The sequence below is a fragment of the Peromyscus maniculatus genome, chromosome X (assembly GCF_049852395.1).
Source record: "Peromyscus maniculatus bairdii isolate BWxNUB_F1_BW_parent chromosome X, HU_Pman_BW_mat_3.1, whole genome shotgun sequence".
NCBI lineage: Eukaryota > Metazoa > Chordata > Mammalia > Rodentia > Cricetidae > Peromyscus > Peromyscus maniculatus.
Window position 1 is genome coordinate 55898838 of NC_134875.1, and position 72089 is coordinate 55970926.

General features: G+C 40.5%; 2 protein-coding genes across 3 annotated transcripts in view; both read left to right on the forward strand.

Moving 5' to 3' along the window:
* Positions 1-1828: 1828 nt before the first annotated feature.
* Positions 1829-20259, forward strand: LOC143270760 (melanoma antigen preferentially expressed in tumors-like). 2 transcript variants are annotated; one of them, XM_076561812.1, is made up of 5 exons: positions 1829-1951; positions 9780-9878; positions 17434-17733; positions 18198-18779; positions 19660-20259. In XM_076561812.1, the coding sequence occupies exons 3-5, from the start codon at positions 17444-17446 to the stop codon at positions 20171-20173; spliced, it is 1386 nt and encodes a 461-aa protein (XP_076417927.1). In that variant the 5' UTR covers positions 1829-1951; positions 9780-9878; positions 17434-17443; the 3' UTR covers positions 20174-20259. The 2 variants fall into 2 exon arrangements, with proteins under 2 accessions (XP_076417927.1, XP_076417928.1); XM_076561813.1 differs by lacking the exons at positions 1829-1951; positions 9780-9878 and adding an exon at positions 16132-16205.
* Positions 20260-66625: 46366 nt separating this feature from the next.
* Positions 66626-72089, forward strand: part of LOC143270776 (melanoma antigen preferentially expressed in tumors-like) — a 6756-nt gene continuing 1292 nt past the window's right edge. Inside the window, exons 1-4 of the mRNA XM_076561876.1 lie at positions 66626-67179; positions 68584-68883; positions 69347-69928; positions 70806-72089. The exon at positions 70806-72089 is cut by the window's right edge and continues 1292 nt beyond it. Coding sequence (XP_076417991.1) covers positions 68594-68883; positions 69347-69928; positions 70806-71319 — 1386 coding nt within the window. The 5' untranslated portion in view covers positions 66626-67179; positions 68584-68593 and the 3' untranslated portion in view covers positions 71320-72089. The remainder of the gene's footprint in view (positions 67180-68583; positions 68884-69346; positions 69929-70805) is intronic.

The following is a 72089-nucleotide window of genomic DNA, read 5'->3' on the forward strand; positions in this document are numbered from 1 at the left end:
AAGAAATTTAATGCCAGGCTGCAATGGTGCACACCTTTAATTCCAGCACTCGGGAGGCCGAGCCAGGCAGATTTCTGTGAGTTCAAGGCCCGCCTGGTCTATAGCACAAGATCCAGGATAGGCACCAAAACTACACAGAGAAACCTTGTCGCGAAAAACCAAATAAATAAATAAATAAATAAATAAATAAATAAATAAATAAATAAATAAATAAATAAATAGATAAATAAATAAATAAATAAAAGAAAAGAAATTTAAGAAGAAAAATAAAATGACTGTGTCACCAGCCAGAAAAAAGCAATTGATAAAAATAAGAACCATTTGTCAAGATTTTAAAATGAAAAGTAACTTTTATTTTCTGTGTTTTAAAATTTTTTTAGATGTATGTTACAAATATAAGTGTTTTGTCTGGTGATCATGGAGGTCAGAAGAAGGCATTAGAGTCCCTGCAACTGGAGTTATGTATGATTGTGAGACACGATATGATAGCTCCAAAATGAACCGGGGCTCCTTCCAAGAGCAGGAAGTGGTTTTAACCAGTAAGCCATCTCTCCAGCCCATTTTCTATTTTTATTTGTTCGTTTATTATTTATTTATGAGTTTTCAAGACAGGGTTTCTTTAGACCAGCCTGGCCTCAAACTCACTGAGATCCACCTGCCTCTTCCTCCTGATTGTTGGGATCAAAGGGGGCAACCACCACAGCCCAGCCTGTTTGGTGTTTTTCCTTTTTTTTTTTTTTTTTTTTTTCCGGAGCTAAAGACCGAACCCAGGTCTTAGGCAAGCACTCTACCACTGAGCTAAATCCCCAACCCGTTTTGTGTTTTTAAAACTGGGCTTTGCTATTTTGTTCAGGCTTGTCTCCCGCAGTCTTCTGCTTCTGCCTCCCAAATGCCACAACTATAGCCATGTTTCAGGGATATTTTTACTATAGCCATGTCTCAGGGATGTTTTTACTATAGCCATGTCTCAGGGATATTTTTACTATAGCCATGTCTCAGGGATATTTTTACTATAGCCATGTCTCAGGGATGTTTTTACTATAGCCATGTCTCAGGGATATTTTTACTATAGCCATGTATCAGGGATATTTTTACTATAGCCATGTCTCAGGGATATTTTTACTACAGCCATGTATCAGGGATATTTTTACTATAGCCATGTCTCAGGGATGGTCCCACTACCACATACATCAGAGAACTAGGGACATTAATACACGAGAGTGTTTTCTAACAAATGCATTTTTGATGTATGGGGTTGTGCATGTATGGTTTTTGCACCATGTGCCTGCAGTGCCCACAAAATCCAGAAGAGGGCATCTGTTCTTGATGGACACCTAAAGAGAGTGGTGGATTCCAGGGAACTCAGGTACCTAATGTAGAAAGCCGATCTGTGCATCCTTCGGACCTGGGGCCTTTGGGCGAACAGCCGGGCTCTGGACCCCTGAAACATCTCTCCAGCAAGGGCCTGGTTTTTAAGAGAAAAGCTTCTGTTCTTTTGTCCACTCTATCTGACTTTTGGTCCCTGAGCTTGAGACCTGGCTTGGGAGAATCCTCCAGTCAGGCAGTGCTGCGGTCACACTCACATAGTCCACATAGAACTTTGAACCAAAAACGACGCAGGCAAGTGCATAGACACCTATGACTTGAGGCCCTCAGCCTCGTGAACGGAAGTGCGCAGAGGGAGGTGAAGTCACCTGACCCCAGCTAAGCCAATCACAGTCCAGCTGACCCAGCTAAGCCAATCACAGTCCAGCTGACCCAGCTAAGCCAATCGGAGTCCAGCTGACCCAGCTAAGCCAATCGGAGTCCTCCAGTTGCGGCACTAAATTTGGAAAGGAGCTGTTGGGGACCTCACATGACTTTTCGAAGATCGCGCTCTGGTCTGGAGGTCACAGCTGCCGCGCCTGAGGGGGTGAAAAAGTCGGAAGATTCATCCCACTCTCCCGCTCAGGTAAATAAATGGCAGAAGTTTCTTTTTTAAAATTGAACCTGTTATGGGATTAACCGCCAGTTTCCCTGGATATCTTCACAGTGTGGCATTGTTCGCTCGAGGCTTCGGTTCCATTACTTTGGCTGGAGGAATCTGCCTTGCTCGCTCATTGCATTGTTTCCTAGGTGTGAGTGGCTTTTATTCTGTGACCCATTGCCTTATATTCTCAATTTAAAATCCTTTGCACAACCTTTAAGCTCTTATTTAATTATTTGTGTTTCTGAGCTGGGTGTGGTAGCATATCAGAGCCTGAAGCCAGCAGATTTCAAGTTCTTCCTCAGCGGGGTTACATGGTGCGGTCTTGTCTCAGAAAAAAGAAAAGAAAAGAAAAATCATAACAAAAACTACAACAAAACAATCCTAAAAAAAAAAATGCAGCCAACAATAAAAAAAAAAACATTCTTTGCATCCACCTGAGTACCAGGTTTATCCTTGTTTAAAAAAATACATTATTTTTTTCTCCCTTTGCATCAGCCTGGGTACGTGGTGAACCTTGTCTAAATAAAACAAAACAAATTTTTTCCTTCCTTTGCATCTTAGTCTTACTAGTTTTCATAAGTCAGCTTTTAAAATGGTAGGAAAATGAGCTGTGAAGATACTTATTTCCCTTTCAGTTTATTTAATATGTATTTTTAAATGGATTTTAATTTGAAATACAAATACATACTGGAGACCAGTGTGATTTCATTTTCAAGGCATTTAGAACTTTTTTCAGTTACCTGCTGAGTCTTGTCAGAAACCTCATGATTTTCCTGTCTTTGCATTCTGAAAGTGAGAGTTATAGGTGTTTGCCTCCATGCCTGACCTTTATCTTTAAAACATTTAGAAAATAATTTTACAATTCTAAAATGTGTTCTCCAAGATATCTCTACTGAGAGATTTCTTATAAAGCCATAAAAATGTCAAAACTAAGAGATTAACATTGAAATAAGTTATTACAGATTTTATTTCCATTTTTCAGTGTTATCCTTTACTTTTTATTATAAATTTTTTATTGAGAATTTCCTACATGTATACAGTAAAATATGATCATATCCACCCCCATTTCCCCTTTCCAACTCCTCCTACATACCCTCCCCTACATGATCCCCTCTCAGCTTCACCTTGGTGTCTTTTTGTTTATGATAACCCACTGAGTCCAAATATTGCCACATATATGTTATTTCAGAAGTATTCCATTTGTTTTCCAGGATCCTATTCAGGATACCTCATTGAATGTGGTTGTCATATTTCTCCATAGTCCCATCCAGGGGTATAAGTCTGAAATGTTTGAAGAGTACTGGTCAGGAATTGTTTTTATTCAAGTTTTGTGGGTTTATCTGTAGTCACAGTTTTCCTGTCCTGCAGCCATTCTCAAATAATCACAGAGACTTAATATTAATTACAAATGTTCTGCCAATAGCTAAGGCTTATTACTAACTAGCTCTTACATTTTAAGTTAACCCATATTCCTTATTTATGCTCTGCAACATGATGGTACCTTTATTAGCATGGCATGTTCACCTCCTGCTCCCTCTGTGTCTGGATGCCAACTCTAGACTCCATCCTTCTTCCTCTCAGCATTATCAGTTTGGCTCTCTCGGGTACCATTATCCTGTTCAGCTATTGGCCACCTTTATTAACCAATGAGAGTAATATATATTCACAGTGTACAGAAGGATTAATCACAAGCATTTCCCCCCTTTTTGTCTAATTAAAAAGGAAGGTTTTTAACTTTAACATAGTAAAATTGTATTCAACAAAAACAGTTATTAAGAATTTTGCTTATCTAGTCCATTTATTTGTATTTGACAAAAATAGATTATCTCTTATCCATCTTATCTTGGTGAGTCTAAAGTTTTATACCTCATTTGCTTTCTATCATAACTAAGGAAAACTGTAAGCTTAACCATATAGTCTTCTACTCCATCAGAATCCCAGAAGGATGAAATGTTACCTAATGACAGGGACATCAGGATACCTGGACAGTCACCTAAAGTTCCTCTATAATGTTGGGGCATCTAACTCGGACCTACAGTCCTAGCATATCTGATAGACTTTCCTGTGAAGCAGGGAATTTTGAAGGACTGCCCTTCCTTGTCTTGGCAAAGTCTGACTGTCATTTTCTTTTGCATCCTGTTGGTCCAGTATGGACAGTGACTGTTAGCAATTGAGGCAAGGTGAGTTTCTTTGGCCAAATGGCTAGTTTTGCCATAGGAAAGCAAAGGTTCTTTGATTCCTATCATCTTCCTTTGAAGTAAATTGGTGCTACCAGGAGCAGACATGTCTCACTGTCATTAAAAAAAAGCCTTAGGTTATTAAACATATTAAATGCCATATTCTGTAGGTCTTTGAAGTGTTTGAAGACCATCTGTCTATCTAAGTATGGCTGTGTATGGCTTTGAAAACATACCTAACAAGACTATAAGTTTAACTATCACAGACGACTATTAATCTGTATTTCTTAATTATATATTACATTTTTAATGAGCTGCGTAAACATGATATCTTAAACAAGAGTAGAAATATACATACAGTATAACAAAATTAACTTTAAATTTGTATCAATAAACCATAGTCCATACCAATGTAAAATATTTAAGATTAATACTTGCTTTTTGAATTAAAATAGATTCAATAATCTATCCTTTTATCCTATCATTTCTATACTCTCCCCCTTTTTTTAGAATGAGATCCCTGAATATAATCTTTTTTTTTCATCTTTTTTTCCTGAACATTACCAGTAACAACTTGAACCAAGCCCCCTTAAATGATAATCAATATCCATAACCCATCTTTTGGGAATGTGGGTGTAGTTCTCTAGACTGCTTCTTGTTGTTTGTGGGTGCTGCTATGTTTGGGGGAACCTGAGAAAATTTAGGATTATGATCAAGTCCTGACTGTGGTATTCTGTGAGGCTGTATCATCTCAGCCAGCATCCTTGAAGCTGTTTTGTATGCAGACTTCTGAGGAGAATGTAACAGAGGCATTTTGAAATACTGAATCACCTGGGACATCTGTTTTGTGGTTTTGTCATCTTACTCTGAAAATATAATTTTTTTGGTTTTTCAAGACAGAGTTTCTCTGTGAAAATATAAAAATTTTTAATGGTGACATACATACCTGCATTAATACAAATATAGAGTGTGCATTGTACATAAGTCAGCCAAAGATGATTTTTTGTTTTATTTTTAGCAGGTAAAATATACATCACGTCTTGTAGTTTTTCTAGGTTTATTTCTTTATATTTGTAGTCAAGTTTTTCAGGAGGTCTTCCACAATCAAACCTGATTTTCCTTAAACCAGAATGAGTCCATAGCCTCTCATTTCCTGTGGAAATATAAGCATAACCTTTCCCCCAATGTTAACATACCTTTTGACTTAAATTTTGAAGTCAAGATATTTTTAAAATATCTAGCATGGTTGAATCTAGCAGGTTTTGTAATCCAGTGTCTCTTAGCAGCTAGAAAATTCAAAGATAACACAATAGAATAAAGGATCCAGACTCGGTGTATTTCCCATCTTTATGTGGCTTATATTTTTTATTGCTACATTTTTTTCTATACCACTTTCCTTTTCTCTCACAAAGTTATGCATATTTTTAAACACACTGCAACCTCTTTAGAGGTGTTTTTATTTGTTTGTTTTTTCTGTTTGCATCTGTCTTTACTGCATATCTGTAACCTTTTCTGTCTGCATGATCAGACAGCATCCTGGCAGAACTTGCACTGATAGCTTAAGCCCACAGGTAATGGCTAGCAGAAGCCTCTCTGTACTGTGGCCTGTGTGAGAGACTGTAGGAACCCACCACCCCGCTTAGTTCACTGCAGTTGGCGGCTCAGTCTGGCAGGCCACTGTAGGGAGATGTGTCTCTGCACTTGAGCTGGCATGAGACTGTGAGACTGGGAAGCTGTATTTATCTCTATTTCTGTGTATTTGGAACCTTTTTAAAAGCGTTCTGGGGCTTTATGTGGATGTATTCCACCCTTCTTCCTCCCAGCATTCTCAGTTTGGCTTTCTCAACTAACCCCATCCTGTTCAGTTACTGGCCAGTCAGCTTCTTTATTAACCAATGAGAGTAATCCATATTCACAGTGTAAAAAGAAGGATTATTCCACAGCACATCCCTTAAAAAACAGATTATCATACAAAATGTGAATGATGACATTTTTAGTATGTATATCATGGTCCTTTGCTCCTGTTCCCTCTCAGTGCCCTCTCTTGTCCCTTGAGCCTCTTAAGATAGTTATCCTTCCTTCACTCCAACAGACCCTTTCTACTGTCATTGCATATCATTGTGTATATATGAATATATATTTACATATTAAATCTAGGTTCTTCCTGTGAGAGCAAGTATGTAATATATCTTCCTGAGACTGGATGATGTTGAGTAAACTGATGATTTTCGGTGCCATGTATTTACCGACAGATGGCATCATTTTGTTTCACTTTATCACTGGGTAATAGCTTAATTTCATATGTACACCTTATTTCTTGGATCCATTCATCTGTTGATGGAATTATAGGCTGATTCCATTCCAAGGTTATTGTGAAAAGTAACATAAGAAACCTGAATGTTCAGGTATCTCTATGGTGTGTTGATTTAGATTGCTTTGTGTAGTATGTGTGAAAAGTAAGAGAGTTGTAGTTTTCATATTTTCAGAATCTTCCATAAAGATTTTCATATTTTCTCCAGTGTTTAATAAGCATTCATTTCCCTTACATCCTCACCAGCATTTGTTTCATTTAGCATATCAAAGTATTTTAATTATTTATTTCTTATTGCTAATGAAGTTAAACATTTATATTTATTAGCCATTTGCATTTCTACATTTGAGATCTGTTCAGTTGATTAGTCATTTATTAGTGTGTTGGCTTCTGTATTTGGTATTTAATGCTTTAAGTTCTTTAAAGATTCTAAATATTAATTTTCACAAATGTGTAGCTAGAAAATATTACCATTCTGTCTATTGCCACTCTATTGTTTCTACTGTTCTGCAGAAGCTTTTTAATTTCATGCAATTTAATTTGTCAGTATTTGCTATTGTTTCCTGAATGTGTTTTAAAGAGGCTTTTCTGTGCCTGTATCTTGAAGTGTGTTTCTCATATCTTCTTATAGAAGTTTCAGTATGTCACATCTTACATTAGGAACAATGATCCACTTTGAATTGATTTTTGTAAAGAGAGACAGGGATGCAGTTAAATCTCTCTACATTTAGATGGCTGCTTCTACTAAACTAGCAAAAATTACAAAAGGTTCTTAAAAAATTTTTCTTTTCTCAAGTGGATGTTTTGGGCATTTTTTCCTCCAATATCAGGTGATTGTAGATATATAAAATCTTATTTCAGGGTTGTCTATTTCATTCTAGTGACTTACACATCTCTTTTTGTTGCAATAACATGCTATTTTTGTTGCTATTGCTCTATGATATAATTTGAAAGCAACTAATATTTACTTGCTAATTCCTCTATATAGGAGGTCTTTTCCTCTTCTACTGTCTTCTTCAATTTTTTTCTTCAGTGTTATTAAGTCAGATTCTTCCAGTCTTTCACTTGCTCATTTAGGTCTATTCCTTGGTATTTAATTTTTGAAGGTATTGTGCATGGAATAGTTTTTCTCATTTATTTGTCAATGTCATGATTATTGGCACATGGAAAAGCCACCAATGTTTGCACTTATTTTGTAATACTGATTTTTTTTGCTGCTTTTATCAAATCTACGTATTTTCTATTAGAGTGTTTGGAGTCTTTTAATTACAGGATTATAGCAAATGTTCTTAGGAATAATTAGACAGTTTCCTTTCATGTATTTTTTTATCATTTACCATTTTCTCTTGCCCTACTACAGTGGGCTAAGACTTCATTCAGTATATTAAATAAGATTGGAGAGGGGGGTCCATGTTTACTTGTTCCTGACTTGAGAAAAAATGCTTTCAAGTTTTCCAAGTTTAATGTGACTTTGAATATAGATTTATTATGTAGAGATATTTTATGGTGAGATATGTTCCTTCTAGCCTTTGATTCTTCAGGGCTTTTGTGATAAAGGCCTGTTTTGCACTTGTAAGATCATCATGTTATCTCTGACTCCAAACCTATTTACATGTGAAAAATCCTTGCATACCTAATATAAACCAAATTGATCATGATGTTAAAATATATTATTAAATTCACATTATAAAGACTTTATTGGAATAAAGTAATCTATTAATAATGTATATCACAAAATCCTCATTTTCAAAAACTTTAGTCAGAACTAGGTTATAGATCATGGTATATTGTCCACATAGGAGAAGTTTAGCATTTCCTTTATGTTTTATCAAGTAGTTGGGGAGCATTTTTGAGGTCTGATAAAATGTTTATTTCATCCATGTATTTCTAGGATTTTCTTTGTTGGGAGTTACCTTAATCTTATTTTTTATATCTTTGTTTTATAAATCTTTATTCATTGACTTTAGGGGAAAACTGCTGGATATAATAATCTCACTTGACATTTATTTACTGTGATGCTTAGAACCCATCATTTGCTATTTTTGTGGCTTTTCAGGTTTTTGACAAGAAGTCTGGTGTTATTCTGACTGGTTGTCACTTGTAAGTGACATGGATGTTTCTTTGCAGCTTTTGATGTTATGTCTTCATTCTTTAGTCTTAGCATACTGTCCATGTTCTATAGCAGTACATTTTACTTCTGATACATCTTAGAGGTGTTATATCTGTTTGGAGTCTAAATGCCTCTTGTGCTTAAAATTTATTTATTTTTCTGTAGACTCAGGAAATAGTCTGCTTTAATTTCTATGACTGTTTTCTATGTCTTAAGTTTGATCTCCTCTCATTTTTCTACTGGTAGATGTATTTTATCTTGTGGTCATACTCCAGAATTTGTGCTTAAGATTGCTTATTTTTTCTTTACTCATGTGTAATATAATATTTTCTTCAACTTTACTTAAAGCCTTATTGTTTTTAATTCTGATTAATGTAGCTTATTGATACTTCCTACAGATTTTTATTGATGTAATTGAGTTTTTAATTTTCAGAATTTCTGTTTGTTTTCTTTCAAACTCCTTATGACTTTCTCATCTATGTTGCTGGCCTATACATACACATTCTGAGTTGATTTCATCACTTCATTCATATGTGTGAAAGCCCTTGAACCTGTTTTCTAGTATACTTTCAAACTGTTTGTCCAGCATTTTAAACACTTCTTCAATTTTTTGGATATGGCATTTGAGGAGATAGTTTCATCTGCTTTGCTTTTTCATATTTATATTTTTTTGTTGTGATCTCTATATCGCATTGGATGAGTATGTCTTCAAGTTTACCTTTCTCATTGGGTATAGTCCTTCTGTGGAGGGCTCAAGTCCCAAAAAGAAAGAAGAAAAGGAACCACTGTAATAGGTAAACTATATATAGAAGTACACTCAGAAAGTATTAAAGTTATCTACCATGCCCCACCAACTATGAATCAGATACTCACAGAAATAATGTACAGTAATATATTAAATTAAAACTCAGTTTGGGTAAAAGTGGGACTAATTGTACTCGATGGCTGTGAGAAAGAGCACATATAGTTGGGAGGAGTTTAAAGGTGGAAATGGATCTAGGAGGATATATGGGCAGGACTGGGGTTGAATACTAATAGAATACATTGCATGCATGTATGAAAATTTCAATAATTAATTAAAATGTTCTATTGTAAAAGTAGAAATAATAATAAATAATAAAGTAAATGAAGAGAACAGACAGGAGAAGGAAATAGAGCACTGAGATTTGTGCTGGAATTTTGGTCTTAGTGCATTCATTTCTCCCTCAACAGTAGACCATCCGTGAGAGGGAGGAGGCTGCTGCACCCTGAGGCCTTTGTGGACCAGCAAGTCGGAATTCTCCATTTCACCAGCATTGAACCACACAGAAGGTAAGTGGCTGCAGATGTAGAACTGGTCCCCAACCTCAATCATGGGATCACCAATGTCCTCAGTCATCACCAGGTGGTGGTGACTGCTCATGAACACACAAGTGATAGGACCTCAGAGCAGCGGGCCCTTCATTACCAGAGGATCTACTGCCTACATTTTATAGTGTGTCCTTGCCTGTCATTCACCCAGCCCATCACTGCCTTCGACAGGTGTCTCCCACAAAGCTGGTCTGGCAGACTCTCTCTAGTCCTTCTCATTTTGCAGTTGCTCCTTGTTTTCTTATTTCCAAGAGTATTTTTGTCTCAAGGAGTTAGCCTCTCTCCAGAGTGCACCTGGCTGGATATCCCTCAGACACTGAAGAGGGAAAGAATATGTTTTCCTTTTATGTGGACTAGTGCAACAGCAGAGTCACAGACCCAAATTTCCCAGATTGAATTAATGTTTGTGAGAATCTTGGGCTGACCTTTCAGGTAGGGGTGTCCATCTTTTTTTGTCATAGACATGTTACATTTATAGAGCCACATTTTAAGTGGCTTTTCCTCATTCCTCATACCTCCACCATGGAACTGATGCTGGAACATTTGGAGCTTGCTACTCGTGGATGGATAGCCTTTCTGTCTCTCAGCACTTTTAAGCTGTTCTAGCCTTTCCTTTGTGATTCCTGATGTTTTAATCTTTTTCCCTTTCAGTAGTCTATCTCTTCTTACCCTGGCTTCTCTTTTGCTTGTTTGTAAGGATTTGGATTTTTTGAGATAGGGTGTCGTGTAGCCCAAGGTGCATTTTTAACTGACTATATAGTTGAGAATACCTTGAACTACTAGTCCAGCTACTTCCACCTCCTGAGTCCTGGGATTGCAGGTATATGTGACTACACCTAGTTCTCTGACTCTTTCTGCTACTCTTACCATGTAGTCATTTTACCTAAGAATTTTATGTTTTCTTATGGCTGTATTGGAATTGTACATTTCTGAAAAAACACTTGTTCTAATGGCATCCATATTCCCCTTTGCTCATTTTAGTACGGGAGATGTGTTCACCATAGTGTTTCAGCAACAGCTTAATATATGATACCTGGCACCAGACATGAAATCTTCACAGCATGCAAGGATAACTGTGGGTTTTTTCCACTCTTTAGGTGCCCACTTCCCAGCTCCCAAATAAATAAACAAACAGAGACTTATTCTTACTTATGAATGCCTAGCCTTAGCTTTGCTTGTTTCTAGCCAGCTTTTCTTAAATTATCTCGTTTACCTTTTGTAAGTAAATTTGTTTCAACTCTGTGGTTTGGGTCCCAGGTTTTGGCACCAAAACATGAGTTTTGCAACTCTGGGGAAATGTAACCTGACTACTTGGGGAGTCAGGCAACATCTTGAGCTGCTTAGGACAGCTCTGATGGCTGGAACTGCAAAGAGACAGCTCAGCCCTAGAAGGAAATTTTTCTGACTGCCGGGGAGAGTCAGGCCTGGAACTGCTTTAGCAGGGAAGGCTATCCTGACTGTTCAGGAAAGTCAGTCCTGGAGCTGCTAGGACAGCTCTGCAGGGAAGGGTGTCCTGAACATTCTGGAGAGTCAGGCTACACCTGGTGTAATGGGTGATGGTCTCCCTACAGAATATAGCAATCCTGCTCCTCTCCTGGAGAGCTGCTACAGCTGAGCTTTGCTCAGCCCTGCTTAAGGGGGCTTCCTAGCAGAACTCTGTTTCTCTCAACTAATAAGATGTTGCTTCTTTTGCTTCACTCTACAAAAGAGGAAACCCCTGCAGAAACATAGCAATCTCCTCTGGCTCTGGAAAAAAGTGTTACTTTTTCAGCTTTCTCTTGCTCTGTCAACTGAAGGACATCTCAGCAAGGATCTTCTGTTCAGGTCCTCCTTATTCTGTTCACTGAGGGATGTCTCAGCAAGGATCTTCTCCACGCCAGTGAACAAAGATCTTTACACCCAAAACTCTTTTGAGAAAGAGATTTATTTGGGAAAGGAGGAGTCCAGGATGGACTACCAGGGTGGGAAGAACAGCCCACAACTGACCAGGCAAGGCAGTTTATATAGGATGTCTTAGAGGTGGAGTCAACCAGGGATTGACTAGTTTTTTTCTGCCCAGGAATTGGCCAGTTTTGTGGGCTAGGGACAGAGATGGCCCTGATTTCAGAGCCAAACTCTGTTTCTTTCACTGGCTTTTCTTGACTTTTTGACACTGCTTCTAAGGCCAGGTCACATTTCTTTCACTGACTCTGATTCTAGGGACCAAGAGTGTTATTTTGGCACTAGATTCAGAGTCAGGGCATTTCCTTGGTTCTAGGTTTGGGGATAAAGTGTTCATTTCTCTGGCTCAGGTCCCAAACCCAGGCTGTGTTTTTGCTTCCCTGGTCCTGGGCCCCAGGGACAGGGTGCTACTGTCCTGCTCTGTGATTGGTTGGTTTCACAAGTCAGCTGGCCAGGGGCAGAGATGGCTCTGATCTGAGCCAAACTGTGTTTCTTTCACTGGCCTTAGCTGAGCCTTCCTTCCCTAGTTCTGGGCTACAGGGTCAGGAGGGGTTTCTTTACCAGCCCCTTTTCCCTACATCGTTTGCCTCTGGGGTTTTATCTTTCTATTTCTGTATACCTTTCTTTACTTCTTACTCTGCTGCTTGCTGTGTAGCTGGGTAGCTGGTCGCTGCTGTCTTCTCTTCTTCTCCTTTTCTCTCTCCTGCCTCGTCTCTCCTATGTATTCTCTCTGCATGCCAGGCCAGCCTATCCTTTCTCCTGCCTTGCTATTGGCCGTTCAGATCTTTATTAGACCAGTCGGGTGTTTTAGGCAGGCAAAGTAACACAGCTTTACAGAGTTAAACAAATGCAGCATAAAAGAATGCAGCACATCTTTGCATTATTAAAGCAAATGTTCCACAGCATAAACATATGTAACACATCTTAAACCAATATTCCACAACAGATGCTGCTGTAGAAAGTCCAACTGTGTTTATATTTTGGTGTGTGAAATATTACTATTATTCAGGTAATCCAATATAAATCTGTATATTTGGAAAGGTACCACTCCTTGCTACCCTGTTCTCATTTCGCATTTCTTTCTCATCCTTCCCTGAAGGAATAATATCATTCACTTTTTGCTCTAGTATCACTTACATTTATTTTACACAAAGGAAAGGTAACATATTTTCTTACATTGCCTTCTTACATGAGAGCATATTGTGCACATTTCTGTTTTTTATTTAAGAGCATTTCTTTCTTTACTGAAAATAGATTTTTTTCATATAATATATTCTGATTATAGTTTCACTTTCCCCAGCTCCTTCTACCTCCTCATTCACCCAAATCTGTAACTTTTCTTTCTCTCTCTCATTAGAAAACAAACAAATAAGACTAACAAAATAATATAAAGTAAGCTAGAATAAAACCAAACCAGAATAGGACAATATAGGCAGACAAACAGAAAAAAGAAAAGCACACATTCACACATGGAGAAAATCCATAAAAACAAAATCTGAAGTGTACTCAGAATTTGTTTGAGCCAGCAGCTCCCAAATAATGACATGGAGAGTTCCTATTAATTATGAGAGCTTGGCCTTAGCTTAAACTTGTTCCCAACTAGCTCTCAAAACTTAAATTAACCCATTTATATTAATCTGCATTCTGCCACATGAACCGTCACCTCTCCTCCACACTGTTTGTCTGACTTCCCTGTCTCGCTGGCAAATTCTGACTCGTCTTCCCAGAGTTCCTATCTCTGCCAGGAAGTCCTGCCTATCCTCTCCTGCCTAGCTATTGGCCATTCAGTTCATTTTTAAACCAAACAGAAGGTGCCTTGGAAAATACACATCTTCACAGTGTACAAAAAGATTATCCCACAACACTGAAACCATATTATATAAGCAAAAGACCTGTAAGGTTTTTTTAAATACCCAGAGGATGCATTATTTGACTAAAAAACAAAACAAAACTCCAAAAATACCATTGAGTTCATTTTGTGTTAACCATCTACTGCTAGGCATAGAGTCTACTCTTAAATCTGATTTGTATATTCAATGAGACTCTTGGAGAAAACTAATTTTTTCTTTTTGAGAAATTTAGAAATAGCTTCTGAGTTAGGAATGGGGCTTGTGTCCACTTCTGCAGACCCTGCACATATTGCCACAGTCTGTGGGTTCATAAGGGCATCATTCTGGTTGTGTCTAGGTCTTGTTTCCTTGGAGTCTTCCATCCCCAGTGACTCATAATCTTTCTGCCTCCTCTTTTGGAGAGTTCCCTGATGCCCTGAGGGAAGGGAGTTGGAGGAGATAACTCATTTGGGACTGAGTATTCCAAGCTAATAGCATCTCTTGAAATGCCTCCCTAATATTTCTTAAGGGATTTTCATTGTCCTTTTTTACACTTGCATCAGACACATTTGTATGGCTATTCCATACCATTTTAATCTACCTCTGTGTGAGGTTTTTAATTGTTTATATCTTGAAATTATACATAATGCTTCACTGAATATCCTTGGGTATGCATATATGTATATATATGCATATATATATATACATTTGTGTTTATAGAAGTAGATCTTTGTAAGATATTTAAAATTTTATTCCTTACCATTTCACTAATAATAGAACGCAAATCACTGTAATTTTGCCTACATGTTACCAGAGACTAAGCGATAACTTAATGTTTTTTTAATATACTGCATACATCTAATTGTCATTAAATTTGGGTATTTATTATTTGTTTTGTCTCTTCTCGACATTTTTGTGTGAACTGTTAGTTCATATCTTTTCTTCATTTTCATACCTTTTTGGTCCTTTGTTCCTCAGTTTTTGAGTTTTTTTTTAATAGGAAGCAGAGTTTCCTCTTGTCTGGGATGTTTTACTACTACATCATTTTAATCTGTAAGTTCTCTTTTGAAATGCTTGCATTTGATATTTTAAAATTCTTTGATTTTCATTTCGTTGGATCATATATTTCTGCCTTTCATTACCTCTAGTATTTGAGTGACATTTAGAAATCCCTTACCTACAGTAAGCTTAAAGAAAACCTCTCATGTTTTCTTCAAGAAGCTGTGTGATTCCACTTTTTGCTTAATTCTTTAACTCAATTTTTAGTTACTTTATACATGGCATGTTTTGTGGATCTACTTTAAGTTTTTTCTTTTAAATCTTTAAATCAATTTTTAGTTACTCTATACATGGCATATTTCATGGATCTACTTTAAATTTTTTCTTTTAAATCTTTAACTCAATTTTTAGTTACTCTATACATGGCATGTTTCATGGATCTACTTTAAGGGTTTTTTTTAAATCAAGTCTCACTCTGTACCTTGCATGTCTGTCTTTCCTTTAGTGGCTTCTCCACGTCACCTTTGGGTTTTTTATTTATTTTAATTATGATTTATGTGTATGGGTTTTTTGCCTGCCTATATATCTGTGTAGCAAGTTTGTACAGGGTCTTTAGTAACCAGAAGAGGGCATCAGATCCCCTGAAACTGAAGTGTGTTATGGATGATTTTCAGGACTGGGAATTGAATCCGTGCCCTCAGGAAGATCAGTCAGTACTCTTAACTGCTACCCCATCCTTTCAGCTCTTGGTTAAACACTGATGTCCATCAATGATGGATTCTATTTCTAAGGTTTCTAACCAATTTCATTGAGCTATTTGTCTATTCTTATAGCAATGATGAGACACTGTAATTACAGAAATTCTCTAGAAAGTTTTCGTTTTCTTGGTATGGTGTCATGAGTCCCTTCTCAAGTGTCTTCCTTCTCTCTTATTAGCTATTCTTGTGTATTCTTTCATATATGGACTATACCATCACACTGTCTAACTCAGTAAAATGTAGATATTTTTGAAATTGAATTAAATTTATACATCAACTAAGGGAGAACATTTTTTAAATGCTGAGTTTGTCAAGGAAAAGTCAAATTTAAATAGCATTGCTCCACAACCCTTATAATGGAATCTGGAGTCCTTATTCAATCATATCAGGCACATACACAACTGAATTTTGAACCAAAATACTGGAATATTTACAGATATCCCTAGGAAAGGAACAAGGTGATCTTGTAAAAGAGCACAAACAGCAACTTCTTGAATACATTTCACTAACGTTTGTAACAATGTGTGAAATCACCTGCTTTGGATGAGCCAGTCCCTTTATTTTAAGACTGTTTGAGTTTTTCATCACACAAAAGACGTTCTTGACAGATAGGGTGTACTTAAACTTTTTACACCATGAGCTACAACATAAGACAATCATTTTAAGAACATGGGACGTGTGTTCAGGAAAGCATGAAGGATGTGTCCCTGAGATTGAAATCCTGGAAGCCTCAAGAATAAGTACCACTTCTTTGTTGTTAAGTATGATAATTTTATCTTAGTCATCAAGTCATTTATCCAAGGACAATGCCATAATATGTGTGAGATGCTGTAGCAAAGTACCCTATTAGGTAGGTGGATGATCAACATTAATTTTGTTTTCTTATGGTTTTAATGTTTTTGCTTGGAAATTTTCTTTATTTGGCTTATTCATATTGTTTTACAAGATATCTAATGTAATCATGCTATTTTCTGTTTATCAGTGTTGTGTAGTTTTTTTTAGAGGGTTTGGTGTTGTTCCCGAAGTAGAAGAAAAACTTAGGAGCTTTCTGACTCTTTCATGTGTTACAAGATTCTTAATCCCAGAACGCAGAAGTCAGTATTCCATTATCAGATGACTATCTCTTAATTGAAGGGAACAGTTTTGAAGTCTTTGCCCTAAACTGTACTGCATTCTTTGATTTTATGTTTTCTTTTTCATTTTTAGGCTTACTTCATGACTAGTTTTTCCAAATATTCTTAAGGTCAACTTTAAGTTTTGTTAACCATCTTCTTTCATGTCTGCCTTGTGACATTTTGGTGTCTTCGTCTTCCACAAATACAGTGACAGGGGTGAGACAAAGCAAGGGCTGGAATGTCATTCTTTTTTTTAATCACAATGAACTTGGTGTTGTAATATTTTCTGTTGTACCACTGTTTTGTAGATTTATCTTTTTCTTCATCATATCTTATATACTATGGAGGGAAAATACTGGAGTCATGTAGCTAAGTGACCAAAATTGTTTTCTGTTCACTTAATAATGACTTCTTTGGGGGGGGGCAGATTTTTGGAGACAAGGTTTCTTTGTGTAGTTTTGGAGCCTAACCTGGAACTTGCTATGTAGAACATGTTGACCTTGAACTCACAGAGATCCACCTGCCCCTGCCTCACGAGTGCTGGGATTAAAGGCATGTGAAAGGCATGTGCCACAACTGCCCGCCCGGCTTACTACCCATTTCTATTTTTTTTTATCATATACATACTTTATACACAAGAGAGGGGGAATAGTAAGACACACACACACACACACACACACACACACACACACACACACACACACCCCTTGATACACTCACAAGTCACTTTCTAATCTGTGTCTATAGTAGATGTATCTAGTGTTGGCTATCTGGTTCATTTATTCTTTAAATTTCTACTTTGCTGGCGCTGGTTGCAAAGAAGAGACTGTATATGTTTTCCCAGAACTTCTAAATATTTTGCCTTCTGATTCAGGTTCACAAAGATGGATGCAAAGAACCCAAAGACACTGTTGGATCTCGCTATACAGAGTCTGCTGAGAAATGAGTCTATAGCAATCCAAGCTCTGGAGGATATGCCAAGAGTCTTTTTTGTTCCACTGTTCATTGCTGCCTTTGAGGGTGGCCATAAGAATATATTGAGTGAGATGGTGAAAGTGTGGCCCTATTACTGTCTCCATATTGGGTCATTAACTGTACAGGAGCCTCAACATGAACTCCTGAAAGCCATGATTGAGAATCTTCCAGTGTGTCCTTCAAAGAACTCTGCTTCTAGGTAAGACTGTATAATAGAAACATGGAAAGACAGAGGAGGTTATACCACAGCCTGCTACTCTCCCAGAAGGAGAAACAAGTAAATTCTGAAGGTTTATGTGTGAGGCTGTTGCCCACAAACTTGGTAACACATTAAAGACTGATTGTATTCAATGTTAATTATGAAATCTGTTACTGATTGTATTCAGTGTTCATTTTGAAATCTGTTACTGAGAGTTCTGTTGATGGGTTTACATAAGAGGTGTTACATTAGAGAAAGACAGGAGCTTTAAGACTGGAGGGGATCTAAGGTGTATAAAGGATAGGGGGGAGGCTGAATTTTCATGGGAAAGATTCGTTGATAATTAGGACAAGGAGTGTGAGCTATGGACAAAAGAATTGCTTCCTTGATGTCATTGTTGATTCTATTCAGTATCATTATCGTTCCCTATTTCTCAACTATTCTGTCTCCTCTTACCCCTACAGGAGACCGAAACTGAGGATCCTAGATTTAAGGCAAGACAACGACTGTAGGACCATATGCCATGATGTCAGCATCAAGGAACCTTTCTGTTTTCATTCTTGTGCTTATTCTGACAGCTCTATCCTGAAAATAGAAGGGCAGCATGGTTTTGTAAATACAGAGTCCATGGTTCAGTTCCCCAGGCCTGTCGAATTACTAGTGGATCTTTCCCTAGATGGCTCCTTAGTGGAAAAGGAATTTTTAGTTTTGCTTATAAGTAAAATGAGGGAGAGTTCAGGGTCTTTGCACATATGCTGTCGAGATTTGCAAGTTGATAAACTGTGTTACAGCAAATGCACCCTGAATTTTCTTGATCTCAGCTGTGTTGGTCAGTTGTCAATTGATATGGGTTCACTGAGTGACATCACCAATGTCCTGTCTCAGATGGACCACCTAGAGAGCCTCAGTCTGTCTAAAGTCACTTTTAGATCTCTGCGTGGGAAACTCTTTAAAAATTTCCTAGGTCACTTGCAACGTATGAACACCCTTAAAGAAGTCAGCTTCTCTTCATTCTGTCTCACAGGTCATCTGGACAGAGTGCTCAGGTGAGAGTTTGGGCCAGGGCCCTGGGTTTCCTTGAAGGCTTGTTGCGACAGGAAAGAAAACATTGTTGGATATTCCTAAACTCCTGAAAAGTTTTTATACTTTCCATTTTGTTGCTTCTGGGAATTTGAAACTGGAGACAGAATTACAAAAATTAAACATCCAGCAATGTACAGACAAGTATAGAAATAAAAGGTGAAAAACACTAGCCTTCTAGATATGAAGAAGAATAGGGATTGAGAAGGGGGAAGACTTTTTGCTGTAGCATTGATGCACCTCATCATAGATGCCCATACTTCACAGTGTCAGATCACTTTACTGATATGTATTGTCCAAGGCATAGGCCATGAAAATAGAGGTTGGTATGTAGGGACTGACCAAAGGGAGTTTTCAGTTGCCTGCTCTTTCTGATCCCTCCCCACTAAAAAGGTGAACTGAAATATACAATGGATAATGTTGTAAGTATCAAGTGCTTTCAGTTTTTTCTCTTAATATTTCTTAAAATCATTTGTTATAATGTGCTGTACACATTCTTAAGATTAAAAGAAATTGTATCTCAGTGTTGAAAACAAAACTTTCAGCCAAATGTGGTGGCACGGGATTTTAATCTCAGCACTCATGAGGCAAAGACAGGCCGATTCTGTGAGTTCAAGGCCAGTATAATCTCCATAGTGAGTTCCAGGACATCCAGGGCTACATAGTAAGAATCTGTCTAAAAAAATTCACAGAGTCACGAAACTATTAAGTGAACACATTAACACATTGACACATTAATACCCAATTATAATGCATGTGAAAAGTAGTTTATTCTAGATATAATGGTATAGTTTTCCTTATTCAATCTTCATTCTTCACAAGTTTTTTGTTGTTTTCTCCCTACAGAGTCCTGCCACCTGGTCTGAATTTCTTGTATCTGACATTCTGTGATCTTTCGCACAGAGACTTCAGATTTCTGGCCCAGAACCCTCAGGTCTCCCACCTAAAGCTGCTGAATCTTAGCAACAACCCAATGTATTGGGATGATTTTGAGCCTTTTCAAACTCTTCTGGTAAATCTCTCTGGTACTCTTCGGCATCTAGAGATGAATCATTGCCTTATAAGTGATACTGCAATCTCTGTCCTTATCCCTGCCCTGATTCGTTGTACTCAACTCCGTGTCCTGTGCTTTGCTTTTAACCCCATCACAATGCCTATGCTTGTGACTATCATGAATAATTTAACACCCTTGAAGAATCTAAAATATGTGATTTATCCCATCCCTCTACATTGCTATGAACTGTGGCCTTTTCAGGGCTGTATAGACCGAAGGAAGCTTGCTATTGTACAACTACGGTTGAAGGTGATGTTAGCACTTGCAGAGAGGCCTGACATGAACTGGATCACTTATGTAGAGTAAATTTCACAGTCCAACACAGTTTCAACCCGATATGTACTATTTAAGTACTAAATGTTATTTCCTGGACCCACACACACTATATATATATATATATATATATATATATATATATATATATATATATATATAATAGAAAATTACACTTAGGGAATACAGGTATGTAACTGATTCTTATTTAGAAAAGATGGAGGACCTCGAGAGTTCCTGTGTATCACTGGTCTACTATTGATATATTTCATTTTACTGACCACAGTGATGTGTATTGTGTATAGTACAGGATGATCAAGTCCTAGTTTGCTCTATCTCTGTCCACAGTGTTTGGTTCACTTGTTGGTACATCACACAAATCAGAACAATGACAGCCTTTCCTGCCTGTATTTGTGGAAGGGTTGGTGGTTCAGAAGACAATGTTTTCATCCCCTAAGTTACTTTAGGCTGGTTTTGGTTGCTTTTGGGAATCCATCAGGATTTAATAGTGGGGCCAGGAAGGAAAGACAACAGAGGCTCTGAGGTATCAATAAAACCTTCAAGAACATAAAGATCATTTCCTACTTCTTGATGTAGGTCTGCGCTAAAGTTTCTACTACTTCCCATGAAGTCCTCAGCTGGCTCTCCAGCCTTTGTCACATGAATTTTTAGGTGGGATTTAGGGTCCTTCCCATAATATTCCCCCTCCTTCCTTTAGTTCTCTTACTCTACTCCCAATTCTGTTAATCCTGTCATTTCCTTAGCTGTATAAATCATTCCCTATATATATTTTGATTCTTTTTCCATTAGCTGTTCCCCATTTGGTATGATACATACTAGCCATGGGTGAGTACTGAGTCCAACTTATTTTATTCTCCAGAACACAACATAATTATAAATTCAGTTTGCATATCCTAGACATACTTAGAAATGATGTGTATAAAGTCTATAGTTAATAATTTGCACAGGGCTAAGGAATGCCTCAGTCTTCCAGTTGCTTACCACACAAGCCTGCCTGTGCTCAGATCCGAACCTAGCATTAGTGTAAAAAGCTGAGCATCCAAGTGCACACTTGTCACCCCAGTGTGAAAAGGTGGAGGAAGAAAGAGCCTTGTGGCCATGTGGCCAGACATTCTAGCAAATTAGGGATTCGAGGTTCAGTGAGAGATCCTGCCTCAGAAAATATGTGTAGAAGAAAAAGCCAGATGATGACTTTTGCCATGCATGTGAGCATGTGCATGAGTGTGTGTGTGCGCGCACACACACACACACACAGAGAGAGAGAGAGAGAGAGAGAGAGAGAGAGAGAGAGAGAGAGAGAGAGAGAGAGAGAGGCTAGTGCACACACCTCCTCCCACACATGAACATGGACACATAAAAATATCTTACTGGTATTGTTAATTTCTTGAGACAGCATACTGCATTGCAGAGACATGGTAAAGATAGAAGATTAGGATTTGTTCCTTCCACATCTTGAAATGCCAAAACTTCATTTCACTGACTGACTAACAAATAGTGTAGAATCTAAGTAATCATTTATACATAATTATTTTCTTACTGAGATAAATTAGTAAAAGCAATGGCTTAGATCTTTATATTGTTTTTTTAAGTGAGGTCATACTCAGTTTCAGTCTGACCACAGATAAAAGTAATTGAATTTTGTTTTCACTAGTGATACTGGTAAATATATAAAACTTTATTTAACAGGCATTATTATAATAAGAAAACTGGCAAGACAGTTAACATCTATTTTTATTTTTTTTTTGGTGGTAACATTGTATTTCCAAGTTTGTAAGAAAAAGTATGTTAAAATATACTGAAATTAATGTGTCATATTTCTTTTGTGATACATTTCACATTTGTTCATATTTTCCATAATGCTTGTATCATCATATAATGCACAAAATTTCAAAGACCTACTAATATGCCAGTGCAATGAGTGATTTACTTACATTGTTTCCAAGTTAAAAATTGTGGAGTTTTTGACACTTTGTATTAAACAAAATATTAAAATTAAATCTACCTGTTTCTTTGAACTTTCTCTTCGTTTTATCCATATGGCTCTTACTATATAGCCTCTGGATAAGCTGGGATCTCGTGCTCTCAGAAGTATAGTCTGTCCAGTGTGTTACAGTGGCAGAATACTGGGAAAGATGCAACTGGATCAATATTGGCATATTTTCTCCCTTTCCTTCATCCTTCTTTGAGTGCCATGTTTCTGTCATAGACACAGCACCCTAAGGTGAAAACTAGACCCTACAATAAAGAGAGAATTTGGAACTCATTATTGTCATATTGACAATGTGAAGGATATTCTTGGAAATTCCTAGTACAAGAAAGTTCTCTCGATACTTTGTTTTCAATAGATTTGAAAAATAACCTACGGGAGTGTACTATGTTGCCACTACATGGCTGTGATAAAAACTGTCCAAAAGCAACTGAGGGAGGAAAAGGTATGTTTGACTTACATGTCCCAATCTCAGTCCATCACTGGGGAAGTCGGGGCAGGAACTTGAACAGGAGCAGGGGCAGAAAAGGTGCTTAGTGGCTTTCTGTGACTTGCTGAGCTACCTGTTTTATACAACCCAGGACCAGTTGCCCAGGAGGCACTGTCCACACTGGTCTGGGCCCTACCTCATCAGCCATTAATCAAGAAAATGCCCCAGAGACTTGCCTACAGGTCAGTCTGATGGAGACATTTCTTCATCTCTGGTTCCCTCTTCCTCCATGACTGGTTTGTGTCAAGTTGACAAAAAACTAGCCAGTGCAGTTGATCCTGTCAACTTGCCACACAAACATGACTACTAAACTACACCCTTTCCTTGTTGATCCCCAATAGCTCATGTGAATATCACATTATAAAAGAGTGTGACCTTAAAAATACTACAGCCTTTAATTTTTTCAATACATTAACAGTCCAAGATCTCTTTAAAAATTCAAAGTTTCTTAACTGTGATTTCCTTTAAAATTATGAATAAATATGAAAACTCCATTGTGGTGGTATTGTGTTCCCCAAAATATTGTGTACTCTAATAAATTTATCTGGGGTCAGAGAACAGACAGCCACTAGATACAAAGGCTAGAAAATGGCGGCACTCACACCTTTAATCCTAGCATACCAGAGATCGAAATCCCTCTGGATCTCTGTGAGTTCAAGGCCACATTGGAAATAGCCAAGCATGGTGACACACGCCTTTAATCCCAGAAAGCCAGCCTTTAATCCCAGGGAGTGGTGGTAGAAAGTAGAAAGATATATAAGGCGTGAGGACCAGAAACTAGAAGCATTTGGCTGGTTAAGCTTTCAGGCTTTGGAGCAACACAGTTCAGCTGAGACCCATTCTGGATGAGGACTCAGAAGCTTCCAGTGTGAGGTAACAGGACCAGCTGAGGAAATGGCAAGGTGAGATAGCTGTGGCTTGTTCTGTCTCTCTGATCTACCAGCATTGACCCCAATAACTGGCCTCGGGTTTGATTTTATTAATAAGAACTTTTAAGATTCCTGCTACACTCCATAATGAAAACCACTATTTTATGGGGTGATTCAAATATATATATATATATATATATATATATGTGTGTGTGTGTGTGTGTGTGTGTGTGTGTGTGTGTTTGTGTGTGTGTGTGTATACATGTATATTCAAAGCATTTTAATATTTTGCCACATTTAATATGCAAAAGGAATGTACACATGTGGAGTTCATAAGACAGCTTGCAGGAGTTGGTTCTACCTTTCTACCAGGTGGGTCCAAGGGATTCAACTCAGGCTGTCAGGTAAGGCAGCAGGTGCCTTAATTGACTGTACTAACTCCCTAGCTCCTTTTAACAGGAGTTTAAGAAGTTCAAAATACCTTCTTTTATAACACAGTATAGATTTAACTGGTTCTAAATTATGTGTGATAGATTAACATAACCAGCTTACATTTAATTTGTTATGTTTTTTCAAAGATTTATTTTATTTATTATGTATACAGAGTTCTGTCTGCACTTATCCCTGCAGGCCACAAGAGGGCACCAGATCTCATTCTAGATGGTTGTGAGCCACCATGTGGTTGCTGGGAATTGAACTCAGGACCTCTGGAAGAACATCCAGTGTTCTTAACCTCTGAGCCATCTCTCCAGCCCATAAATCATATTGTGTAAACCTACAGCAGAGGTTTTGTTTTTGCTCCCTTCAGCCTTAATTTCCAGGATGACCATTTGAAAGTACTGAAATTTAAATATTCCATCAGGAGGCTCAAAGTGGACATTTCAATATCTACATTTTAGGTAGACCCGACTGAGGTAAAGACTTCGAATAATGAATTTCTCAAGGGCCATAAAAATAGAGAAAGGGAGCTGGAGAGATGGGTCAGTGGTTAAGAGCACTGACTGCTATCCCAGAGGACCTGGGGTTTGATTCCCAGCACCCACACTGTGGGTACAACCAACTCTAACTCCAGTTCCAGAGGACCTGACATCCTCTTCTAGCCTCTTCACACTGCGCACACATGGTACACAATCATCTGTGCAGGCAAAACACTCATACACATAAAAATGGAAAAAATTTAAATACATACAAGCAAGAACCCCTGGAAGTCCCAAACTCACTTACTGAACTACAATTGTCAGAAATGTTAGAATGGTGTGGGCTTTGAAAATGTAATAAAAGATGGTAGCATTAGCTGTATTTGTCAGTTTGGTTTAGGAAACTTAAAGACAAATTGTGATCCATCTCAGTGAACTAAGGAAAGTTGATGCAATGTGATATGTATGTGTTTAGGTATGTATTTCTAGTTTACCAACACTTGCAGATGAGTCTCACAGATGCAGCTGTAATTTCAAGTAAACTTCTGGTAGCTGCACATCTGGGTAAGACTTGATGTCTCAACTAGACTTTAAGGTCAGACTCTGCCCCACCTACAATTCCAGTGTATCTCTGTGTTTCACTTCTCCTAGGTGGATTTCCCTCATGTTCCTGCACAGGGCTGTGATCTGAACTCTGAAATCACTACTGTTTTCCAGGCCTAAAGCTTGACATACCTGATGCAGGAGAGAGACCCCAGGAATGCCCTGCCCTGTGCAGGGAGCCTGTACTCTATGACCTCAAAAGTCAGTTGCTTATCGCCTCAGAACGACTTTTCCAGTCTCCATCACATCTCAAAACTCCCACTCCAAGCTCAGGAACAGAGAGCAGTGTCCCATTACAATGCCCCCTTTCCCATTGCAAAGCTTCCCCTTATCTTCAGATAACTCCTGTGTAAAAATCTCCTCTGACTTTTCTAGGTTTTTGACATTTGACATTTCCAGTAATATTAAGCAGTGCATCACAGTGACCTGCGATTCCCCTTTCAGCATGTGCACAGTTCCTGAGGCTTGGGATTATGTCTTTCACCCAGCTCTCTGTTTCAATACCCATTGTTTCCTGTGCATTCCCACACTGGCATCATTCTTCTGTCCCTCACTAGTTTATGGTAACTCGTTTGTTTTCCAAATGGTCTCTAAAATTGAATTGCCCAGAGGGGCTGGAGAGATGGCTCAGTGGTTAAGAGCACTTGCTGCTCTCCACAGATGATTTGGATTTGATTCCCAGCACCAATATAGGTTGGCTCACAAATGCCTGTAACTCCAGCAATAGGTAATCTGACACCCTGTTCTCAAAGTTGTATGCAATTGCACTTACATGTTCAGATACACACAGATACACATAATTAAACAAAATTTTAAGAATCAGGCTGTCAAGGAAAAACTATTTTAATATAACCTTGAAAATATGAATATTGATTTGTGGAGAATTTTTATGTTATTCCTATTGAGTCTTTTCACATTAGAATATAGAATATCCTTTCATTCTTCAAAGCTTCATTAGTTGACTTTCAGAAGTTTTGAAAATTTCCCTCTGTTTGGAAAAGCTTATAAGATATCACCCTTTTAAATCAGCTCCTACAAGAGAACCCAGCATACATGATCAAATAAAAACGATGTAACTTTGCCAAACTGAAATCTGAAGTGGCCCTGATTTCGAAAAGAGCAGAGAGTAACATTCACCCTGAGCCAAGAATACAAGGAAGGCCCCCTGGTTTACCTGGGCAAGGTAGGTCGTCTTGAAGTAGATAATCTGCAGGGCTTTCTCCAGCTCTTCTCTCCATGAACGCAGCTCTCAGCTCAGCTTACAAGAACTTGCACAGTACTTTAAAGGAGGTTTTGACTAATTCTATAATGGCCAACAGTGGCAAATCAGATCTTGGATTTCAATGTACTGGGTTTTGTGTCTTTGATCCCTCCACATTTCCTGATTGCTCTCTTTGCTGTAGTTGTTTTGACATTTTATTTAGTATTCATACGTGGAAATAATGTATTTGTAGCCAATATATCTCCCCTTCCCTGCCCTCCAATTCTTCTCTTGTGGCAGTGTGTGCCTGGATCCCCAGCACTGAGAGACAGAAACAGGTGGATCCTGGGACTCACATGCCTGGTGGTCCATCAAAAAATGGAGAGCTGCAAATTCAGGAAGACACCCTGTCTCAAAAAATGAGGTGAAGAAGTAATGAGAAAAGACACCCCAGTGTCAATGTCAACCTCTAGCCTCTGCACAGGAGATATAAACACACACACACACACACACACACACACACACACACACACACACAGAGGGTGGGAGACAGAGAGAGAGGGAGGGAGAGGGAGAGAGGGAGGGAGGGAAGGAGGGAGGGAGGGATGGAGGGAGGGAGGGAGGGAGGGAGGGAGGGAGGGAGGGGAACATCTAAAAAGAAAGTAGTCCCTTGACACTTTACCTAGGTTCCCAGAGAGGAATATGCAGGTAGAGAACTTACCCTCTAGAGTTTCCTAGCTATAAATTCAGTAGAGGTTATTTTTAAAATACCTTCTGTGGTGCTTGGTGGCTCACATGTTGAATCCTAACACACAAGAGGGAGAAGCAGTAAGATCTTTGTGAGTTCAAGGCTCCCATAGTTTATGTAGAGAGCTCCAGGAGAGCCTGTGAGGCGTCCCCCCAAAATTCTTATTATCACTGCTCCAGTCAAATGCCAAGCTGAGGGGCTTTTCCCATATTTTGTGCCTACACCAGTTTCCCTATCTCTGGGGGTCATTCCAATTGGTGGTGGTGGTGGTGCTGCTGCTGCTGCTGCTGGTGGTGGTAGTGGTGGTGGTGGTGGTGGTGGTGGTGGTGATGGTGGTTGCTGTGGGATGGTCTTTATGTCAAATGCTCTGATTGGTCAATAAATAAAACACTGATTGGCCAGTGGCCAGGCAGGAAGTATAGGCAGGACTAACAGAAAGGAGAATTGAGAGAACAGGAAGGTGGGAAGAGTCACTGACAGCCGCCATGACAAGCAGCATGTGAAGACACCAGTAAGCCACGAGCCACATGGTAAGGTATAGATTTATAGAAATGGATTAATTTAAGCTGTAAGAACAGTTAGCAAAAAGCTTGCCACAGTCATACAGTTTGTAAGCAATATAAGTCTCTGTGTTTACTTGTTTGAGTCTGAGCAGCTGTGAGACTGGCGGGTGACAAAGATTTTTCCTGACTGTGGGCAAGGCAGAAAACTCTAGCAACAGGTGGTGGTGATGGTGGTGGTGGTGGTGATGATTGTCTATTTTGATTTTGTTTTGTTTTTTCTGCCCCTCCCCACTCTGCCATCTGCATCTCTAGACATCATGGATCTGCTCTCATGCAGGCTCTTGCTCTCTCTGTCTCTGTCTCTCTCTCTGTCTCTCTCTCTCTCTTTGTCTCTGACAAAACACAAAAACTAGATTTCTCCATTCTCTGTTAAGATTTCGAACTTCCTACGGACTCTTCATTCCACTCCACCAGGACTTCTGTCCCCAAATTGCAATGGGTGTTCTCTCGCCAAGATCACAACCATTTTATTTTCTCTAACCTTGTACAAATTCACCAACGTATTGATAGTTACTGTTAATATGTATTCTTTTGTCAGCTCCTTCTGTCTCTCAACAACAAATTTTCAGCATTTTCCCAGAGCCCAGAACAGTGTACTGGATACAAATTCAAGGTCTCTCCTTTGCTGACTGTGTAGTCATGAGTACAACCCTTATTGTCTCCACCTCTCAAGATTTCATCTATAACATGGAAAGGGTAGGAAATTGGTGTCATATTGGTGCTGTGAGCACAGGGAGTGTGTGAAAAAGACTAGCACACAATTCATTACAGTCACTTTTATCTGTTCTTCTGTATCTTGTTTAGGAATTAGTACACCTGCCACTCCCAATGTGTAGGCTGATGATAATGAATATTCAATCACTTTTTAATTGTCAGTTTTATTGATCTATAAATGATAAGCAGAAATGTATAGATTTAAGTGATACAGAGAATTGATTTGTGTGTGTATATATAGTGAAATGATTACCTCAACAGAGCCAATAACCACATCCATCAAATCATATATTGACCTTTTTGTGACATGAATACAGATCTAGTTTCTCAGTATTATTTCAAGTATAATATGCATGACTGTTAACTAATATCACAGTCCTGGTACTATATAATAGGCCTACAGAACCCATTCAGTTGTAACTGAATACTTCTATCCTTTAATCAATAGCACCCTGTTTCCTTCACTCTTAACTCTGGTAACCCACACTGTGCTCTGTTTTCTCCAAGCTCAACTTTGGAAGTTCTACTTACATGTTGGGGGTTCTTGATTTTTATTTATTTTTTTGTGGTAGTAGAATTGTGATATGAGGCAGTTTGGATATGCACGTCTCTAATGAGGAGTGTCACTGTGTATCTTTTCACAGTGGCCATTTGTGTGTCTTAGAGGAATGTGTAACAGAGTCCTTCATCCATTTTCAAAACCCATGTTACTGGTCTGAGCCAACTAGGATCACAACAGGGAGATGGCAGGTTCAGCTGGTGTCACACACCATCCCATCCTCCACCACTCTTCTCTTACATCTTTTCCCAACAAGGGTGTCTGATTACAGCATGAACCCCTGATTCCCCTCTCCATGCTCAAGCCTCTGAATACAATGGCTTTCACATTCCGGAGATTAACACAGTTAGATATAAGATTTACAAATGTTTTCTCCCATCTTGTTTTACATTTTTCTCCTAGGCATTGTTATGTGAAGCACTAAGTATACTACCACATATGGACTGCAACATATGATTTGGTAGACCCAAGAAGTCATTACCAAACCCAATGTGTAACTTACATTGGTGAAATGAAATTTATGTGGATGAGGTATGAGATTCTTTCAATATACAGCCAAATTTTTTCTACCATTTTGAGGAGATTTTTGTTAGTATACATGAGGTATAATCACTCTCTATTCTTACAATGTTTGTCTGGTTCTATATCATAGTGATCTTGTCTTTATAAAATAAGTTAGAACTTTGCGCTGGGTGCTGCTGGTCCATGCCTTTAATCCTAGCACTGGAGAGACAGGCACAGGTGGATCTCTGATATTGAGGCCAGCCTGGTCTATAAAGTGAGTTCTGGAACAGCCAGAGCTACACAGAGAAATACTGTCTCAAAATAAAAAAAGGAAACTTTGCTCCTCTTCAGTATCTTAGAGGATCTTAAGGAGTATATTTAAATAGACTTTAGTTTTTTAATAGCATCAGGCTCACAGTAAACTAACAAAATGCAACTTCCATTTACCTCCTGCTTCCCTCTTAGAGTCAGAGCCTCACTAGGTGTCAAAATTCTGCACCAGTGTGGGTCATCTGGGCTAACAGGTGAAACTGAAGACACATCTGTCTTCCAGATAGGGAAAAGGGCATTTTGATTTTCTCAGACCAACGATATCAAACCATATCTGTAAGACAATGACCCACCCAAGAATGTAGGGAACCTAGTATCCCCAAAGCTTAAATTTAATTTTAGGGGAAAATACAAGGAAAATGTGAAATAAACATTAGTAATACTTCCGTGATTGAGGTAGGTAGCAGGTTGCAGAGATCCTGATGTGGTTTTGGCTGGATACTGATAGATCAGAGAAGCCCTGTACTTGTGAATGTGGGATGGGTTGAATGGTCCAGGAAAGTTACTACCAGCACCCTATGCAGTCTGGAAACAGCCATTAAGCAAACTTTGTGTTTTGCATCTCCATTGTGATCTGTTGCAGAATACACCAAACAGACTCATAGACTCATCCCATTGGAGGTGTTCCCATTGGGGGACCTCTAATTGGGTTACCTCATGGGGACCTCTACTTGGGTTCCTCAAAGACATGATGACAAAGAGCCCCTATCACCTATCACGGACCGAAAAATGAATCCTTGTTTCCAAAATGTTGAGTTCAAGACATCCGAAGACATTACTTCATTAGTGTACATGTCTGTTTCTCATTGGAAGAGGCAATAAGAAATGATTTTTACAATATCTCAGTTAACCCAGGCCTTACCAAGCTAATGCTATATCTAATGCTCTATCTTCACATTTTAAAAAGATTTATTTTCACATGTGTCCATGTGTGAGTGCAGGAAGTATGTATGTGCACCAAGTGCATGCAGGTGACCACAGCATCCACAAGAGGACATCAGATCCCCTGGAACTGGAGTTACAGGAAGTTGTGAGCTGCCTGGCATAGTTGCTGAGAACTTAACCTTTGTCTTCTGCACAAGCAGCAAATGGTTTAAACCACTGAGCCGTCTCTCCAGCCCCCATGTCCTAACATTTAAAGATCCATCAACATCACACCCTGTACGTGGACAACAGGAAGATTTTATAAGATGGCCTCAAGTGAGCTCTGTGAGGATGGTATCCTTAGATAACAGTTAATAAATTTCCTCACAAAGCTTATGTCACACTGACAGAGCTGAGTGGAACTTTCTTCCCTAGCCTTTCCCAGAGAGCAGCCTCTCCTTTAGAAGATGGACTTTCAAGGCTTGAGGCAGGACCATTTTACAATCTCTTGGTGTTATAGTCGGGTGAGTCCCCATCAACAGCCCTCTGGGTGATGAGAAAAGAGGAAATCCCTCCCAGGATAACTGCACACAGAATCACCATGAGATAGCGGGTCCCTAAAGGGATGAGAGAGGTTAGGGGAAAAAGAGCGAGGGGAAGTCACATGTTCAGCAAGGCGTCAAGCCAGTATTAGTTACAACCATCATTATTCAGATATCCAGAAGGAGGTGCTAATTTGGGGAGTTTAAGCACATTTGAAAAACAAGGTTTTGTCATCAGATTAACAGCTGATTTTGGAATTATCATCTTTTCTTCTTTATATAGTATTTTTATTAATTTTTTTCAGAATTTCATGCTGTGTATTTTGAACTTACATCCCCACCTCTTGTAAAGCTTTACTAGATTTCCATTCACTCTATATTATAGCTCTAGGAACTGCTATAGCTATATTATAGCTCTAGGAACTACTATTAAATCTTTCATGAGGTACTAAGCACATTTTCAAATAATTGAAATATTTTATCCCATGATATTTTTGGAATCTAAAGTTACATTCTAGAGGGAAACAAGACCCAGCTCAGTGCCATTAAAACTGAGTGGGAGAAGAAAACCCCCTTGCCAGGCCAGGACTACCTGCCCTATGGAACTGCCCAGTGCCACACGTTGAAGTACAGGCCTGGGCTGCTACCATGGCCCATATCTGGGTTCCAGGCCCTGCTCCAGCCACGGTCTGTGTTGAGGTCCTTGGCTCCTGTACCAACGAAGACCAAGAGGATAGGGCTGCACAGAGTTGGTCCTGCCCTCACTGACTGCAACACTAGGGAGAGCTGACACTCTCTTTAACAGCTACAACACTCAGGGTACTGGCCCTGCACCTCGCCTGGGCAGCACAGTAGAGCTGACCCTGTTGACAGGGGCATTGGTGAGAAGCCCCAAGAACATGAGCATGGGAGATCTAGCCCCACCCCTCATCTGCCATAAGATGGGATGTGAGAGGGAGAGATGCCTTCCCCTCCACCCTGCCCCTCACCACCTGTGGAGGAGGGAGAGCTGGCCCTGAGGTCCTAAGAGCAGGAGAGCTGTCCCTGCCCCTCACCAGCTGTAACACTAGGGAGGGTGCCCCTGCACCTGCATGGGCAACACAGTAGAGCTGGCCCTGGTGGTATATGTGTGGGAGAGCCAACCCTGGGGGCATGAAAGTGGGAGAACTGGTCCTGCCCCTTGCTCCTTCCTGCATAGGGTGAACCAGCTGGGGCAATGCCAGAGAGCTCACCCTGGTGGTGAGGACAGGGGAGAGCTGGCAGGTTGATCAACCCAGCAAGAACCAAAACCCAGAACCAGGGCTATGACCCAGCCTACCCCAACATCCAACTCATCTATGATCTGCTGGAGCACATAAAGGAGCCAGACCTGCAGATCCAAACCTGCAGTATCTCCATGACACAGGGTGAGGATATACAAAAGGAGTCCCATGAGGGTTCAGCATCAATAGTGTAGCAGAAGTCAGAGGCCATGAACCAGACCGATGACTCTTTGCAATGAACTCTTGCAAGTAAATATATATGGACACAGGTATATACTGTGTGATTCACAGGACCACAAGATAGGTTCCACCACAAGATTTTTTTCTCTCTTTTTTTCTTTTCTCTTAAATTTTATTTTAATGGTGGAGGCTACAAGGGCAGAGGGCAGATAAAAAGACATGGAGATGAAATGGATGGAGATACGTGTTATGAAATCCACAAAGAATAAACAAAAAGGGTTTTTTTTAACTACATTCCAACTGTATAAAAACACTGAGTTGTGTCAACACCAGGAGGAAACATTTGCAAGCAAATTCTAAACACTGGGTTATTATCTCTTACCCCTGAGATCACTTACTAATGGGTAGGATAGGTAGTGATTTCATTGAGCAGTTCATACAACATATTTTTAATATGTCGAAACACAAGCACTCATGAGTTCCTGAGGAATCGTGAGAATATTAAATGGAAAAGAATAGCTTCAGTGGAAGTTCTTTCCTGTAGTTCTACTAGTGGAAAATAGTGTGTATATATGGGAAGATACAATGACTGTGTAATACAGTGATGTATCAGAAGGGTATGCACCATTATATGAGCAAGAGACACCTTTGATGCATGAGAAAAGAACTCGACCCCTGAGCAAAGTGTCTAAGCATAGGCCCTAGGTTCCAAGAAGCCAGCTCATGCATCAAGGACAAGTCCCGGTCCCACTGCCTGGGGGCCCCCCGAGACAGTTCAAGCCAATCAACTGTCTCACCTATGCAGAGGGCCTGGTCCAGCCACATGGGGGGCTCCCCAGCTATTGGTCCACAGTTCATGTGTTTCTGCCAGCTTGGTATTTGTCCCTGTGCTTTTTCTAATCCCTCCTTTCTCTTGCCAACTGGACTCTTGGAGCCCCACCTGGGGTTTGGCCTTGGATCTCTGGATCTGCTTCCATCAGTGACTGGACGACAGTTCTATCATGACAGTTAGGGTGTTCTGCAATCTGATCACCAGAGGAGGTCAGCTCAGGCACTCTCTCAACCATTGCCAGCAGTCTATAGGAGAGGCATCTTTGTGGATATCTGGGGACCTCTCCAGCACTCTGTTTATTTCCATTCCCATGGGGTCCTCATTCATTTTAAAGAATTATTTTATGTTCATTTTTGTGGTGCAGAGAATCTAAACACTGTCTTTGTAAATGCTAGCTAGGCATAGTCTCTGCTAATGAGTTACACTGCCATCCCAGAGCATTTCTGTTGTTGTTTGTTATATCCATGCCAGACAAGAATTCTACCAGGGTGTACATCCCTGGCTCCAAGATTTTTCTTTAGCTCTTTGTGGACACTTAATTTATTTTATCATAGAGCCACCTTATGGCACAGTTGTGAAGTACAACCAGAAGACAAATACTGGAAGGCATTCAAAGGTTCAAATCTTTGAGGGACACTGGTGGCCTCTAGGGAAAAATTAGATCATTTTCCTTATCAAAGAGAAAGTTCTGTGCTACCAGAAGTGGAAGGTTTTCTGTCATTTTCCTGTTCTGAGAACTCTGGATAGAGATCTGCACAAAAAAAGTGAATTTGTGTCATTTTTGACTTGTTGATGTAAAAATCTCAGCTCCATATTAAAGGGAATAAGGAGTAGTTTATTCTGGAGCCATTATGAGTGACCATGACACAGGGACACTGATGTAGGTTACCCCAAATTCCATGTTCCAATGAAGAAGTGGATTCACGTCTTTTTAATGTGTTTACAGCACATAAAATATGTTGTAAATCAAGGCTAGTTTAAACTACATTGATAGGTACACCAGAGAAGGGGAAACATTGAGAGTGGAGAAGCTCTTTTATAGGCCTAAAACATTGTCTGATGTCATTTTTAGCTCTTGGATTCGTGGAAGGTAGTGCTCTACTAAGTTGATAGCTTCTAAGTGACTTTTATTTATGATCACAAGACAAAGTTCTAAGTTAACAGCTTCTGAGAGGGTTTTCTTCTAAGAGGTGTAAGTTCAGATACAGAGTGGGGCAGAGAACAGCTGTTCCTAACACTAGCCCAGGATAAAGTAAATAGTCTCTGAACCTAGGAAATTCCTATGTCTCCAGACTACTGAAATTCCCATGGTCCTTCAGTGTCTGTGGTCAAGGAGGCTCCTTCCCAGAGCCACAGGTTCATGGCCAGACACAGCTTCTTAGCAGGGACTTTATTTCTCAGATGTGATGATAAGCTATGTTTGTTCTTTCCCTGGCCGTATTTGCTTGAGACTTTGTTTCTCTGACACCATTTTAAATTTTACTGAAATTTCAAGAATGAGTTTTATGTCCACAGTGATCCATGTCTGGGATATGTTAAAATCTCTCTCACTAGCCCTCAAGTGATGGGAATTTTCCATTCCCATACTTTCTATTGCCTACAAAGGTACATCTTGTAAACATTTGTAATAATGGAATCTTGAAGGTGTTCTTTCAGAATCATAAGATCTATATTTTATAATAATACTTTACATTGGATAACCTATTGACGAATTATATTCCTGACAACACAATGTGGAAGTGCCTGTTTTCCCACACATTGGAAATCACATGAGGCAATACTACTCTGACCAGCTACAAATCATCTTCCAGTTTTTTTTATAATGTACTTTCCACCCTTGCAAATAATTCTGTCCTATGGGTATGACAATCAATTTTCATAATACCACATTATTTAGAATATTCTAACAGTCCCAAATGCCTGGAGCTTGAGGCTAGCATACTTTCCACGTCTATACACTCCTGAAGAGCTGAGTTCACCCTGTGGGGACCCCTGTGATACTGGGGAAGCTGGAGTGGTCTACTGTGAGTTCTTCGTCTTGTTAATAAACTGAGAAATGGAGTCAGAAGGAAGCTCGAGGACAGTTTTTCTCAGTTTTGAGAGAAAAACTCCAGGGTAGGCAAGCTGTGGATCTTGGCAGCCGCCCAGAGGAGGAAGCTAGAGAAGAAGGAGAGACAACCATGTTGTTGTAAGCAGACATGTGGTAGAGGAGATGGGTCAGCTACAGAGAAACAGTGAGAAAGCCCAGAGCACCAGGGAAAGCATGCGCAGGCTTAGGGAGGGACAGAAAGCAGAAAACTGAAAAGCTTCTCTTGTCTGATCAGGTTCACAGTGCTGTGGGAGGAAAGCTCTGCAAGCTTCTGCCCTGCCGAAGGTGGCATTCTGAGAGGGACCAGTACATCGTCTCGTTGTGCAGATAACTGTTCTTCTGTCTCCTTAGCACGGCTCCAGGAAAATCAGCTTGCCTGAGGGGTTGTTGCTTCACCTGATGACTGACAGACCCAGCTTAACTAACTCTTAAGGGACGATATGATAGTATGTAACATTGTTCTTCAGAGTCATTTACACTCTCATGTCTCTAGCCAGCCACAGGCAGAGATGGCCTCCATTCCTTCCATCAGGAGGAAGGAGCTTTTCCTTAAAGAGCCTCATCAGAGTTCTGGTATTCATCCTCAATGGCCTCCAAGACTACTGTCACACATACCCCGAGAGTCCCTAAATCATGTAAGAGATGGGTTATCATTTGGGAATAGACATATGGCAAGTTCACCATGAAAACCCAGCTCCAATGACAAAGGTGTTTCCCAGCAGGGACTAGTGTCCAGACTGGAGTCTCCTTCACAACTTCCAAGCTGAGGCTCTAATTCAGGAGGAGGTGAGAAGCCAGAGTTCCCTTCTGGTATCCCAGCCAGAAAGCCAAGGTCATTTCTACTTCAGGCTGTGAAAGAGTGGAACTTGTCCTTTTGGGGTTTCTTGCCCTTCAACTGCCTGATCAATTTATCTGCTGTATATAAGAGCAGATTTCACATGGCTGTTTGCACTGGTGAACTCTTTCTTCTTTGAATCTATCACACTCTTTGGGAGAATTTCCTGGTCATGATAATAGAACCTGGCTTGTGTATGAGTGTGTAAAAGTGAGTGTGAGCTGCCCAGAGAAGCCTATTTCTGTCTACTTCTTTTTGGCAGGTGGACACTAGGACAGGTCAAAGGTTTAGTTGGCTGGACAGTGGTGGGTGTGATGTTGCAATTGATCACGTCCATATTCCTGGTGTTCTCTTCCTGTACTCTAGATTGTAAAACATTAGTACTCAGGATCAGAATGAGGACAAATAAGTAAAAAAGGGGAAAGAAAATTAAAGACTAAAGTATGATAAGTTAGAAGACTCTCACAATTCATACATAGTATAAATCCTTAATATTTCAGAACTGTGTTTGCCTATTCTGTGCCTTGTGCATTTCCCTGTTTACTGATCCATTTGAACAAAAATAGTTGTAATATTAGTACTGGTGAATAACGTCTTAAAAACCTTAGAAAATTAAGTAATGTGGTGCTGTGTCTTCAATGTACTCTTGTCAAGGCTTCTGGTACTTAGCTGACGGCCTCTTCTCTCACATTTCTTGATGGTCAAGAGGACTTTGGTATTAAAGCTGAGCTGCCATATCTCATTTGCATCCATTCCTAAGATTTCTTTTTTCCAGTCAAGGTTTGCTTTTACCCAACACTGTATCTCATGATTCCAGAAGCAACCTTATTTTTCTTTCTCAGACAATCTCAGGGCTTGTTTAGCATCCAGTGACTTTCCTGAAGTATGAGCCCACACTGAAATGAAGATTGTTACCAAGGAAACAGGATGCAGCATGAGGAGCTGTGATAGATGCTTCTGCAGCTTCAAGAGCAGGTCTGTCTCAACAGAGAGAGCTTTTCTGAGTCTTACACAGCTGCTGCAGGCATTTGGTGGCCTGCGAACCCCTATAGCAGAGGATGCATGATCCTCTTTGAAAAACTCCTTACTTGTGAACCTGCTCCAATGAGGGGTGAGGCCAGTTCTCTTGCTGCAGTGTCCAGCCAAGCACAGAATCAGCTATCCCAGGGCCAGTGAAGAGCAGGTTTGGCTCAGCCCACTCTCAGATTTCTAAAGCCATTGTTCCTATGACCCCTCCGTGGTAACATGGGCCCTAGACATCAACAATGACTCCAGCTGCAGCAGGGCCATTGAACCAGACATGGCCCTCAGCAGCAGCTCACTCTGGGAGGTCATCATGGCCCCGGTGGCAGCACAGGCCACCCATATCAGTCTGGCCCCGGGGGCAGCATGTTCTCCAGACACCAAAATGGATTCAGGTTGCTGACCAGACAGCAGGCATCTGCACAGACCTCAGTGGTAACAGGAACCGCAGACATCAACTTAGACCCTGGCTGCTGCAGGGCCACAGACATTACCCTTGGCAGCAGCCTGGGCCTGGACTTCACCCAGGCCCCAGGTGGCAAGCAGATACCCACATTCGCTTGTTCCTCATGGCCTTTGCTTCTCCAGTTATGCTCCTTTCCACAGCACATGAATCCATCTGCTTCTCCTTCTCTCCCATTTCTCCACCATATATTTACTCGTCATAATGGAACCTACCCACCAGGCTCTGCAAAGGTGTTTCTGTGGATGACTTCAGCAAGCCTGGACTGGGAGGACCAAGGTGGCCTGTGCCTGTCTTTCACCTGCCTGGGTCTAGTGGCAACTGGGCCACCAGAGGAGGGTGGGAAAAGAGATTGAGAGAGGGAGAAAGAGGAACAGGAGCCGTGAGATCAGGAGTGAACCAGGAGACCAAGAGACAGTTGTGGCCAGGCTGAGTTATATAGGAATCAGAGAAGCTGAGGGAAGGGAATCCCTGCCCAGGAACTAGGCTAGAGAAGTTTAGTGTTGTGGGATGGTCTGTATGTCAAATTGCTCTGATTGGTCAATAAATAAAACACTGATTGGCCAGTGGCTAGGCAGGAAGTATAGGCAGGACTAACAGAGAGGAGAAAAGAAAGAACAGGAAGGCGGAAGGGGTCACTGCCAGCCGCCTCCAGGACAAGCGACATGTAAAGACACCAGTAAGCCACGAGCCATGTGGCAAGGTATAGATTTATAGAAATGGGTTAATTTAAGATATAAGAACAGTTAGCAAGAAGCCTGCCACGGCCATACAGTTTATAAGTAATATAAGCGTCTGAGTGATTATTTTATACTTGGATTGTTGGACTGTGGGGCTTGGTGGAACCTGGAGAGAAGCTCTCCAGCAACAGTTTAGGGTAGGAGGTGAGATCTGCCAGCCAGGATGACCCTGTAACAAGTAGAAATTGAGAGAAACTGGCAGCCAGAGTCCACTTTGATGTGTTAAATATGCACTTCAGTTATCCATTGGTCCTGAGTTTGATACCTAACACACATATAAATATATATTAAACAATCTCTATGCACCCATTTAAATGTTTTGTTACATAGGTATGAGATCCAAATACCTTTTGCTTAGTTGGATTCTATTGCTGTGAAAAATGCTATAACTTAAAGTGACTTGGAGAGGAATGCATTTATTTCCTTTCACAATGCTCAGGTAATACTCCATCACCGATGGGAGTCAGGACAGGAACTCAAGCAGGACAGTAACCTGATGGAAGTCAGGACAGGAACTCAAGCAGGGCAGTAACCTGATGGAAGTCAGGACAGGAACTCAAGCAGGGCAGTAACCTGATGGAAGTCTGGACAGGAACTCAAGCAGGGCAGTAACCTGATGGAAGTCAGGACAGGAACTCTAGCAGGGTAGGAACCTGATGGAAGTCTGGACAGGAACTCAAGCAGGGCAGTAACCTGATGGAGTCAGGACAGGAACTCTAGTAGGACAGTAACCTGATGGAAGTCTGGACAGGAAGTCAAGCAGGGCAGTAACCTTATGGAAGTCTGGACAGGAACTCAAGCAGGGCAGTAACCTGATGGAGTCAGGACAGGAACTCAAGCAGGGCAATAACCTGATGGAAGTCAGGACAGGAACTCAAGCAGGACAGTAACCTCATGGAAGTCTGGACAGGAACTCAAGCAGGGCAGTAACCTGATGGAAGTCTGGACAGGGACTTTAGGAGGGCAGTAACCTCATGGAAGTCAGGACAGGAACTTTAGGAGGTCAGTAACCTGACTGAAATCAGGGCAGAAACATGAGCAGGACAGTAACCTGGAAGAAACACTGAAACAGAGAGCATGGAGGAATCTTTCTTATTAGGTTTCTCCTGTGGCTTGCTCATTAGGCTTTCTTATACCACAGAGAACCACCTGCCCAGGGATGGCATCCCCCAGAGTAAGCAGGGCACTTCTGCATCAATCAGAGATCAAGAAAATGCCTCCACAGACTAGCCTACATTCAGATGGAGGAGCTTTCTCAGTTGAAGTTCCACGGCACAGATAAATAGAGCTCATGCTAAGATGACACACAAAAACTTACATTGAACATCTCTTTATTTAAATTTATTTTTTCTTACATTTTTTAGTTGTGCTTCCTCCACATGCACACACATGCGGTGGTCTGAGGACAAATAGCAGGAGTTGGTTCTGTCTTTATAACATATGGGTTCAGGGGATTGTCAGGCTGGGTGGCAGGCGACTTCACACACTCTGAGCCACCAATTCTGGCCACTTTCTGAAAGTTTCTTCTTCTTCTTCTTCTTCTTCTTCTTCTTCTTCTTCTTCTTCTTCTTCTTCTTCTTCTTCTTCTTCTTCTTCTTCCTCTTCTGCTTCTTCTTCTTCTTCTTCTTCTTCTTCTTCTTCTTCTTCTTCTTCTTCTTCTTGTTAAGAAATTTTCTATTCTCTTTACTTACCAACCACACATTCCCCCCTCTTCCTTCTTCCTAGCCCCCAGTGTTCCCCCCAACCCACCCCCATCCCCACATTTCCCAAGTCAAGGTCTCCCATGGGGACTCAGCAGAGCCTGGCACAGTCAGCTGAGGCAGGTCCAGTCCCCTCCCCCCTGCACCAAGGCTGTGCAAGGTGTCATACCCTAGGCACTGGACTCCAAAAAGCCTTTCCATGCACCATGGATGGATCCATATCCCCCTGCCTAGGGGCTCCCCAAACAGTTCAAATTAAACAAATGTCTCCCTTACCCAGAGGGCCTAGTCTAGTCCTATGGGTCCTATGAACATCTGATTTTTGACAAAGAAGACAAAACTGTACTGTGGAAAAAAAGCATCTTCAACAAATGGTGCTGGCATAACTGGATGTCAACATGCAGAAGATTGCAAATAGATCCATATCTGTCGCCATGCACAAAACTGAAGTCCAAGTGGATCAAAGACCTCAACATAAATCCACTTACACTGAACCTGATTGAACAGAAAGTGGGAAGTAGTCTTGAATGCACTGGCACAGGAGACCATTCCTAAATATAACACCAGTAGCACAGACACTGAGAGCAACAATTAATAAATGGGACCTCCTGAAACTGAGAAGCTTTTGTAGAGCAAAGGATATGGTCAACAAGGCAAAGCAATAGCCTACAGAATGGGAAAAGATCTTCACCAACCCCACATCTGACAGAGGACTGATATCCAGAATATATAAAGAACTCAAAAAATTAGACATCAAAATGCCCAACAGTCCAATTAAGAAATGGGCTATAGAACTAAACAGAATTCTCAACAGAGGAAACTCAAATGGCTGAAAGACATTTAAGTAATTGCTCAACATCACTAATCATCAGGGAAATGCAAATCAAAATGACTCTGAGATACCACCTTACACCTGTCAAAATGGCTAAGATTAAAAACACTGAAGACAGCTTATGCTGGAGAGGATGTGGAGCTAGGGGAACTCTCCTCCATTGCTCCTGGGAATGCAAGCTTGTACAACCACTTTGGAAATCAATATAGTGCTTTCTTAGAAAATTGGGAATCAATCTCCCCCAAGATCCAGCTATACCACTCTTGGGCATATACCCAAGGAATGCTCAATCATACCACAAGGGCACTTGCTAGGCTATGTTCATATCAGCATTGTTTGTAATAGCCAAAACATGGAAACAACCTAGATGTTCTTCAACTGAAGAATGGATAAATAAAATGTGGTACATATACACAATGGAATACTACTCAGCAGAGAAAAACAATGACATCATGAGGTTTGCAGGCAAATGAATGGATATAGAAAAAATCATCCTGAGTGAGGTAACCCAGACTCAAAGACAAACATAGTATGTACTCACTCATAGGACGATACTAGATGTAAATCAGGGATGACTACTCACAACTCCAGGGAGGCTACCTAGAGAGCAGAACCCCGGGAAAGACACAGGGATCACCCAATGACAGAAAAATGGATGAAATCTACATGGACAACCTGGACATGAGTGGGGGTAATGAAGAGCAAGGGTCGAGGGAAAGAGACCTTGGGGGAGTGGGAGATCCCATATGGATCAATAACAAAGGGGGAGAACAAGGAATAAGGGACCATGATAAATGGACACCACATGAGAATAAGAAGAAGCAGGGTGCTAGAGAGGTCCACAGAAATCCACAAAGATGTCCCCACAATAGACTGCTGGCAATGGTTGAGAGACAGCCCAAAATGATCTACTCTGGTGATAGGATGGCCAAACACCCTAATTGTTGTGCTAGAAATCTCATCCAATGACTGAGGGAACCTGATGCAGAGATCCATGGCCAGACCCCAGGTGGAGCTCCAGGAGTCCAATTGGCGAGAAAGAGAAGGGTTTATATGAGAGAGAATTGTTGAGACCAAGGTTGGAAAAAGCACAGGGACAAATAGCCAAACGAATGGAAACACATGAACTATGACCCAATGGCTGAGGAGCCCCGAACTGGATCAGGCCCTCTGGATGAGTGAGACAGTTGATTAGCTTGATCTGTTTGGGAGGCATCCAGGCAGTGGGACCAGGTCCTGTGCTCATTGCATGAGTTGGCTGTTTGGAACCTGGGGCTTATACAGGGACACTTTGCTCAGCCTGGGAGGAGGGGACTGGACCTGCCAGGACTGAATCTACCAGGTTGATCTCAATCCCCATGGGAGTCTTTTCCGTGGAGGAGATGGGAATGGGGAGTGGGCTGGGGGGAAGGGGGACAGGAGGGGGGAGAACAAGGGAATCCGTGGATAATATGTAAAATTCAATTAAATTATAAAATAATTTTTTTAAAAAAGAAAATGCACTAAAATGATGAGGCTGTAGATACACTAGGCATTTACTTTTAAGAATTCTAGAGACAAATTATGTTTGTGACTCATCTTGATGGCTTAAGCAAGAGTTAATACTAAGTGACTGGTTCCAGATAATCACTGTGTGCTGACTGATGTGAATTCCCTCCCAGAAAGCCACCAATGGGCAAGATCATCCTTCTTGAGTGTCTTAGGAAGTCCTCGAAGCAAGAGGTGTGGTGGATCTCATTGACTGGACTGACTAAACTTTATGTGCATCTCCCAGATGAGCTGATGAAGACCATATCAAGCATCATGTTTGTGTAGTCTTCTGATGTGATTCTCTGTGATATCCTGAGGCCAGACACTCCCTGCCACAGTTGTTAAACCTCTGCTAACTAGAGTCACCCAGAATGGGCTGGAAAGAGCAGTTATCTCTTCTCTTTGTATCCAGGGATGAGCATATGTATAAATCTCTATTATGCCTATTGCTTTGGCTATTAGCTTTGCAGCCTACTTCAAGCCAGTTAACAGACACAGATTAATACACAAAAGCCATGATAAGTCTATGAGCCTATGGGGGCCATTCTAATTCAAACAACCACACCATTCCTCTCAGATCTATCCGTTCTTCCCTAAACCCCCAACTTTGTGGGTTTTTTTCACCAATCCAGTCCAATTTGTGCTGCCCATATATTCTTGGATATGTGGCCTTCCACTGGAACATGAACATGGTGGACTTACCAGGGCCAACAGTCTTTTTGTTAATACAATATATTTTGATCATTTGATTTCCCCTCCAACTTCTCACACATCCTCCCCGCCTCCATACACAGGCAACTTCATGTCTCCTCTCAACAAAAATAAAACAGGTAAACAAAAAGTGAAAAACAAAACAGATGAACAAATAATGGAACTTCAAGCCTACCTCATCCTTTCCATTTTGTCTGGATTGTGCTTGCATTGGACTTGTGCATGCTATCACAGTAATTGTCTGTTCATATATGCAGCTGCTCTGATATGTCTGGAAGAAATGGTTTCCTTGTATTGATCAAAGGCCTCTCACTCTTATAGTCTGTTTGCCCCCTCTCCTGCAATTATCTTTGAGCTTTGAGAGGATGAAGTGTGACATATATGTCCCATTTAGGTCAGAGCAGCTATAGTCTCTTATTTTCTACAAATGGGCCAGTTTTGGGTCTCAGTGTTAATCACAATCTACTGCAATTATAAGCTTAATTGAAAGTTGAGAGTTGCATTAATCTATGGGATAACAATAAGTCATTAGGAATTGGTATAATACTGTGTCCATTTAGTAGAATAATAGTCGTGGGATCTTCTCCAAGGGTCTATGACCTGGATAGCTACAAGTTTTTGGGCCAACAATGGTTCCAGGTACGAGTTTCATTTTGTGGAGTTGGACTGAAATCCAATCAGAAAGTGGTTGGTTCCTTCCATGATGTTCATGGTACTGTTATACCAGTGGACACATCTTGCCAGGCCAACCATTATCATAAGCTCACAGCATTTCCAGTTGTGTAAAATTAAAAATGACTCCCTTTGATATTATATATAGCAAGATTCAGTACTATTAAAGCTAGCATGTAGAAATAAAGCTTCCACATCAGTACCAGTTTGCTATCTCCATATTTTTCTATTTAAGTGTATGGTGTCTTCAGCAATAGTGTAACACAGCTTTACTGAGTTAAACAAATGCAACATAAAAGAATGCAACTCATCCTTGCATCAGTAAACAAATATTCCACAGCATAAATGAATGTGACACATCTTAAATTAATATTCTACCACATTGGGATGCATGCATCTGAACATTCATTGGCCAACTAGCCTAGCCAAAACAGCAAGATTCACATGCAGTTTGAGACTCTGCCTCAAAGCATATGATAGAGAGTGATATAGAATAATACCCAAAGTTGACCTCTGGACTCTACATGCACATGAATATGAGCACACTGATGCATATGAACACACGCCCTGCACACCAACACAAAAGGTAAATTGATTTTTTAAAAGACCCTAGAAAATGAAGCTGGTTCTCATTAGTACCTTTCATAAACCTGACACTTGAGAGCTGCAGCCCTATAGTCTGTGACCCAGAACTTAGACATGAGCTGACATTAATTAACCAGTACTGTCTTTATTTGCATGATCATGACTTTCATGAACCTCTATTTACAAATCAAAGATCATGCAAATGTAAATTCTATGCATCATAGCTCATGCTAACCTCCCAGAACTGTATACCAGACAATCTGGAATATCCCCCTTTTAGGTTAGTGGGGGAAGCATTCCCTGCTGCACATAGAGATACCCTTGGAGGCCTCTGGTCACCAGTCTCCACCCCCAAACTACTCTAGTGGAGGGCCTGACTCCCCCAAGGCATGTGAGTGGCCATACCTCCACTTGGCCTTGAGGAACTCCAACAGCCAGGCAATGCACCCCAATCATAAAGGAGGTAATGACCCACTCAAGGTAGGAGAGTGACCAGGCCATGCTCTACAGAAAAAAAAAATCCCACCAATCCCTGAACTTGCCCCAAGAATAGGCCACATAATCCTTCCAATTCCAGGTGACCCTGGAAATAAAAATGTATATAAACCCTTTCTTCAGCTCAGTTGATGCTTCTTGCCTGAGCAGAGCTGGGGCAGCCATCCTCCTGGGTTTTTCCCTCCCAATGAATCTCTTGTGTGAGGTTTGTTGTGTGGTATGACTTTGTGGTAATCTTTGGCCCCCAACTGCCAGAATACCTTTCACATCTGAGTTGTAACACGATCAAGGAGACCATTATTTAAGAAGGATTAGAAGGTGTGTCTCTGTTGGAAGTAGCATGTTACTGGGGGTGGGAGTTGAGGTTTCAAAAAGCCGATGATAGGCCCAGGCTCTCTGCCTCTCTACCTGCAGATCAGGATGTAGCTCTCAGCTACTTCTCCAGCACCATGGCTGCTTTGCTTGCTGCCATGCTCTCCATCATGACGGTAATGGATGAAACCTCTGAAACTGTGAGCAAGCCCCAAGGTAAATAATTTCCTTTTCGAGCCTGCCCCCGACGACTTCCCTTCTGGACCAGAGGTGAGTGCCTGGGTCCAGCCCGGACCCCATCCCTGGCCACCAACCACTCCTGAGAGGCCTGCCCAACTTGGCACCAGGTTCTGGCCACAGGGCAGCTCCCCTTCTAGCCCCACTGGGAGGGATCCCCATTTCCAAGCCCCCGGCAGCCCCTGCAGTCTCCGCGCCCTACCCCCACGCCCATCTGCCCAAGACCCCACCCACTTCCTGAGACTTAGAGACCGGCCCCCAGCTCCCAGCCTGCCCCCGAAGACTTCCCTTCTGGACCAGAGGTGAGTACCCGGGTCCAACCCGAACCCCATCCCTGGCCACCAGCCACCCCGGGAGGACCTGCCCAGCTTGGCGCCGGGTTCTGGCCACCGGGCAGCTCCCCTTCTAGCCCCACCGGGAGGGATCCCCATTTCCAAGCCCCCGGCAGCCCCTGCAGTCTCCGCGCCCTGCCCCCACGCCCATCTGCCCAAGACCCCACCCACTTCCTGAGACTTAGAGACCGGCCCCCAGCTCCCAGCCTGCCCCCGAAGACTTCCCTTCTGGACCAGAGGTGAGTGCCTGGGTCCAGCCAGGACCCCATCCCTGGCCACCAGCCACTCCTGAGAGGCCTGCCCAACTTGGCACCAGGTTCTGGCCACAGGGCAGCTCCCCTTTTACCCCCACCGGGAGGGATCACCATTTCCAAGCCCCCGGCAGCCCCTGCAGTCTCCGTGCCCTGCCCCCACGCCCATCTGCCCAAGACCCCACCCACTTCCTGAGACTTAGAGACCGGCCCCCAGCTCCCAGCCTGTCCCCGACTGCCATTCTGGACCAGAGCTTGCCCCTGACTTCCCTTCTGGACCAAAGAGTTGGACAAGAGAACTCCCTTTTGGACAAGAGAGAGAGTCTTCCTGAGTCTGTCAGATCTTTGTGAAACAAGTCCACTGATAAGACCAAGAAGGAATCACAAGGAGATGGGCAGACGTCAAAGCAGAAGTACATACAGCAAAATGAAGAGCAATACAGCATCACCAGAACCTAGCTCGCCTCCAACATCTAGACCTGAACACCAAAAATTGGAAGAAGCAGAAGAATGTAGCCTTATGAGTAACTTCATGAAGAAGGTAGAGGCTTGTGTAGAGGAAAAGACAAGAAAATTGGAAGAACGCTGTAAACAACTAGAGGAAAGGGCAAACAAATTAGAAGAAAACAATAAAGCCCTCCAAGAAAACAATAAAGTCCTGGAAGAAAACATTAAAATCCTGGAAGAAAACAATAAAGCACTGAAAGAAAATCATGAAAAAGCAATGAAACAAACAAAGGAAACAGTCCAAGATCTGAAAAGGGAAATTGAAAAAATGAAAAAGACACAAACAGAGGGAATGCTGGAAATAGAAAACCTGAGTAAAAGATCAGGAACTTCGGATGCAAGTATAACCAACAGAATGCAAGAGATGGAAGAGAGGATTTCTGGCATTGAAGATACAGTAGAAGAAATAGTTCCATCAGTCGAAGGAAACACTAAAGCCAACAAAGTCATGAACCAAAATGTCCAAGAAATCTAGGACACCATAAAAAGACCAAACTTACGAATTATAGGGATAGAAGAAGGTGAAGAATACCAACTCAAAGGCACAGAAAATATATTCAACAAAATTATAGAAGAAAACTTTCCCAACTTAAAGAAGGAAATGCCTATGAAGATACAAGAAGCCTATAGAACACCAAACAGACTAGACCCCCAAAAAAAGTCCCCTCGACACATAATAATTAAACAACTAAATGTACAGAATAAAGAAAGAATATTAAGAGCAGCCAAGGAAAAAGGCCAAGTGACCTATAAAGGTAAGCCCATCAGAATAACACCCGATTTCTCAATGGAGACTTTGAAAGCCAGAAGGACCTGGACAGATGTAATGCAGACACTAAGAGACCATGGATGTCAGCCCAGACTAATATACCCAGCAAAACTTTCAATCATCATAGACGGAAGGAACAAAACATTCGAAGACAAAGCCAGATTTAAACAATACCTATCCACAAACCCAGCCCTACAGAAAGCACTAGAAGGAAAATTCCAACCGAGGGAAGTCAGATACACACTTGAAAACACAGGCAATAGATAAAGCCACAACAGTAAACCCCAAAGAAGAGAAGTACACACACACTACCACCAAAAATAACAGAGATGAAGAATCACTGGTCATTAATATCCCTTAATATCAACGGACTTAATTCACCTATAAAAAGACATAGACTTACAGAATGGATACGAAAGCAGGACCCATCCTTCTGCTGCATACAAGAAACACATCTCAAATTCAAAGATAGACACTACCTAAGAATAAAAGGCTGGGAAAAGACTTTTCAATCAAATGGTCTTAAGAAACAAGCAGGGGTAGCCATCCTGATATCCAACAAAATAGACTTCAAACTAAAATCAATCAAAAGAGATCAAGAAGGACATTACATCCTCGTCACAGGAAAGATCGACCAAGATGAAGTTTCAATTCTGAACATATATGCCCCAAACATAAGGGCACCCACATATGTAAAAGAAACATTACTAAAGCTTAAACCACATATAAAACCCCACACATTAATAGTGGGAGATCTCAACACCCCACTTTCACCACTGGACAGATCTCCCAAATCGAAACTTAACAGAGAAATAAAGGACTTAACCGATGTCATGACCCAATTGGACCTAATAGATATCTACAGAACATTCCATCCTAACAAGAAAGAATATACTTTCTTCTCAGCACCCCATGGAACTTTCTCTAAAATCGACCACATACTTGGCCACAAAGCAAATCTCAACAGATACAAAACAATCAGAATAACCTCCTGTGTTCTATCAGATCACCATGGTTTAAAGCTAGATTTCAACAACAACAAAAACTACAGAAAACCTACAACCTCATGGAAACTGAATAATGCTCAACTGAATCACCAATGGGTTAAGGAAGAAATAAAGAAAGAAATTAAAGACTTCCTAGAGATCAATGAAAATGAAGACACCACATACCCAAACTTATGGGACACTATGAAAGCAGTGCTAAGAGGGAAATTCATAGCACTAAATGCCCACATAAAGAAGTTGGAGAAATCGCACACTAGTGAATTAACAGCACATCTGAAAGCTCTAGAACAAGAAGAAGCAAAGTCTCCCAGGAAGAATAGACGCCAGGAAATTATCAAAGTGAGAGGTGAAATTAATAAATTAGAAACTAAGAGAATAATACAAAAAATTAATGAAACAAAGAGTTGGTTCTTTGAGAAAATCAACAAGATAGACAAGCCCTTATCCAAACTAACCAAAAGACAGAGAGAGAGAATCCAAATCAACAAAATCAGAAATGAAAAGGGGGACATAACAACAGACATTGAGGAAATCCAGAGAATTATAAGGTCATATTTCAAAAACCTCTACTCCACAAAACTGGAAAACCTAAAAGAAATGGACATTTTTCTGGATAGATACCACATACCTAAGTTTAATCAAGACCAGATAAACTATTTAAATAGTCCAATAACCCCTAAGGAAATAGAAACAGTCATTAAAGGTCTCCCAACCAAAAAAAGCCCAGGACCAGATGGTTTCAGCGCAGAATTCTAACAGATCTTCAAAGAAGAGTTAATACCAATACTCTCTAAATTGTTCCACATAATAGAAACAGAAGGAACATTACCAAACTCCTTCTACGAGGCTACAATTACCCTGATTCCTAAACCAAACAAGGATGCAACAAAGAAAGAGAACTACAGACCGATCTCCCTCATGAATATTGATGCAAAAATACTCAATAAAATACTGGCAAACAGACTCCAAGAACACATCAGAACAATTATCCACCATGATCAAGTAGGCTTCATCCCAGGGATGCAAGGGTGGTTCAACATACGAAAGTCCATTAATGTAATACACCATATAAACAAACTCAAAGAAAAAAACCACATGATCATCTCACTAGATGCAGAAAAGGCATTTGACAAAATCCAACACCCCTTCATGATAAAAGTCTTGGAGCGATCAGGAATACAGGGAACATACCTAAACATAATAAAGGCAATATATAGCAAACCAACAGCCAACATCAAATTAAATGGAGAGAAACTCAAAGCAATTCCACTAAAATCAGGAACAAGACAAGGCTGTCCACTCTCCCCATACTTATTCAATATAGTACTTGAAGTTCTAGCCAGAGCAATAAGACAACATAAGGAGATTAAGGGGATTCAAATTGGAAAGGAAGAAGTCAAGCTTTCCCTATTTGCAGACGACATGATAGTATACTTGAGTGACCCCAAAGATTCCACCCAGGAATTGATAAAGCTTATAAACACCTTCAGCAACATAGCAGGATACAAAATCAACTCAAAAAAATCAGTAGCCCTCCTATATACAATGGACAAAGAAGCTGAGAAGGCAATTAGAGATACATCACCCTTTACAATAGCCAAAAATGACATAAAATACCTTGGGGTAACACTAACCAAGCAAGTGAAGGACCTATATGACAAGAACTTTAAGTCCCTGAAAAAAGAAATTGAAGAAGATCTCAGAAAATGGAAAGATCTTCCATGCTCATGGATAGGCAGGGTTAACATAGTAAAAATGGCAATCTTACCAAAAGCAATTTACAGATTCAATGCAATCCCCATCAAAATACCAACACAATTCTTCACAGATCTGGAAAGAACAATACTCAACTTCATATGGAAAAACAAAAAACCCAGGATAGCTAAAAGAAACCTGTACAATAAAACAACTTCTGGAGGCATCACAATCCCCGACTTCAAGCTCTACTATAGAGCTACAGTAATAAAAACAGCCTGGTATTGGCATAAAAACCGACATGTGGACCAATGGAATCGAATTGAAGACCCTGACATTAACCCACACACCTATGGACATATAATTTTTGACAAAGAAGCCAAAAGTGTACAATGGAAAAAAGAAAGCATCTTCAACAAATGGTGCTGGCATAACTGGATATCAGCGTGTAGAAGGCTGCAAATAGATCCATATCTGTCACCGTGCACAAAACTTAAGTCCAAGTGGATCAAAGACCTCAACATAAATCCAGCTACTCTGAACCTGCTAGAAGAAAAAGTAGGAAATAGTCTTGAACGCCTTGGCATAGGAGATCACTTCCTAAATATAACACCAGTAGCGCAGACACTGAGACAAACAATCAATCAATGGGACCTCTTGAAACTGAGAAGCTTTTGTAGAGCAAAGGATACGGTCAACAAAGCAAAGCGACAGCCTACAGAATGGGAAAAGATCTTCACCAACCCCACATCTGACAGAGGACTGATATCCAGAATATATAAGGAACTCAAGAAATTAGACATCAAAAGGACCAACAGTCCAATTGAGAAATGGGCTTTAGAACTAAACAGAGAATTCTCAACAGAGGAATCCCAAATGGCTGAAAGACATTTAAGGAATTGCTCAACTTCCCTAATCATCAGGGAAATGCAAATCAAGACAACTCTGAGATACCACCTTACGCCTGTCAGAGTGGCTAAGATCAAAAACACTGAAGACACTTTATGCTGGAGAGGATGTGGAACTAGGGGAACTCTCCTCCACTGCTGGTGGGAATGCAAGCTTGTACAACCACTTTGGAAATCAATATGGCGCTTTCTTAGAAAATTGGGAATCAATCTCCCCCAAGATCCAGCTATACCACTCTTGGGCATATACCCAAGAGATGCTCAATCATACCACAAGAGCACTTGCTCAGCTATGTTCATATCAACATTGTTTGTAATAGCCAAAACCTGGAAACAACCTAGATGCCCTTCAACTGAAGAATGGATAAATAAATTGTGGCACATATACACAATGGAATACTACTCAGCAGAGAAAAACAACGACATCACACGGTTTGCAGGCAAATGGATGGATCTAGAAAAAATCATCCTGAGTGAGGTAACCCAGACTCAGAAAGACAAATATGGTATGTACTCACTCATAGGAGGATGCTAGATGTGGAACAAGGATGACTAGACTGCTACTCACATCACCAGTGAGGCTACCTGGAAAACGTGACCCCAAAAAAAGACACGGAGAAATGGACAAGATCTACATGAATAGCCTGGTCATGAGTGGGAACAATGAAGGGCGACAGTCGAGGGAAAGAGTGGGAGATCCTAGCTGGATCAAGAAAAGAGAGGGAGAACGGGGAATAGGAGACCATGGTAAATGAAGACCACATGAGAAGGTGAGAAGGGGAGGAAGCAGAGAGCTAGGGAGGCCCACGGAGATCCACAAAGATACCCCCTCAAAAGACTGCTGGCAATGGTCGCGAGACGGCAGGAACTGACCTACTCTGGTGATGGGATGGCCAGACACCCAAATAGTGGTGCCATAAACCCCATCCAAGGACTGAGGAATCTGAAGGCAGACATCCACGGCTGGGCCCCTGGTGGAGCACTGGGAGTCTAATTAGTGAGTAAGAAGAGGATTTATATGAGCGAGAATTGTTGAAGCCAAGGTTGGATAAAGCACCGGGACAAATAACCAAATGAATGGAAGCACAGGATCTATGAACCAAAGGCTGAGGGGCCCCCAACTGGATCAGGCCACCTGAACGGGTGAGACAGTCAGTTGGCTTGATCTGTTTGGGAGGCAGCTGTGCATTGGTGCCAGGTCCTGGACTCGTTGCATGAGTTGGCTGTTTGAATCCTGGGACTTATGCAGGGACACTTGGCTCGGTCTGGGAGGGGGGAATGGTCCTGCCTGGACTGAGTCTACCAGGTCAACCCCGGTCCTCGGGGGAGACCTTGATCTGGAGGAGGTGGGAATGGGGGGTGGGCTGGGGGGAGGGGTGGGCGAGAGGGGGAGAACAGGGGATTCTGTGGCTATTATGTTGAACTGAATGGTGTTGTAAAATAATAATAATAATAATAATAAAAAAACCAAAAAAAAAAAATGGAAAAAAAAAATAATTTCCTTTTCAGTTGCCTTGGTCATGGTTTTGCTTCAGAGCAATTTAAAAGTGACTAAAACACACACACACACACACACACACACACACACACACACACACTCACACACACACACACACACACAAATTTGAACATGATTCTCAACATACACTCATATATACATCAAAAAGCATCATATTGTATGACAAAAACACACATTAAAAATTCTTAGAAATGAAAGTATGATTTTGTTACAGAACTAATAAACAATATATTATAGTAAGAAAACACTAAAAACAACATAAATAATTTGAAAATTAGACAAAACATAGCAATTTTTTGAAAGATACAAACATACCCAGAAAAGAACAGAAATTTTGATTAAACTTCAAGTAATTAGAATATTAAATTAATAGTTGAAAAAATTTTCAAATGCAATAATGATAATCTCCAGGTCCATAGTAATGAACTTGTAAATTCCAACAAAATTTAAAGATGAAATAAATCTAGTCTACAGAACATTTTGAAGGATATAAATATGGCCAGTTTCTTATTTTATTTTATGATACTAAACTCTCTGTGACAACCTAACCAAAACTGTCAGAAGAAAAAATAGATCAGTATTCTTGTACATAGTTGTAAAAATACTCAGGAAAACATTAGTAAGTTGAATCTATCAACACACAAATTATAATACAGCATCATAAAGTAGTTATTACCCAGTAACTCAACTTCTGAAAATGAGATCAGTATATTAATGATTTCAGTATATTAAGAAATTTAAGAAAATAAAATGACTGCATCACCAGCCAGAAAAAAAGCAACTGATGAAAATAAGAACCATTTGTCAAAATTTTAGAATTAAAAGTAACTTTCATTTTCTGTATTTTAAAATCTTTTAGATTTATGTTGTATATATGAGCTTTTGCCTGGTGATCATGGAGGTCAGAAGGCACTGTATTCTCTGGAAGTGGAGTTATGTATGATTTTGACACGCGATATGACCACTGCAAAATGAACCAGAGGTTCTTCAAAAGAGCAGGAAATGGTCTTAACCAGTAAGCCATCTCTCCAGCCTGTTTTCTGTTTTTATTTATGTATTTGTTTGTTTATTTGTTTATCGGTTTTCAAGACAGGGTTTCTCTGTCGCTTTGGCTGTCCGGGTACTCACGCTATAGAGCAGGCTGGCCTCAAACTCAGTGAGATCTGCCTGTCTCTGCCTCCCAAGTGCTGGGATCAAAGGCCTGAGCCACCACCGCCCAGCCTGTTTTGTGTTTTTAAAGACAGGGTTTTGCTACTCTGTTCAGGCTCATCTCCGGCAGTCTTCTGCTTCTGCCTCCCAAATGCCACAACTATAGCCATGTCTCAGGGATATTTTTACTATAGCCATGTCTCAGGGATATTTTTACTATAGCCATGTATCAGGGATGTTTTTACTATAGCCATGTATCAGGGATATTTTTACTATAGCCATGTCTCAGGGATATTTTTACTATAGCCATGTCTCAGGGATATTTTTACTATAGCCATGTATCAGGGATATTTTTACTATAGCCATGTCTCAGGGATATTTTTACTATAGCCATGTATCAGGGATGTTTTTACTATAGCCATGTCTCAGGGATATTTTTACTATAGCCATGTATCAGGGATATTTTTACTATAACCATGTCTCAGGGATGTTTTTACTACAGCCATGTATCAGGGATATTTTTACTATAGCCATGTCTCAGGGATAGTCCCACTACCACATACATCAGAGAACTAGGGACATTAATACACGAGAGTGTTTTCTAACAAATGCATTTTTGATGTATGGGGTTGTGCATGAATGGTTTTTGCACCATGTGCCTGCAGTGCCCACAAAATCCAGAAGAGGGCATCTGTTCTTGATGGACACCTAAAGAGAGTGGTGGATTCGAGGGAACTCAGGTACCTAATGTAGAAAGCCGATCTGTGCATCCTTCCGACCTGGGGCCTTTGGGCGAACACCCGGGACTCTGGACCCCTGAACCATCTCTCCAGCAAGGGCCTGATTTTTAAGAGAAAGTCTTTGGTTCTTTTGTCCACTCTATCTGACTTTTGGTCCCTGAGCTTGAGACCTGGCTTGGGAGAATCCTCCAGTCAGGCAGTGCTGCGGTCACACTCACAGAGTCCACATAGAACTTTGAACCAAAAAAGACGCAGGCAAGTGCATAGACACCTATGACTTGAGGACCTCAGCCTCGTGAACGGAAGTGCGCAGAGGGAGGTGAAGTCACCTGACCCCAGCTAAGCCAATCGGAGTCCAGCTGACCCAGCTAAGCCAATCACAGTCCAGCTGACCCAGCTAAGCCAATCACAGTCCAGCTGACCCCAGCTAAGCCAATCGGAGTCCAGCTGACCCAGCTAAGCCAATCACAGTCCAGCTGACCCAGCTGAGCCAATCGGAGTCCAGCTGACCCAGCTAAGCCAATCGGAGTCCAGCTGACCCAGCTAAGCCAATCGGAGTCCAGCTGACCCAGCTAAGCCAATCACAGTCCAGTTGACCCAGCTAAGCCAATCGGAGTCCAGCTGACCCAGCTAAGCCAATCGGAGTCCAGCTGACCCAGCTAAGCCAATCACAGTCCAGCTGACCCAGCTAAGCCAATCACAGTCCAGCTGACCCAGCTAAGCCAATCACAGTCCAGCTGACCCAGCTAAGCCAATCGGAGTCCAGGTGACCCAGCTAAGCCAATCACAGTCCAGGTGACCCAGCTAAGCCAATCACAGTCCAGCTGACCCAGCTAAGCCAATCACAGTCCAGCTGACCCAGCTAAGCCAATCACAGTCCAGCTGACCCAGCTAAGCCAATCGGAGTCCAGCTGACCCAGCTAAGCCAATCGGAGTCCAGCTGACCCAGCTAAGCCAATCGGAGTCCAGCTGACCCAGCTAAGCCAATCACAGTCCAGCTGACCCAGCTAAGCCAATCACAGTCCAGCTGACCCAGCTAAGCCAATCGGAGTCCAGGTAACCCAGCTAAGCCAATCAGAGTCCAGCTGACCCACCTAAGCCAATCGAAGTCCAGCTGACCCAGCTAAGCCAATCACAGTCCAGCTGACCCAGCTAAGCCAATCGGAGTCCAGGTGACCCAGCTAAGCCAATCAGAGTCCAGCTGACCCAGCTAAGCCAATCGGAGTCCAGCTGACCCAGCTAAGCCAATCACAGTCCAGCTGACCCAGCTAAGCCAATCGGAGTCCAGCTGACCCAGCTAAGCCAATCGGAGTCCAGCTGACCCAGCTAAGCCAATCGGAGTCCAGGTGACCCAGCTAAGCCAATCGGAGTCCAGGTAACCCAGCTAAGCCAATCAGAGTCCAGCTGACCCACCTAAGCCAATCGGAGTCCAGCTGACCCAGCTAAGCCAATCGGAGTCCAGGTGACCCAGCTAAGCCAATCAGAGTCCAGCTGACCCAGCTAAGCCAATCGGAGTCCAGCTGACCCAGCTAAGCCAATCACAGTCCAGCTGACCCAGCTAAGCCAATCACAGTCCAGCTGACCCAGCTAAGCCAATCACAGTCCAGCTGACCCAGCTAAGCCAATCGGAGTCCAGCTGACCCAGCTAAGCCAATCACAGTCCAGCTGACCCAGCTAAGCCAATCACAGTCCAGCTGACCCAGCTAAGCCAATCGGAGTCCAGGTGACCCAGCTAAGCCAATCACAGTCCAGGTGACCCAGCTAAGCCAATCACAGTCCAGCTGACCCAGCTAAGCCAATCACAGTCCAGCTGACCCAGCTAAGCCAATCACAGTCCAGCTGACCCAGCTAAGCCAATCGGAGTCCAGCTGACCCAGCTAAGCCAATCGGAGTCCAGCTGACCCAGCTAAGCCAATCGGAGTCCAGCTGACCCAGCTAAGCCAATCACAGTCCAGCTGACCCAGCTAAGCCAATCGGAGTCCAGGTAACCCAGCTAAGCCAATCAGAGTCCAGCTGACCCACCTAAGCCAATCGGAGTCCAGCTGACCCAGCTAAGCCAATCACAGTCCAGCTGACCCAGCTAAGCCAATCGGAGTCCAGGTGACCCAGCTAAGCCAATCAGAGTCCAGCTGACCCAGCTAAGCCAATCGGAGTCCAGCTGACCCAGCTAAGCCAATCACAGTCCAGCTGACCCAGCTAAGCCAATCACAGTCCAGCTGACCCAGCTAAGCCAATCGGAGTCCAGCTGACCCAGCTAAGCCAATCGGAGTCCAGCTGACCCAGCTAAGCCAATCGGAGTCCTCCAGTTGCGGCACTAAATTTGGAAAGGAGCTGTTGGGGACCTCGCACGGCTTTTCGAAGATCGCGCTCCGGTCTGGAGGTCACAGCTGCTGCTCTTGAGGGGGTGAAAAAGTCGGAAGATTCATCCCACTCTCCCGCTCAGGTAAATAAATGGCAGAAGTTTCTTTTTTAAAATTGAACCTGTTATGGGAATAACCGCCAATTTCCCTGGATATCTTTTTTTGGTTTGTTTTGTTTTGTTTTGTGGTTTTTTAGGTTTTTTTTCAGGGGTGTTGTTTTTTGTCTTTTGAGATCCGCCTGGCTCTGCCTTCGGAGTGCTGGGATTAAAGGTGTGCACCACCACCACTGCCTGGCTTCACTGGATTTCTTAAGAATGTGGCATTGTTCTCTCGAGGCTTCGGTTCCACTACTTTCACTCGAGGAATCCGCCTTGTTTGTTCATTGCATTAGTTCCTGAGGTGTGAGTCACTTCAATTGTGTGCCGTGTCAAAAAACAAACAAACAAAAAATCAAGTTTTTCCTTCCTTTGCATCTTAGTCTTACTATTTTTCATATGTCAGACTTTTAAAATGATAGGAAAATGAGATGTGAACATACTTATTTCCATTTCAGTTTATTTAATATGTATTTTTAAATGGATTTTAATTTGAAATATAAATACATACTGGAGATGAGTGTGATTTTGTTTCAAAGACATTTAGAATTTTTTCAGTTGAGTCTTGCCAGAAACTTTATGATTTTCCTGTCTTTGCATTCTGAAAGTGAGAGTTAAACTTTTACCTCCATGCCTCACTTTTATCTTTAAAACATTTAGAAAATAATTTTACAATTCTAAAATGTATTCTCCCAGATATCTCTATTGAGAGTCATCTTATAAAGCAATTAAATGACAAAACTAAGAGATTAGCATTGAAATGAGTTATTACAGATTTTATTTCCATTTTCAGTGTTATCCTTTACTTTTTATTATAAATTTTTATTATTGTTATTGAGAATTTCCTACATGTATACAATGAAATATCATATCCACCCCGATTTCCACTTTCCAACTCATCCCACATCACCTCCCCAACATGGTTCCCCTTGAAAGACCCCCGCTCCATTATGAGGACATGGGGCTTTGGGCCAATGAAATGCTCCCCCCCCCCTATAACTTAGCCTAAGAAACGCCATTCTGAAGGAATCAGAAAAACAGGAGTTCACAGCCATAGCCAGCCACCCAGCCTTGACAGAGATTACTATGGCCAGCCATCCAGCCTTAAAAGAGATAACTGTGATCGGCGGCCTTGGGAGAAAGACAGTTGAGTCGAATCAGGATATTTTATGGCTGGCCCCCTGGCCTTGAGGAATAAGCAGCTGGACTGGACAAGGCCAAATCAGCCACACACATACGACCCCAAGTTCACCCTGGCCTTCTTTGAAACAACCAATAGGAACCCTGTAACTATGCTTCTCGCTTCTGTAACCGCGCCTCTGCCCCTGGGATCCCATAAAAAGTCCCCCTTGCCCTAGAAAGGCGCGCAAGTCCTCCAAGAGACTTCGCCCCAGGTACCTGGTCTAAATAAACCCTCTTGCTTTTGCATCTGATCTGTGGTTTCGGTGTGTTCCTTGGGTTTGGGGTCTCTCCCGGAGAAAGATCTCAGCCGGGGGTCTTTCACCCTCTCTGCTTCATGTTGGTGTCTTTTTGTTTTTGATAACCCACTGATAACAATTATTGCCACATATATATTACTTCAGAAGTAATCAGTTTATCTAGGATTTAACTCCATCAGAGACCCCAGAAGGATGAAATGTTACCTGATGACAGGGACATCAGGCTACTTCAACAGTCACCAAAATCCCTCTATTTTGGGGGCATCCAACTCTGGCCTACAGGCCTAGCATATCTGACAGACTTTCCTGTGAAGTTGGGAATTTTGAAGGACTGTCCTACCTTGTCTTGGCAAAGTTTGGATGTCACTTTCTTTTGCATCCTTTTGGTCCAGTATGGACAGTAACTGTTAGTAACTGAGGCAAGGTGAGTTTCTTTGCCCAAATGCCTAGTTTTTGCCATTACTACATTTCTTTTTTTAAGAACTTTCTACATGTTTTTTTTCTCTCTCAAATCTATGTATATTTTTAAACACATTGCAACCTGTTTAGAGGTTTGGGATTTTTTCTGTTTGCATCTGTCTTCACTGCATATCTGTAACCTTTTCTGTCTGCATGATCAGACAGCATGCTGGCAGAGCTTGCACTGGTAGCTTAAGCCCACAGGTAATGGCTAGCAGAAGCCTCTCTGTACTGTGGCCTGTGTGAGAGACTGCAGGAACCCACCACCCCGCTTAGTTCACTGCAGTTGGTGGCTCCATCTCAGAGGCAACTGTATGGAGATGTGTCTCTGCACTTTGGCTGGCATGAGACTGTGAGACTAGGAAGCTGTATTTGTCTCTATGTCTGTGCATTTGGAACCTTTTTAAATGCTTTCTCAGGCTTTATATGGATGTATTCCACCCTTCTTCCTCCCAGCATTCTTAGTTTGGCTCTCTCAGCTAACCCCATCCTATTCAGTTACTGGCTGGTCAGCTTCTTTATTAACCAATGAGAGTAATCCATATTCACAGTGTAAAGAAGGATTATTCCACAGCACATCCCTTAAAATAAAGGTTATCATACAAAATGTGAATTATGACATTTTCAGTATGTATATTGTAAGTAAATTGCAAAAACGCTGGGTTTGGTGTCTCAGGTTTCATCACCAAAATGTTAGTAAATTGATGGCTGAAACTGCAAGGAGACAGTTCATCCCTAGAGCGCGAGGTATCAGGGACACACCCAGCTACTTAGAACAAGAGCTCTGCCCTGAAGGTATCCCGGACACCTGAAGCTGTTTACCACAGCTCTGATGGCTGGGACTGCAAAGAAACAGCCCAACCTTGGAAAGGAAATTTTTCTGACTTCCCGGGAGAGTCAGGCCTGGAACCTCTTCAGCAAGGAAGGGTATCCTGACTCTTAGGGAAAGCCAGGGTATCCTGACTCTTCAGGAAAGTCAGGAAATACCTGGTGTGATGGGGGATGGTCTCCCTGCAGGACACAGCAATCCTGCTCCTCTCCTGGAGAGCCACTTTCTCCAGCTCAGTGTTACCAGCTCTCTCTTGCTCAGTCCACTATGGGACATCTTAGTAAGGTTCTTCTGTTCAGCTCCCCCTTGCTCAGTCCACTATGGAATGTCCCAGCAAGGTTCTCTGTGCACCAGTGAATGAAGGTCTTCACCCAAAACTCTTTTGAGAAAGAGGTTTATTTGGGAAGGAGGAGTCCAGGAGAGTAGCTGCCTCTACCAGGGTGGAGAGAACAGCTCACAACTGACCGGGCAGGGTGGTTTATATAGGATGTCTAGAGGGCGGAGTCAACTGTGATTGGTTAGTTTATTTTCTGCCCAGGGATTGGCCAGTTTTGTGGGCAAGGGACAGAGATGGCCCTGATTTCAGGGCCAAACTGTGTTTCTTTCACTGACTTTTCTTGGCTTTTTGACAATACCTCTAAGGCCAGGGCACATTTCTTTCATTGACTCTGATTCTAGGGGCCAAAAGTGTTATTTTGGTACTAGTTTCAGAGTCAGGGTATATTTCCCTCATTCTGAGTTTGGGGATAAATTGGTCATTCTCTGGCTCAGGTCCCAAACACAGGCTGTTTTTCTTTCCCTGGTCCTGGGCCCTAGGGCCAGGATTCTGCTGTCCTGCTCTGTGATTAGTTGGTTTCACACGTCAGCTGGACAGGGGCAGAAATGGCTCTGATCTGAGTTAAACTGTATTTTTTTTCACTGGCCTTATCTGAGCCATCCTTCCTTCCCTAATTCTGGGCTCCAGGGTCAGTGTGGGTTTCTTTAGTCAGCCCCTTTTCCCTACATATATCATGGTCCTTTGCTCCTGTTCCCTCTCAGTACCCTCTCTTGTCCCTTGAGCCTCTTAAGATAGTTCTTCCTTCATTCAAACAGAACCTTTTCTACTATCATTGCATATCTTTGTGTATATAGGGATATATATAAAATATATATATATATATATGTATATTTATATATTTAAATCTAGGTTCTTCCTGTGAGAGCAAGTATGTAATATGTGTCTTCCTGAGACTGGATGGTTTTGAGTAAACTGATGATTTTCAGTGCCATGTATTTACCGACAGATGGCATCATTTTGTTTCACTTTATCACTTGGTAATAACTTAATTTCATGTGTACACCTTATTTCTTGGATCCATTCATCTGTTGATGGAATTCTAGGCTGATTCCATTCCAAGGTTATGGTGAAAAGTAACATAAGAAACCTGAATTTGCAGTTATCTCTATGGTGTGTTCATTTAGATTGCTTTGGGTGGTATTTGTGAACAGTAAGAGAGTTCTAGTTTCCATTTTTTCAGAATCTTCCATAAAGGTTTTCATATTTTCACCAGTGTTATATAAGGGTTCCTTTGCCTCACATTCTGACTAGCATTTGTTTTCATTTAGCATATCAAAGTACTTTTGATTTTTTTATGGCTAAGAAAGTTAAACATTTATATTTTTTAGCCATTTGTATTTCTTCTTTTGAGATCTGTCCAGTTGATTAGTCATTTACCAGTGTGTTGGCTTCTGTATTTGGTATTTCATGTTTTGAGTTCTTTAAAAATGCTAAATATTAATTCTCTGAAAATGTATATGTAGAAAATATTACCATTCTGTTGACTGTCACTCTATTGTTGTTTCTACTGCTCTGCAAAAGCTTTTAATTTCATGCAATTTAATTTGTCAGTATTTGCTATTGTTTCCTGAATGTGTTTTAAAGAGGTTTTTCTGTGCCTGTTTTTTAAAGTGTGCTTCTCACATCTTCTTATAGACGTTTCAGTATGTCACATCTTGTTAGGAACATTGACCCATTTTGAATTGATTTTTATAAAGAGAGACAGGAATGGAGTTTAATCTCTCTACATTTAGATGGCTAGTTTTAGTAAACTAGCAAAAACTACCTTTTTAAAAAAAGTTTGTTAAAACAGTTTTCCTAGCCGAGTGGTGGTGGTACATGCCTTTAATCTCAGCACTTGGGGGGCAGAGCGAGGTAAATCTCTGTGACTTCGAGGCCAGCCTGGGCTACAGAGTGAGTTCCAGGAAAGGCACAAAGCTACAAAGAGAAACCTTGTCTTGAAAAACAACATCAACAAAAAATCCCTCATTTTTCTTTTTTCAAGTGGATATTTTGTTGAGCACTTTTTTTCCTCCAAAAATCAGGTGATTGTAGATATATGGTCTTATTTCAGGGTTGTCTATTTCATTCCAGTGACTTATACATCTTTTTTTGTTGCAATAACATGCTGTTTTTGTTGCTATTGCTCTATGATATAACTTAAAAGCAGCTAATATTTACTTGCTGATTCCTGTATGTAGGAGGTCTTTTCCTCTTCTATCTTCTTCAATTTATTTCTTCACTATTATTAAATCAGATTGTTCCAGTCTTTCACTTGCTCATTTAGGTCTATTCCTTGGTATTTAATTCTTTAAGCTATTGTGCATGGAATCATTTTTCTAATTTATTTGTCAATGTCGTGGTTATTGGCATATGGAAAAGCCACCAACATTTGCACTTATTTTGTAATTCTGATTTTTTTGCTGCTTTTTATCAAATCTACATATTTTCTATTGGAGTGTTTGGAGTCTTTTAATTATAGGATTATAGCAAATGTTCTTAAGAATAATTAGACAGTTTCCTTTCATGTTTTTTATCATTTACCATTTTCTTTTGCCCTACTACAGTGGGCTAAGACTTCATTCAGTATATTGAATAAGATTGGAGAGGGTGGTCCATGTTTTCTTGTTCCTGACTTGAGAAAAAATGCTTTCAAGTTTTCCAAGTTTAATGTGACTTTGAATATAGATTTATTATGTAGAGATATTTAATGGTGAGATATGTTCCTTCTAGCCTTTGATTCTTCAGGGCTTTTGTGATAAAGGCCTGTTTTGCACTTGTAAGATCATCATGTTATCTCTGACTCCAAACCTATTTACATGTGAAAAATCCTTGCATACCTAATATAAACCAAATTGATCATGATGTTAAAATATATTATTAAATTCACATTATAAAGACTTTATTGGAATAAAGTAATCTATTAATAATGTATATCACAGAAACCTCATTTTCAAAAACTTTAGTCAGAACTAGGTTATAGATCATGGTATATTGTCCACATAGGAGAAGTTTAGCATTTCCTTTATGTTTTATCAAGTAGTTGGGGAGCATTTTTGAGGTCTGATAAAATGTTTATTTCATCCATGTATTTCTAGGATTTTCTTTGTTGGGAGTTACCTTAATCTTATTTTTTATATCTTTGTTTTATACATCTTTATTCATTGACTTTAGGGGATAACTGCTGGATATAATAATCTCACTTGACATTTATTTACTGTGATGCTTAAAACCCATCATTTGCTATTTTTGTGGCTTTTCAGGTTTCTGCCAAGAAGTCTGGTGTTATTCTGATTGGTTGTCACTTGTAAGTGACATGGATGTTTCTTTGCAGCTTTTGATGTTATGTCTTCATTCTTTAGTCTTAGGATACTGTCCATGTTCTATAGCAGTACATTTTACTTCTGATGCATCTTAGAGGTGTTATATCTGTTTGGAGTCTAAATGCCTCTTGTGCTTAAAATTTATTTATTTTTCTGTAGACTCAGGAAATAGTCTGCTTTAATTTCTATGACTTTTCTGTGTCTTAAGTTTTATCTCCTCTCATTTTTCTACTGGTAGATGTATTTTATCTTATGGACATACTCCAGAAATTTGTGCTTAAGATTGCTTATTTTTTCTTTACTCATGTGTAATATAATATTTTCTTCAACTTTACTTAAAGTCTTATTGTTTTTAATTCTGATTAATGTAGCTTATTGATACTTTCTACAGATTTCTATTGATGAAATTGAGCTTTTAATTTTCTGAATTTCGTTTGTTTTCTTTCAAACTCCTTATGACTTTCTCATCTATGTTGCTGACCTATACATACACATTTTGAGTTGATTTCATCACTTCATTCATATGTGTGAAAGTCCTTGAACTTTTTTTCAAGTATACTTTCAATTTGTCCAGCATTTTAAACACTTTTTCAATTTTTTTTTTTTTTTTTTTTTTTTTTTTTTTTTTTTGGTGCCCGGACATGCTGAAAGCTTTTGTTTTTATTTTTTGAGATGGCCTCACTATGTAGCCCAGCCTAGCCTCAAACTCCCAAACCTGCCCCTGCTTCCCGAGCGCTGGGATTGCAAGTACACACCACCATCAGGGTCAGGGCTGTAGCAGGGCAGCACCTCAATTTTTTTGATATGGCATTTGAGGAGAAATTTTCATTTGCTTTGCTTTTCTTATATTTTTGTGTTGTGATCTCTATATTGCTTTGGATGAGTATGTTCTCAAGTTTACCTTTCTCATAGGGTATAGACCTTCTGTGGAGGGCTCAAGTCCCAAAAAGAAAGAAGAAAAGGAACCACTGTAATAGGTAAACTATATATAGAAGTACACTCAGAAAGTATTAAAGTTATCTACCATGCCCCACCAACTATGAATCAGATACTCACAGAAATAATGTACACTAATATATTAAATTAAAACTCAGTTTGGGTAAAAGTGGGACTAATTGTGCTCAATGGCTGTGAGAAAGAGCACATATAGTTGGGAGGAGTTTAAAGGTGGAAATGGATCTGGGAAGGTATATGGGCAGGACTGGGGTTGAATACTAATAGAATATATTGCATGCATGTATGAAAATTTCAATAATTAATTAAAATGTTCTATTGTAAAAGTAGAAATAATAATAAATGAATAAAGTAAATGAAGAGAACAGACAGGAGAAGGAAATAGAGCACTGAGATTTGTGCTGGAATTTTGGTCTTAGTGCATTCATTTCTCCCTCAACAGTAGACCATCCGTGAGAGGGAGGAGGCTGCTGCACCCTGAGGCCTTCGTGGACCTGCAACGCGGAATTCTCCATTTCACCAGCATTGAACCACACAGAAGGTAAGTGGCTGCAGATGTAGAACTGGTCCCCAACCTCAATCATGGGATCACCAATGTCCTCAGTCATCACCAGTGAACACACAAGTGATAGGACCTCAGAGCAGCGGGCCCTTCATTACCAGAGGATCTACTGCCTACATTTTATAGTTTGTCCTTGCCTGTCATTCACCCAGCCCATCACTGCCTTCGACAGGTGTCTCCCACAAAGCTGGTCTGGCAGACTCTCTCTAGTCATTCTCATTTTGCAGTTGCTCCTTGTTTTCTTATTTCCAAGAGTATTTTTGTCTCAAGGAGTTAGCCTCTCTCCAGAGTGCACCTGACTGGATATCCCTCAGACACTGAAGAAAAAAAAATATTTTTCCTTTTATGTGGACTAGAGCCAACAGCAGAGTCACAGTCCCAAATTTCCCAGATTGAATTAATGTTTGTGAGAATCTTGGGCTGATGTTTGGGGTAGGGGTGTCCATCTTTATTGTCAGAGACATGTTACACTTTATTCCTCACCATTTCACTAATAATAGAACAAAATCACTTTGTAATTTTGCCTATATGTTACCAGAGACTAAGCTATAAATCAATATTATTTTAATATACTACATTTAATTGTCATTAAATTTGGTTATTTATTTATTTATTTATTTATTTATTTGTTTATTTAGGTTTTTCGAGACAGGGTTTCTATGTGTAGCTTTGTGCCTTTCCTGGGACTCACTTGGTAGCCCAGGCTGGCCTCGAACTCACAGAGATCCGCCTGCCTCTGCCTCCCGAGTGCTGGGAGACATTTATTATTTGTTTGGTCTCTTCATGACACTTTTGTGTGAACTGTTAGTTCATATCTTTTCTTCATTTTCATACCTTTTTGGTCCTTTGTTCCTCAGTTTTTGAGTTCTTTATATAGGAAGCAGAGTTTCCACTTGTCTGGAATGTTTTACTACTACATCATTTTAGACTGTAAGTTCTCTTTTGAAATGCTTGTATTTGATATTTTTAAATTCTTTGATTTTCATTTGGTCAGATCACTTATTGCTTCCCTTCATTACCTCTAGCATTTGAGTGACATTTAGACATCCCTTCCCTACATTAAGCTTAAAGAAAACCTGTCATATTTTCTTCAAGAAGCTGTGTGATTTCACTCTTTGCTTAAAGTTTTAACTCAATTTTTAGTTACTCTATACATGGCATAAATCATGCATCTACTTTAAGTTTTTTCTTTAAATCTTTAAATCAATTTTTAGTTACTCTATACATGGCGTGTTTTATGAATCTACTTTAAGTTTGTTTTGTTTTAAATCGTATCTCACTCTGTACCTTGCATGTCTGTCTTTCCTTTAGTGGCTTCTCCAAGTCACCTTTGTTTTTTTTTTATTTATTTTAATTATGATTTATGTGTATGTGTTTTTTGCCTGCCTATATATCTGTGTAGCAAGTTTGTACAGGGCCCTTAGTAGCCAGAAGAGGGCATCAGATCCCCTGTAACTAAAGTGTGTTATGGATGGTTTTCAGGACTGGGAATTGAATCCATGCCCTCTGGAAGATCAGTCAGTGCTCTTATCTGCCACCCAATCTTTTCAGCCCTTCATTAAACACTGATGTCCAACCATGTTGGCTTCTATTTCTAAGATTTCTAACCTATTTCATTCAGCTATTTGTCTGTTCTTATTGAAGTGATAAGACACTATAATTGAGGAAATTCTCTAGAAAGTTTTCATTTTCTTGGTATAGTGTCAGGAGTCCATTCTCAAGTGTCTTCCTTCTCTCTTATTAGCTATTCTTGTGTATTCTTTCACATATGAGCTTTACCATCAGGCTGTCTAACTCAGTAAAATGTAGATATTTTTTAATTAAATTTATACATCAACTAAGGGAGAACTTTTTTTTAAATGCTGAGTTTGTCAGGGAAAATTCAAATTTAAATAGCATTGCTCCACAACCCTTATAATGGAATCTGGAGTCCTTATTTAGTCATATGAGGCACATCCACAACTGAATATTGAACCAAAATACTGGAACATTCACAGATATTCCTAGGAATGGAACATGGTGACCTTGTAATAGAACACAAACAGCAACTTCTTGAATACATTTCACTAACATTTGTAACAATGTGTGAAATCAGCTGCTTTGTTTCATGAGACTGCCCAGTCCCTTTCTTTCAAGACTGTTTGAGGTTTTCTTCACTCAAAAGAAAGTTCTTCCCAAATAGGATGTACTTAAACTCGCTTACACCTTGAGCTATACAACAGAAGACCATCATTTGAAGAATCTGGGACAGGCTTTTAGGACTGCATGAACAGTGTTCCTGAGAACCTGGAAGCCTCAAGAATAAGTACCACTTCTTTGTTCTTAATGGTGATAATTTTATCTTAGTCATCAAGTCATTTATCCAAGGACAATGCCATAATTTGTGTGAGATGCTGTAGCAACGTAATGTATTAGGTAGGTAATGAGTAACATTAATTTTATTTTCTTATGGTTTTAATGTTTTTGCTTGGAAGTTTTCTATATTTGGCTTATTCATATTGTTTTAGAAGCTATCTAATGTAATCATGTTATTTCCTGTTTATCAGTGTTGTGTACGTCTTTTAGAGGGTCTGATGTTGTTCCCGAAGTAGAAGAAAAACTTAGGAGCTTTCTGACTCTTTCATGTGTTACAAGATTCTTAATCCCCCTCAGTTTGTTTCTTTTTCCACCATCAACAAATTTTCTTGAATGTTTCTCCTAACCATAACAATATATTCTTCCCACAGTCTGTGTCTTTTAAGATTGCAGTTTTAAACTAACCTCCATATCACTTATTGGATATGCCTTAGATATTCATTGATTATAACACATATTCATAACACATCTTGATGAGACTCATTGTGATGTGTCCATACCAACCTCTAGCTTACATGAATCATATCCAACTGTGCTTTGCCACCACAACCCTGGCACCGATCCCAGACCCCAGAAGTCAGTATTCCATTATCAGATGACTATCTCTTACTTTCCAGATGTGAGACAACATACAGCTTTGAATGGAACAGTTTTGAAGTCTTTGCCATAAACTGTACTGCATTCTTTTGATTTTATGTTTTCTTTTTCATCTTTAGGCTTAATTCATGACTAGATTTTCCGAATATGCTTAAGGTCAACTTTAAGTTTTGTTAACCATCTTCCTTTGTGTCTGTGTTGTGCCATTTTGGTGTCTTCATCTGCCACAAATACAGTGACGGGTGAGACAAAGCAAGGGCTGGAATGTCATTCTTTTTCTTTTAATCACAATGAATTTGGTGTTGTAATATTTTCTGTTGTACCACTGTTTTGTAGATTTATCTTTTTCTTCTTCAGAGCTTATATATTATGGAGGGAAAATACTGGAGTCATGTAGCTAAGTGACCAAAATTGTTTTCTGTTCACTTAATAATGACTTCTTTTTTGGGGGGGGGCAAGATTTTGGTGACAAGGTTTCTTTGTGTAGCTTTGGAGCCTAACTTGGAACTTGCTGTGTAGAACATGTTGACCTTGAACTCACAGAGATCCACCTGCCCCTGCCTCACGACTGCTGGGAATAAAGGCATGTGCCACAACTGCCCTCCTGGCTTACTGCCCATTTCTAATGTTTTTTTTTTTATCATATACATACTTTATACACAAGGGAAGGGGAATAGTAATACACACACACACACACACCTTTATACACTCACAAGTCACTTTCTAATCTGTGTCTATAGTAGATGTATCTAGTTTTGGCTATCTGGTTCATTTATTCTTTAAATTTCTACTTTGCTGGCGCTGGTTGCAAAGAAGAGACTGTATATGTTTTCCTAGAACTTCTAAATATTTCTCCTTCTGATTCAGGTTCACAAAGATGGATGCAAAGAACCCAAAGACACTGTTGGATCTCGCTATACAGAGTCTGCTGAGAAATGAGTCTATAGCAATCCAAGCTCTGGAGGATATGCCAAGAGTCTTTTTTGTTCCACTGTTCATTGCTGCCTTCGAGGGTGGCCATAAGAATACATTGCTTGAGATGGTGAAAGTGTGGCCCTATTACTGTCTCCATATTGGGTCATTAACTGTACAGGAGCCTCAACATGAACTCCTGAAAGCCATGATTGAGAATCTTCCAGTGTGTCCTACAAAGAACTCTGCTTCTAGGTAAGACTGTATAATAGAAACATGGAAAGACAGAGGAGGTTATACCACAGCCTGCTACTCTCCCAGAAGGAGAAACAAGTAAATTCTGAAGATTTATGGGTGAGGCTGTTGCCCGCAAACTTGGTAACACATTAAAGACTGATTGTATTCAATGTTAATTATGAAATCTGTTACTGATTGTATTCAGTGTTCATTTTGAAGTCTGTTACTGAGAGGTCTGTTGATGGGTTTATGTAACAGGTGTTACATAAGAGAAAGACAGGAGCTTTAAGACTGGAGGGGGTTAAGATGTATAAAGGATTGGGGGGGAGGCTGAATTTTCATGAGAAAGATTTGTTGATAATTAGGACAAGGAGTGTCAGCTATGGATAAAAGAATTAGGTCTAAGATGTCATTGTTGATTCTATTCGGTATCATTATCGTTGGCTATTTCTCAACTATTCTATCTCCTCTATCCCTACAGGAGACCTAAACTGAGGATCCTAGATTTAAGGCAAGACAACGACTATAGGACCACATGCCATGAAGACAGCATCAAGAGACCTTTCTGTTCTCATTCTTGTGCTTATTCTGACAGCTCTATCCTGAAAATAGAAGGGCAGCATGGTTTTGTAAATCCAGGGTCCATGGTTCAGTTCCCCAGGCCTGTAGAGTTACTACTGGATCTTTCCCTAGATGGCTCCTTAATGGAAAAGGAATTTTTGGTTTTGCTTACAAGTAAAATTAGGGAGAGTTCAGGGTCTTTGCACATATGCTGTCGAGATTTGCAAGTTGATAAACTGTGTGACAGCAAATGCACCCTGAATTTTCTTGATCTCAGCTGTGTTGGTCAGTTGTCAATCGATATGGGTTCACTGAGTGATATCACCAATGTCCTGTCTCAGATGGACCACCTAGAGAGCCTCAGTCTGTCTAAAGTCACTTTTAGATCCCTGGGTGGGAAACTCTTTAAAAATTTCCTCGGTCACTTGCAACGTATGAACACCCTTAAGGAAGTCAGCTTCTCTTCATTCTGTCTCACAGGTCATCTGGACAGAGTGCTCAGGTAAGAGTTTGGGCCAGGGCCCTGGGTTTCCTAGAGAGCCTGTTGAGACAGGAAAGAAAACATTCTTGGGTATTCTTAACTCCTGAAAAGCTTTTATACTTTCCACTTTGTCACTTTTGGGAATTTGAAACTGGAGAAAGAATTACAAAAATTAAGTAGCCAACAATGTACAGACAAGTACAGAAATAAAAGGTGAAAAACACTAGCCTTCTAGATATGAAGAGGAACAGGGATTGAGATGGGCGAAGACTTTTTGCTGTAGCATTGATGCACCTCATCATAGATGCCCATACTTCACAGTGTCAGATCACTTTACTGATCTGTAATTTCCAAGGCATAGGTCATGAAAGAAGAGGGTGGTATGTAGGGACTGACCAAAGGGAGTTTTCAGTTGCCTGCTCTTTCTGAACCCTCCCCACTAAAAAGGTGAACTGAAATATACAATGGATAATGTTGTAAGTATCAAGAGCTTTCAGTTTTTTTCTCTTAATATTTCTTAAAATCATATAATGTCCTGTACACATTCTTAAGATTAAAAGAAATTGTATCTCAGTGTTGAAAACAAAACTTTCAGCCAGATGTGGTGGCACAGGATTTTAATCTTAGCACTTAGGAAGCAAAGACAGGCAGATTCTGTGAGTTCAAGGCCAGTATCATCTCCATAGTGAGTTCCAGGACAGCCAGGACTACATAGTAAGATCCTGTCTAAAAAAAAATTCTCAGAGTCACAAAACTATTAAGTGAATTAAAGCACACATTAACACATTAATACCCAATTATAATGCATGTGAAAAGTAGTTTATTCTAGGTATAAAGGTATATTTTTCCTTATTCAATCTTCATTCTTCACAAGTTTTTTGTTGTTTTCTCCCTACAGAGTCCTGCCACCTGGTCTGAATTTCTTGTATCTGACATTCTGTGATCTTTCGCACAGAGACTTCAGATTTCTGGCCCAGAGCCCTCAGGTCTCCCTCCTAAAGCTGCTGAATCTTAGCAACAACCCAATGTATTGGGATGATTTTGAGCCTTTTCAGACTCTTCTGGTAAATCTCTCTGGTACTCTTCGGCATCTAGAGATGAATCATTGCCTTATAAATGATATTGCAATCTCTGTCCTTATTCCTGCCCTGATTCGTTGTACTCAACTCCGTGTCCTGTGCTTTGCTTCTAACCCCATCACAATGCCTATGCTTGTGACTATCATGAATAATTTAACACCCTTGAAGAATCTAAAATATGTGATTTATCCCATCCCTGTACATTGCTATGAACTGTGGCCTTTTCAGGGCAGTTTAGACCGAAGGAAGCTTGCTATTGTTCAACTACATTTGAAGGTGATGTTAGCACTTGCAGAGAGGCCTGACATGAACTGGATCACTTACTTAGAATAAATTTCGCAGTCCAACACAGTTTCTACCGATATGTACTATTTAAGTACTAAATGTTATTTCCTGGACCCACACACACTATATATATATATATATATATATATATATATATATATATATATATATATATATATATATATATATATATATATATATATATATATATATATATATATATATATTTATATTATAGAAAATTACACTTAGGGAATACAGGTATGTAACTGATTCTTACACAGAGTATTTTAGAAAAGATGGAGGACCTCGAGAGTTCCTGTGTATCACTGGTCTACTGTTGATATATTTCATTTTACTGACCACAGTGATGTGTATTGTGTATAGTACAGGATGATCAAGTCCTAGTTTGCTCTATCTCTGTCCACACTGTTTGGTTCACTTGTTGGTACATCACACAAATCAGAACAATGACACCCTTTCCTGCCTGTATTTGTGGAAGGGTTGGTGGTTTTTGAAGACAATATTTTCATCCCCTAAGTTACTTTAGGCTGGTTTTGGTTGCTTTTGGGAATCCATCAGGATTTAATAGTGGGGCCAGGAAGGAAAGACAGCAGAGGCTTTGATGTTTCAATAGAACCTTCAAGATCATAAAGATCATTTCCTACTTCTTGATGTAGGCCTGCTCTAAAGTTTCCACTACTTCCCATGAAGTCCTCAGCTGGCTCTCCAGCCTTTGTCACATGAATTTTTAGGTGGGATTTAGGGTCCTTCCCATAATATTCCCCCTCCTTCCTTTAGTTCTCTTACTCTACTCC

Coding starts and splice junctions, on each gene's coding strand:
- LOC143270760 (XM_076561812.1), top strand. CDS start 17,444: ATGGATGCAAAGAACCCAAAGACACTGTTGGATCTCGCTATACAGAGT. Junction 17,734..18,197: donor TCAAAGAACTCTGCTTCTAG/GTAAGACTGTAT, acceptor TTACCCCTACAG/GAGACCGAAACTGAGGATCC. Junction 18,780..19,659: donor CATCTGGACAGAGTGCTCAG/GTGAGAGTTTGG, acceptor TTCTCCCTACAG/AGTCCTGCCACCTGGTCTGA.